General features: G+C 41.4%; 1 protein-coding gene across 1 annotated transcript; it reads right to left on the minus strand.

Moving 5' to 3' along the window:
* Window positions 1-35,039: 35,039 nt before the first annotated feature.
* slc6a11b (solute carrier family 6 member 11b) lies at window positions 35,040-59,548 on the minus strand. The gene is made up of 15 exons (XM_062404921.1): window positions 59,269-59,548; window positions 58,446-58,673; window positions 57,334-57,468; window positions 56,976-57,116; window positions 56,729-56,810; window positions 53,526-53,658; window positions 49,909-50,043; window positions 44,220-44,323; window positions 43,788-43,912; window positions 42,977-43,089; window positions 42,700-42,837; window positions 40,880-40,982; window positions 40,271-40,371; window positions 39,594-39,764; window positions 35,040-37,385 (listed from the first exon to the last, which is right to left on the minus strand). The coding sequence occupies exons 2-15, from the start codon at window positions 58,654-58,656 to the stop codon at window positions 37,242-37,244; spliced, it is 1,836 nt and encodes a 611-aa protein (XP_062260905.1). The 5' UTR covers window positions 58,657-58,673; window positions 59,269-59,548; the 3' UTR covers window positions 35,040-37,241.
* Window positions 59,549-71,038: the final 11,490 nt, after the last annotated feature.

Here is a 71,038-nt window from a genome sequence, read left to right on the forward strand (position 1 = left end):
AGGTTCTTCTTTTTTTTCCACAATTTAGAATTCAGTACCATGTTTCTGTTCTTGTTTTTGGTACATTTGCGGTGTCCTTCACGTTACTCTTTCTTCAGAACTGATGAACAAGTTCAGTGCTTTGCTGATGAAAGTGTTTGTCTGCAGAGTAGAGGTAAAGTGCAGCACTTTGTGACAGCTAATGGCGAGCTGTAAAAGGCTTTTGCCTTGATTGTTTGATGAATAATAACACCAGCATGGGAAAGTGGTTCACATCTTTGGTGTTTGTTATTGCTGCTAAGTAATAGATACTTTTATTTATTTTTAATTATACAATATTTGGTATTAAGATACCAATGCTGTGCTAACTACCGGCTTATCGGTACAGCAAAGGGTATTGCAAACAACTGTTCATAAATCAATTGTTTATTTCAGTTTGACAGTTTTTCAAAGGTTTAGAGATAAAGCCTCTTTGGTTCATAGATTGATTTCCTCCAAATGTGACTTTTTGCACTTTCATGTTTCAAGTATTTTTCTTAAGGATGTAAAATGCTAATTATGTTTCCCCCAGTCTTCATAGAAAAGTACTGTAACACCAAATTCCGATCTCGCTTGAATATCCTGGAGAGATTCTGTGTCTTGACAATGGTTCATCTTTAATTTAATTTAATTCATGTAAGGCAATGTTAACAGCTCTGCAGAATTAGCTTTGGTGTGTCTGAACAAACAGAAATCATGTTTCAAGGTTAGACAGTTTTCCACCTTACCGCCTTAAGGGACAGGCAATTGTGATGTCTCCATTGCACTGCAGGGATAAAATCACTGTCCTCCATGTGACAGCATGTCTCTGTCAGTACATGTGACAATTAGAGGGTTTAGACTCCAGACTGATGACTATGCTAGCATGTCTATTAAGACAGAAACATACAATCACCACCATCCATCAACAGATCGTCCAACCCAAACTCTGAACAAGTGGTGAAGAAAGACAGATATTCACTGAAGACAAGAACATTTGTGGTGGTGCAACAAATTGCCATTAATATCACACCTCCTTTGTCATAAGTTCATAGGACTGCAAAGTAGTGTTTATACCTTTCTTCTGACACCATGATCTGCTCCATCGTCACAGTATCACACTGATAAAGATGCAGTTTATGTCCTTGGATCATTTGAGTCATCCTAGCATAGAGATAAATACTTAGTTGTCCAACCAAATGTTTGCACATCCACATCTATAATGAATCTAGAATTAATATTATTATTTATAGTTCTGTTAAGAGAGGCAGTATTTTCCTGACCTGTGTTGATTCCTACCTGCAATCCATTTATTTTGGGTTGACCTTTAATGTGGAATTGAAAATACCATATCTACACATACCTGCAACCAGTCAGTTAATACAAATGTAAAACATAGGGTAGAAAACTTTAGTTTTAATGCGTCAATTTTTTTTTCAAAGAAACAGTGAGAAAAAATAATGGTAGAAGAGCAAATGATCAAACAGATGTTTATAGGTTAAAATCTTATCAGTGGTTTAACAACTGTGAGTCTTTGATCAAAGATGAGCGTGTTTTAAAGCCTGATGGCAAAGAGAGATCACGCATGGATAACTGCTGTGACAAATTGTTTCTTTGAACATTGTCTTTCTGCCCTATTTTTTTTAAATTACTCCATTCGGATATGTATGTGTTAAAGTCTCTTTATACTCTCAAATCCCGGGCTAGTCAAGATACATTCTTTCATCAGAGAGAGGAATGCAAATTTGTGTAATGACTTAAATCATCGGTTTCAAGGAATTAGAAATTAAAATGGGTTTTATATCGAAAAGTGGTAACACATTTTGATGTCAATGTGATGCCGTTGTAATATTTCTACTTAAGATTATACATCTGGTACTTTTCAACAGTCCTTATGCTTTAAATTGTCACTTTGTGTATTTTAAAAGTAAATGAAGGAGCAATGTCCATTAAACAGATACTTAATGTATCCATTTTCTTATAATCAGTCCTAAAAGACAATCTCAAGTTCCGTGTCATTGCCAGACAAATGTGTTCCACCCTGTCGCAGTATCCTTTGGTTCTCTCGACAAACACGGGTGTTTCGTCATATCGGAGCTACTAAACAGACATTTAATATGAGGAGCAGATGTGTTACGACATGACTCTCAGGATTTGTCCGTCTGGCTAACTTGTGATGCATACTGACGATGACAAGTGAAAAGGTTCCAGCGGGTGTTTTGTTGCTGAGCCACCCGCTGAAGCAGAACATACACAGGGATGAGCTAACCTTGCCTGAAGAACCCACAGGCTTCGGAAGGGGTGCAATCAGATAGTGTAATATATTGTGACATATTACGAAACTGAGCACATTCATTACATTTAAAACTTATTAAGTAACTTAATACTGCTTGTGCTGGACAGGATCACAGGCTCACTGATCAAATCCCACCAGAAGAAAGAAATGCAGATATTACGCTGTTACCCACTATCCTCACTTACACATGACATAAATGAACCAACACTTAAACACTAATGCAATGCAACAGAAATCCTGGAGACACTTGGGTTTACGATCAAGAATTCTCCAAAAGAGAAAGACAGCTGGAGGGAAGGATCAAGAAAGACACTGGCCGATGGCCTGATTCACCAGTGCGGACGAGGTGACCTACGACTCAATGATCCACACACAGATAACACAGCACACTGATAACCTCCATCAATAACTCAATAGGGATGGATCTAGAGCAGCTGGGATAACAGGACAGCTACAATCCCTGGGTATTGAACGGGCCACAACCAAATACCTCCACAGGGTAATGCTGGCCATTAATGGGCTGCATCTTTGACAATTTAGGGAAATTAATATATAGAAACAGCCGCAAAGAAGGAGAGCACAGAGGCCCTGATCATTAAAGCACAAAAGAGGCCCTGGGGACCAGAACCAAGAGGACTGGGGTCTACTACAGCAGACAGGACCCACAGTGCAAAGAAGTATCAGGGGCAGAAAGAATAAATGGAACAGATGTGGGAGGTGTAGTGGCATCACTGGCACTGTGTGCAGATCGGGGGAGATATGTCTCTCCTATGTTGTATCTTTGCTCTGTGGACCATCTACACAGAGCCAGCGCAAGGTCAAAGAGAGAGAGAAAAGCAGAAGAATGTAGGGAAAAAGGGTTCTGCAAAAATAAATAAATGGGGAGAGCTGAGGAGGGAAATGTAAGGATCAATTTATTGGATTATAAGACAGACTGGAAAAATGGTAAAACACAGAACATGCGAGACCAAGTGAGACGTATGAAGAGATACAGGAGCAGCGCTAATAGAAGGAAACACAGAAATGGAGTAAAGGCTGTAGGCAGCTGAGAATCAACATGAGCAAGGCGCTGCTGCTGGCTTAACAAGTGCATGTCTTCATCACCGTGAACAGTGACAGTTGGCCACCAGGCTTTGACAGACAAGCTTTATAGAGAGGAGGCGGAGAGGGAATAGTAATGAATAATCAGGGTAAATAAAGCAAGAGAACCAACGTATAGGGAGAGAGGGGAGCGAGGGGAGGGCAACGTGACGACCTCAGATGAACACACGATGATGCCTGATGCTGAGTCATTAGTCCTGGAGTCACAGCTCTCGTCACGCTGCCATTTAAAAAGGGTAAGAAGAGGACAGTCGGCTCGGCTAACAAACACACGAGACGACTGTACGCACTGACAAAAAGTTTCACACGGGAGGATTGACATTAAAAAGTGTTGATGAGCGTTCCCGTCAGAGTGGATAAACGATTAAAACTGACGGCTTTATCCCACTATCAGGTTACCACATCGAAAGATATGGTACAAGTTCGTTTCTTTTGCATTTTTTCATTGCACCTGAATCCACGAGTGAGAGTGAAAGATATTGGAAATGTTACTGTCTTTGTGTTATTTTTTCTGTTTTACTCTATATGTTTATAAACATGAATATAGGAAATTGTCTTAGTCATGTTACTTTTTGTATACCCATGTTATCGCACCATGCTCTGCAAATTGCAAATTTTCTACATTGACATTGTGTAATATTGAGGCCACACTCATAATAATAGTTATAGTTATAAAAATATTATATCCTTTACCTTATCACGAAGAACTATCATTTGATGCTTCCTGAAATGTTAAGCATAATACCAAGTAAATCTGTTGTCTTTCAAATAAAATTTCTGTATATAATAAAGAATAAATACATTGGTTCCCTATGGTAGACATTACAATGGTAAGAAATGGGCTCTCACATTCTGCTGCGAGTAAAATAATATGCTAATGTGCTGTAAAGTTCCATTTAACTAACCCAGAAAGCTTCCCTTGAGTTCCCTTTTCATAGGATCAAAACCTGAAATGGAGCCTGGTCAACCTTCTGCTGCATCGATGTTACAGTGAAATGTTTTTTTTTCTTGTTTCTCGATCCTCGGCCTCTATTGAAGCCTCCATGACGCTGTCAAAGCTCACAATCAATTCATATTTTCAATGTTCTCGATAATGAATGACAATGACAGCCTCATGTACTGTAACTTCAGAATAGGGAAATATTGTTTAACATACATCTGAATGGGCTTTAAATAATTATTAACAATCAATGTTCATGCCTCACTAACATGTGTGATGCACACTGTGATTTAAAATTAACACGATTTACAGCTACACCTTCAAATGGATTTTTCTATTGACTCAAAGGTCAGTGCATTGCATGACTGTTCTGAGAATACATTGAGTTCAAATACAGGAATCTTTTTTTAATAAAGAATAACTGAACAAATCAGTTCCTTGCATATTTAAAATACAAATATTAACCTTTTAAAATTACAGGTGATAGAGAAACATTTGGATTTGTTCAGTGTGGATCAAGCAACCAAGCTCTAACTGTTACTGATGCTGTTTCCATCAGTGTGTGAATGTTTGTACCAATGTGTGTGTGAATGGGTCAATGAAATGTACATTGACTGCTTTGATTGGCTGATAAATCCAAAAAAGCTCAATGACAGTTCAGGCCGTTCCACCATTTTCCCACGGACAAGGGAAGCGCTGCCTGACACGGAGGAGGTTTGTGCAGCATTTCTATCGTTTCATTCTTTTGCACCATTGCATCTCTGCGGATGCGAACAATAAGGAATCGCCTCAAGGAGAGAGCGATTACTACGATGGCTGTCGTAGATGGCGATTACTACGATGGCACTCTGACGCAGTGTGTGAGGTCATCGCTGCGTATAATCGTAAATTTGAATAAAATCTTTTCCTAGAACAGATATATACTCTCTCCTTTCAGAAGACCAGGTTATGTAATTTGTATACGTTCTACAAACCTTGTCTTTAACTTATTTAAACCTCCTTATGCCAATGGCACAAAATCACCTGAATTCATATATACCAATTAAAATGTGCTGAATGAATTCAAATATTCATAAATGTATTTATTGTTAATAACTTTACTCGAAGGAGCGGAGTTTATTTTTTAATACACAGTACACACCATCATCCGGAGGCTAACAAATCATGGTTACTGGAGACACTGGACTCCATTAAGATCATTTAGCTTAACTGACGGTTATGTTTCATATTGCTGTTCAGTGAAGTAGAAAAAAAAAACAAATTGATAATTTGGCACACAATGCAATGCAAATACTGCCCCCTTTCTCTCTTTTGAATTAGGAATTTATTCAGATTTGAATCACGATGCCAAGAATCCAACTCAAATGGAGACGTCAGATTCATGGCAGGCTGAGCAAGAATATGTGGCTCACATTTAGAAAGATCATTTCATCAACTATACCTCAACAGTTTTTAGCTTAGAACTGAATAATGGATCAAATATGCTAAACATGTCTTGGAAGTCTGAAACATTTACACAATATATTCATATTAAGAGCCCTGAAAGACTCTCGAGTGAATACGCAGCCCAACTGTAATTAACCTCAGAAGATAGGAGCTCATGAAGTGCCAGTTTACTGGACAATGAAAATTTCACAGAGGGAAATATCACTGGCACTCAACCGCAGCTGAATGAATCTGTATCTATAATGAGGCACACATGGATGAACACGCAACATATTACATATCTGATCAGGTCGGAGGAACAGAGGAAGGGACTACATGTGTTGAGAAGCAAAATTAAGCAGTGAAAATACATTGTCCACTATCTGATGTGTGCTGAGGAAATGTGAGAGGATGTGCTGCTCGCACTCCATCCACGGGGTCGAAAATAGCTTTTTCACCATATTGCACTCACAGGAGAGGAGAGGCACTTCGTACACACAAGAACAAAGCAGATAAGATTGCCTCAGGCATCGAATTAGGGCCGAATTAGCCTCTTCTCCTCTCCCCCCGCGTTATTTCCGTGCAGCCGCTCATGGCATATAAAACCAAATAATCCACTCGTTATTGCAAAGCACATCGTTATACATAAATAGTGTATCCATGTTGACACACCATTAGGCATAGGGAATTTGGGTAATGTGCTATAGAACTGTTTGTAGATCCATAGACGCTTTCCTCCATCTCAGGGGATGTATGCAAGAGCCAGTGAGAAAATGAGGAGAGGAAGTGAATTGCATGTGAAAAGCTTCTTTTTTTTTTTTCTTTTTTTTTTAATGGAAGCATATTACCGAGGCCAAATGACTAATAACCTTCATTATTCTGATTTGATGACCAGAGGTGAGTCGTTATGTGACAGGACTCTTTTAATGGGGCAAAAACGGCCCCATGTGATTCATCACGTGACAAGATGACAAGTAAGGAAACGGAAGGGGACTCAGAGAGGGAAATTATCTAGAGAGTGTTGGACAAGGATAAGTGAAGCAGACAACCAGGGAGGAAAGGAAGGGGAAGGTAAGAAAAAAGGAAGGTAGCCGAGAGACCAAGTAGTATGGAACTCAGAGCCAAGACCTTCATCAAGGCCAAACTGTCCCTTTAAAAAGGTTCAGTGTGTAAGATTTAATTGAAAGAGATCTATTGGCAGAAATTAAACATCAAATAATCCTAGTGATTTTTTCTCTTGTGTGTTATCATATAAAATGGCCCCTTTATATTTAAATATTTTATATTCACATCAGGGGAGGGTCCTCTCTACTCTTTTACAGTAGCCCAGACTGGACAAACTACTGCTACCCCAGGTTCTTTCATGTTTGGAAGGGTAGGGTTTGGTGAGGGGCATTCAGCTGCAATGTGCAACTCCAGCACTAGATGTCACTAAATTCTACACACTGAACCTTTAAATTAAATCAAGTCGGTCAAAGGATAAGTGGTAGATGGATTTATGACTTAACCTAACTTTAATCCAAATTAGATGTGGAATTACAAATTCTACCAACTGGAATCTTTTTTCACAGTCAAATTAAATCATCAATAATAAGACTCAGCTCTCACTTGCTTAAAATATCATAGTGTGGGTTTGTGTGTGTGTTTTCTGCAAAGTAGTGTTTCACATACATAATAAAGTGATGCAGAATTCAGTTGTACTGTATGTGTACTGTATCTGTACAGAACTCCTCTGTCTCCAACCGGCTGAACTCTTTCCAGTGTTTCATCTCCCAAAAGACACAACGAATACCCACAAAAAAGGTATATTCAAAGTGTTTTATTGGACTTTTACATTATTGTTGTGTGAGTTGAGTTTATCAGACAGGTGTTGGCATGCACATCCAAAAAATGGTGTAAGTTCATTATATATTTAAACATTAAATGTGTTTTAGATCATGTGGAGAAAAATCTAATCAGACTTTATTCAGGGAGAAGACGTGATATTGATAAATAGAGGTAAACAGAGACATTAAAAGAGAAGAGGGGGACAATAAGAGGAGAGGAATCTGTGAGAAAGAAAGCTGAAAAGAGATTTGGGAGTAAAAGGTGGATATGCCTATCACCACCATGCAGACCCATGTTAAAAAGTAACGATTGGTTACTGAATGCATCTTCTATATCAGCAAGGTTGTGCTGGGGTGATTCCATAGCAGACAAAACCGCATCTGTGCAAAAAGGTAAAATTAGCGTAAAGACAAATATTACATCCGGATACAAATCATGTTTATTAAATGAAAAGGGGCCAGGAATAAGGTTTCAGAGCATTGCATGATCAACTGTATTGAATGTCTTTTGTTTGATTGGCATTGCAATTAAGAGACGGCCTTTAATTAATTGTGTTGCATGGCTGTTTTACCCCCTTTATCTAATGGAGTCTCATATATAGTCTGCGGTATCCGAGTCAGGATTGATCGTGTGCCCATTGTGACATGTTCATTTGTCTACAGAGAGGTTGCCAGCAGATATAACTTGTATCTGGATCAGGTGTGAAGCTGGAGCCAAAATGCAAAAGCAAGGTAAGAGAACAAAAGCTGGTAAAAGTATTAACAAAAAACAAAGTCCCAAAACAAAAAACACTAGAAACCTGAAAAGACTCAAACAGGGCTAAAGTGAAAAAACATAGAAGACACTGGAGACATGAAGAAGACACTGGAAACATGAAGAAGACACTGGAAACATGAAGACGACACAGGAAACATGAAGAAGACAATTGGAAATTTAAAAGACTTGGAAACACAAAGAGGGCACAGGAACCATGATAGCAGAGACTGTGACAAATAAAAGAGGGCAGCACAGAGACCTATATAGACAAGGGGCGGATTGAACACAGGTGAAAAACAGGAGGAACAGGTGCAGACCATCACAAGGGCAGGAAACAGGACAAAGGCAGGAAATCAACTCACAAACACACAAGGAGCATCATTTCAAAAATAAAACAGGAAGCAGAGAAGTCAAGAGGAAAAAACAACCCAATTACAATCTCAAACCTAAACACAAGGAAAAAGTCATTGAACCAAAAGAGTCCACAATCAATCCCTAAACTCAACATCTGAAAGTCATGACAACGTGTTTATTAAAATCAACATAAATCTCTTTACGGTCCGATGATGAGGATCCATCAGCTGAAGTGTGAAGAGGAATTGAAGTGGAGAAATTTCACTGCCTTCCAAAATTTTGATCGATTTTTAATATGACTAGGGAATAAAAAGCAAATTGGCTGATTAGCATTAGCCAGTGAGTATATGGTTAATTAAGGAAGCAGCTATAGGATGGACATATGTTTTCCAACCAGCTGAGCTATAGCAGGCTCTTTTCCCAGGGGTGTGTTAATAAATTTGTTTCTATAATTTGAATGTGCATTTTCGATTGGTAACAAAAAGAGTTCAATGAAAAAAAAAAGTTCTTTTAACGTCACGCAAAGTCAAACAGTTTGTTGAATGGTTGATTTAACTCCCATATTGAAATGTAAAGTATGTTTCAGTTTTTTTTTTACTTGCTGCCGATGATTCGATTTCTTGTCATAACCAGGGAGTCATTTTAAGAGATTTATCCTCTCATAAGACCCACATCACTGTGCATAACTAAACCACATCACAGGCAACATGACTGCTTTCATCATTCACTAATTCCCTCGATATACTCATAAAGTATCTTTTTTATTAAAACGTAATCAACTCTACTGCTGGTTATCACAATCAAATTCCCAGTAAATCACACACACACACACACACACACACACACACACACATGACCCAGAACACAACACCTTCCCAAACCTCATGACAGATGTCACCCCAAGGGAACCACTTCATTTATTTTTTTGCTACTGCACTGTAAAATCCAATTAGTTATCATTACTTTAAAAAAGCATGCAAACCGGTTGCACTTAAAAAAACATGTAAAGAGAACTAGGTATTTTAAGTTGTACTAACTAGTGCTTCCATATTAGAGTACACTTATACATGAGTTTAAGCAACTAAAACAATCAAGTAGAGTGTGCTTGATAACTTACTTTAGATGTACTCTCGACTTAGTAAAGACTACTCAGAATTCCTATTTTAATCTACTAAGTCATTGCATGTGAAATTTACTCTGTGTTTAGTCCATATAACACAATTATCTAAGTTGGACTAACTTAGCATTTCTAAGTTATATTTACTTGAACAGCAATCTGACTTACTTGCTAAAACCATGCAAACCGATTGCACTTAAAAAAACAAGTAAGTGTTACTTCAACAATCTAAGTGACTCAAATATCTATACAGGAATGAAAAAAAGGTTCCAATCTCCTAAAATAATCGGAGTTACAATTAAACATAATAAATCAAGGTAATAACACAGTTGAATGTTCAAATATATCAATTGTTTTTAATTTTTCTTCCATTTATATCAACTTTTTTTCTTAAAGATTGCCTTGAAAGACATCCACAAACATAGCTCAATATCAATATCAAGATCAATAATACAGTAAACACAGCCTTAAAACTGTAACAACTAACAGTTCTTTCCCAACAATGGGAAATAACCCACAAGCTGACAAGTGCACTTTTGTATTCCTGAATAATGTTACTCAAAAATCACTAAATAAAAACTACATATATATAAAAAATAAAAAAAAAGTGCAAAGTGGCTTTACTCAATGAACGCAAAAACCTGACAGGGTAATAACTGGCAATGGATCTCACATATATGTGAATGAATATACATGCATGTACAGCCTCTATACTTGCTGATGAACCCATGGGCTGACAATTTGAGTGGACTGTGTTAATTTAGTGAACAATAAAATCAACTGAATCCACTCGTACATTTGCATTCTAACTCAACAAGAGATTTTTAAGACTTTGCAATTTTGGTGGGAGTTTGTCCTCTCCCAAGCCAAGCATCACTCTTTGAATGAAGCAGAAAGTGTTTTTCATGGCTTTAGGGTAGTCTAAATGCAAAGCGTATGACATTCCAAACAAAAGGCAAAGTGCCTCAGGTAGGTTCTGGAGTTCATCCATTACAATACCTCCCTCAACAATGATGGCAGTAGACATTGGGTGAAGGTGGAGCTGATTTGGAAGGAGTTGCAGATCTTCAGGGAGAACAGTCAGCACCCCGACAGATACTTTTACCCAGGTCTCATCAGTGTCACAATCCTGTGATGAAACCAAACAAAAACATTACATTACAACAGGGAAATGTTGTTGGCAGTTGTTGTGTCCTGCCCGACACTGCCTTCCAGCCTTGTGCATTAAAGGAATACTTTCTCTATCATTTTCATAGTGAGACAACATGATCAATACCTTTTTTGTGTCTGTACATCCAGTAGCTGGCTTTCAGCTCTTACCATCACGGCTTAGCTCAGCGCAAACAATGGCAGTGGATAGAAGTCAGTGGCATACTCGGTAAAAGTGAACAAAATATTCACTGCCATGATTTGCGCTAAGCTAAGTTGAAAACATTTAAGATTTTTTTGAGGCATTTCTGCTTTATTTGATAGTTACTGTGGAGTCAGCTCTCTCAATGGGTGAGAGAGGCAGACACTCTCTCTACATTTAAGTCCAGGCTTAAAACCTTCTTCTATGACAGAGCTTTTTGTTAGGGCTGGTTCAGGTAGCCCTTAACCATTTTATAGCTACGCTGCTATAGGCTTAGACTGCTGGGGACACATCTCCTACTGTGTCCTTAGCACAGCGACCCCAGGTTTGAATCCGTCCTGGGCCATTTGCTGCATGTTATCCCCTCTCCCTCCCCCTGGATTTACTGTTTCTCTCCACTGCATCATTCAAAATAAAACAGAAACCACAAAAAAGAATATGTACAAGGTCTTGTACTTAAATAACTCAGTTTTGGAGATCAAAGGTATTACTATCACTTCACAGGAGCTAGGCTGGTAACTTCACCCTTCTGGTAGACATCAAACTGTCAGTCAGCAAGCAGCCCATGCCAATGTTTGTACTGAACTCATGGATATATTCAGTATAACGTTTTTTTTGTTTTTTTATCTCACTCTCATTGAGACACTGGTAAATACAAATCAAATTTCCCCATAACTGTGTGTGCTCCTTTAAGATGCTCCTATGAAAACTTACGAAGCAGGTGTTGTAGAAGTCACTGGGGTCATCACCAAGTAGAACAGGGAGGCCTCGGAGTACAACGGTGCGTACCGCTGTCACATCTGGTTTCTAGAAGTGGATGATGAATAAATTCAGCTATAGATAATGCAGCATTCAAAAGCTACAGTACAAAAATGTCTGTGAAAGTCTATACGAAACAAGTGTCACTGCATTATTTGACAGTGCAGCAAACAAGTTACTGATTGGAGAATTAATTTTTAAGAAACAATCCACAGCTGTAACGGTGAGTAGCAACATAAGTTCTACAGGGATTGTAAGTTGTACTTATATTGCATCATATGTACTGTATATTTCTTGGGACAATCCATCTCAGTTCATCAGTGGAGGCAAGTTGGACACCTGCGCTGTGATCATCAGAGACAGCTCTTGCATATATAAGTCTGTCCTTACTTCCATCAGGAGGACAAGTTCTTCAAGGCCAAAAACTAGCTTCACACCATTAGAATGCACCCCCACTAGGGATGTTTCTGGCGACTAATTTGCTAGTTGATTAGTCTAAAATTTAAATTTAGACTAGTCGAATGGCAGTGACTGAGGAGAAAAATATTATCTTTTGGTCCCGTTTGAGTTGTGACATGAATTTGAAATATGTTGTTAATGAATTTAAAACACCTCAATACTACTGTTGCCCCTCTAGCCATGTCCTCCCATCTTCTACCCCCTTACAATTGTTGTTGCAAAAAAAAAAAGACTTACCCCTGCATCAATTTGTTGCACCAACTCTGTCAGGGTCTGTCCCACACTTCCTTTCTTTGCCTTGAAGATCTCGACAAAGCGTGGTGCGTGGCGGTCCAGGGCCTCAAAGAAGTCCACCTGTAGGTTCTTGGTGACTAACCTATTGAACTCTGCATACACCTGCAACACACAGCAAAAAGCATGGTGAGTAAATAGGGTTGGGCCAGTGTGGAAAAATACATTCACAACTGTTAAAAGTTTCATTTTAAATACAACAGTAATTGGCAGACTGCCATTTAGTATTTAGTCACGAGGCAGAATGACAGAACTATGGAAGATGGGAAGAGTATTAGGGCCACTGAAAAAAATAAATAACAAGAATACAAAATTATCTGTGAATTCTGAGATTTAAGTCAGAATTATGTCTTTTTACTCATAATTCTGACTTTTTTCTGGAACGGATAAAAAAAAAAATTCACCCCTTAATTTTTGTTTTCTGTGGCCTTTAATACTCTTCCAGACAGAGCAGAGGGGGTGGAGTACTGTAAAAAAACAAAACTATTTTCTTTATTATTTATTATTATTATTATTATAATAATTTCAGTGCTTACTTGTCTCTCCGTAAAAAGAGCTGGCCACCGCTCCTTCAAAGTTCTCACTGGAGGCCCGGCCTCCACAATCTCTCTTCTCCGCAATGAGAAGGTCTGGTCCATCTTTGAGGCGATGACAGCTCCACTGGGGTTCCGTTTTTTCATTTCTTCAACCAGGAGTTTTCTCTCAGCCTCCAGGCTATCTTCACTCTGACCCTCAGGAATGTCCGGTAGGTAATTAACCTCATACCTTTTGGGTCTTTTGAGGCCTTTCGAAGCCATTTGTGGTCTACCTCCTTTCCCAGCATTTATCGCAACCTCTATACATCCTGCTCTTTTCAGTTTACCGCGATAGTTCCCCATTTTGAATTTCAAGCTATGCTTCCAGCCAGAACACCCATCTGGTGAACCTGGTTCCCTCAAACAGGGATGTTTACTGATGAGTGCAAGTGCCACAGATTGGAGCCGCTCAACACTTGGGTAGGCATCAAATGTGTAAATTGTTTCAGCAAGCTTTTCCAGAATACTATGCTTCAAGTCTTTTGGTGGATTCCAGGGTGTTTTGTCTCGTAGATATGCAAGATTAGCCTGTCTCAGTCTAAATTCCACATCAACTGAGAAATTTGGAATGTCAAAAAAGTCTGGCCATGGCTCTTGTCTCATTGATGAAGTTGAGCTGTGTTGGGACAGAATCTCTGTATCATCGGAGGCACACGAGGCATCAGATGTGCTAGTGGTGGCAGCAGTCACCATCAGTGGAATGACCTTCACAGTAGCTCTTGTAGCTGGCAAGTCTCCTATGTCATCGAGGTTGCAGAGGGCATTAGCAAAGTCCGAATCTTCATACATAACACTGAAGTCATACTGCAGCTTGCATTTTTCCTTGATTTTGGTCTTCAGTTCTTCAACCGTTTCTGGTTTTCCATCTAGTGACACTTTCTGTATGTCCTGTTCCGTTATGATGACTCTCAATTTGTAGCGTTCCATGGCCCTAAAAAAAGTGAATATAACTTGAGTGCAGTCCACATACTGTCATTCAGCATGATATGTAACGCTTAAGTGTCACATACACGTTGCCTTTCACTTGGTAGGAGGATAAGGGGAAAACATCATTCAGCTCAGACAACTGTGTGACAGTGAGAGAACCTGCCCCACTGGAGCACAACTCATAAGCACGTAAATGTTCAACGTACCACGCAGTCAAAAGCCTGCAGACAAACAGGATTTCTGTGTTGATGACAACAATGTGTGTTATTTTCCTGAACTCAGGGAGACCTGAGCAACTGCCAACTGAAATGATCATATCTGTGCTGTATTTAACACCATGAACATAAGCAGAAGATGCAACTAGCACTGTACTTTGCTTGGCATTTCGCTGATGTAGCAAACTCTGCACATTGTCAGGGAAAGATGCGAGCAAAGCTGACCTCACTTTATAAATTTCCAAAGGAGGCTTGAAGAATGTTGAGCAGTCTAAATGAAAGGCCATCATTTTCTGGTGTCTTACAGCCAAGGTATGTGCCACATTCTTGAAATTGCGAGTGTCATGCACCACTTTTTTGAAAAATTTATGTTTCCCCTCAAAACGCATCGTCCACATATCTACTAGCGGGCCAAAGATTTTTATCATTTGAGGGTAGTGTTCAATGAAATGATGTTTTGGACGAAGTTTGTAGTTTGGAAAGGTTTCCTGCAGCAACCCTCTATGTTCTGAGATTTTGCAATCCAGGAAGTGGATTAACTCATCTGTAAAGTGTGATGACATAACCAACTCCAGGATATCTTTAACAAGCATCAGAATCTCCCATGCTTGGTCCCCCTCAGGGATATCATGGCCTATCATCAATGGAAGCAGCCTAAGGAGAGACCAATTTTCATGGCCATTTCCCCCAGTAGTTCCCTTAGAGATGAAGGTCTTTGGAATGATCTGTGGTTGGTCAGCTTTATCAGAAAATGTATAAGGAAACTGCTTAATAGCCTTATTCAAAGAGTCTAAAGAAACATACTTCTTGGTAATCAAATCCTTTAGACAGAGTGACAGTTCTACTGGTATTATACCCTCCAAAAAGTCGTGCAGAATGTCAGGTGGGAAACCATCCACCACATGGAAGTGTGTCAGTTTTTCATTTAATGGACACAATCTTTTAACACCATGATGTCTGGCTGTAGTAGGGTCACATATAACCTCTTGCACATGTGAATCATGGTTCTCTCTTGTCCTTGGCTGGTGTAAACCTGATCGGACCTCCTTAACCTGTATGTCATCTCGCTTACACAGACAAAACCGACAAAACTGAGCTGCTGCAAAACTCTCCTGGAATCCTGCCAGAGAGTGAGCCCCCAAGTTGTCTGCTGCTACATACAATACAGTGCCTCTGACACTTTCAGCTAGTTGTTCTATATAAACACCATGTTCCTCAAGAGTTGCAAGATCCTGAAGGAGTGGACGAAGAACCTCTGCATAGCCATGTTCTTTCACAGTGTTGACCTTACACAAAAGTGCTAGTTGAATGGAGTGAAGAGCTGATCGATATTTGGAGTCAAGATTAGCAAATACCCAATATACGGCACATAGTTTGTGTTTTTTCTTGGAAGTTCCCAGTGGATTAGCCACTTCAAAATCGTCGATATATAGGCCAAGAGCAACCCTGAATTCTTCCACATTCAAAAGAACATTTTCTTTGAAATGAGAGCCATCTCTGAATGAGTGGTATCCTTCTGATGAATTCATCTCTCCACACAGCACCTTGTCCAAAATATCCTTATTACTTAACAAAGCCTGTAGCATTTTCAGTATGGGGACATATACGACAGACTGACTTTTTCTGTCAAGAATAAACTCAACTGGCATTACAACTGGAAATTCTTGCAGTATATAAGATGCTCTCCTGGCAGCTGTTGATAGGGATCCTCCTTTCTTGGTGTGCTTCAGCAGGACATTACTTTGTGAAACTACACCTAAAATCTCACTCACTATGGAATTATCCACATCATCACAATGTTGACTGATAATCCTCTGGACTGCACTTTGTAGTAATGGCTGTGAAAGTAAATTAATTTGGTTGATCTGCTGAATTACTTCTTGTGCAGCACTTTCAGATATGTTCAAGATTGCTTGCATTTTCAAAAAAAGTGCAGCCAGGTTACGTTCCAGTTGGATTTCCAAGTCCTGTATGTCATCTACAGACTCAAACTCGCCCTCAATGTCATCCTGTAAAGGGTTTTCTTCCTCTACTTCAGTCAGCTGATCTGGACCGTCAATGTTTGACATTATTCCAGTTTTAAACTGTGACGTGGCACTCCCACTGTGTACTCTACTTTTATGTGCATTAAATGTTGCATATAAACTGCTCTGAAAATTGCAGCCTTCATATGGACATAGAACTCTTTGTTTAAGTTTTAAATGGGTGCGTAAATGTTTGAAAAACTCATCTTCAGTGCAGGGCTCCATAAATTCACATAACTGGCAATGAAACGCAACTGTGGGTTTACTTGCTTGTCCAATGTCTGATTGAGAATGCCAAACAGATAAATGAACTTTGAGTGCATTAAAAGATTTAAAAACGCACAAGCAATCCATATGAAGACATAGTATTGGTTGTTGCTGAGTAAAACCTCCATGTTTTAGGCGACAGTGTTTTAACAACTGTCCTCTTTTGTCTGCGGAAAAGAGGCACTGCTTACAGTTCCAAAGCATCTGCAAGAAATATTTTCAAAGGAGATTATAAGTAAGAATAGTCTCTCAATTTAATCTAATTAAGGTGCAGCACTTTGTCAAAAACTGTTCTACTGCTGGTGGTTATAACTCCTTAAAGGAATAGTTCACCCAAAAATGAAAATACGGTCATCATCTACTCACCCCCTTGCTGATAAGATGTCAGGTGAAGGTTTTTTAGCCCTCTAAGCACTGCTGGAGCTCCACGGGGAAACAGCTTCCTGTATTTTTCCAAACAATGGATGTCTGCGGTAAGCACAGGCAAAACCGAATAAAAGTACCCCCAAAAAAGGTTTAAAACCCTCCAAACTCATGAGCCATAATCCATATGTCCAGAACCCGCAACATGCAAAATTACAAAATGACTGCTCGTGCACGTGTGCCTAAAAGCTAAAAGCATACAGACAGATTTAGCCTGTGACATATATTAAATGGCATCTTTTGCACATAAATTTACATGACGCTGGTTCTGGACATATGGATTATGGCTCACAAGAAGTTTTTTGGATTTTTTAAGATGAAATGTCCCCCATAATATAAACTACTGGCATCTCACCTCCAGTGCACTGGGCCCACGTTGTCAAAGCAGCTCTTCAGTAGCTCTGAGCACTTGTTCTGAAAGAGAAAAATATTGTAGTTACAAGAAAGTTCCACTGATGTCGTGGTTTGTAGATTACTGACACGTTTCTTAATATGTGCATGCTTAACACAGGTATTACAGGAACCTGTTTTTAATAATAAAGTACAAGTTCAGGCAAATCCAACCTTGGGCTATAGTTTCCTAATAATTTTGGTCAAAAAAATTATCAGATTTTTTTTTTATTGCTCCTATTATGCAGTAGTTCTCTGTCCTGACATTGGCACAGCAGATTAGAATGGGAGCGGATGGAAAAATATGAAAATGTAACATTTTAATAGACCTCAAAGGTATTAATGTAATTAATCAATCTTAATTTATATAGCACATGTCTACACCCAATGTGCTGCACGTGATAGAAAGACACTGCAACAAAAAAAAAAAAAACACAGGTGAGCAAGGGCACAAAAATTAAGAAAGCATTAGGCAAAATCAACTAATAATGGAGGCACCTTGCTTAAAATTCAGGCTAAAATGATGTCTTAAGATTTCTTTTTAAATATCAGAGGTAGAGGTCATGATTTAAAAATTAGGGTTAGGGCTAATGCTAGCTAGCGAACGCTAACGCTAGCTAGCGAACCCTAACGCTAGCTAGCGAACGCTAACGCTAGCGCTAGCTAGCGATCGCTAACAGTCGTAGCAGTAATTAAAACATATTAACAGAGACACTTGCTTGATAACTTACCTTATTATTTTTCAAAAGAATAAACAAGACGGCGCAAAAGTCGAGTCAGCAGGCTGCCCTCAGTGCCCCGGCCTGTGTGCTGGACTGGCGAGCGGGAGAGACTGAATGTTGCTACTGCGCATGCACACTTCTTCTTCTTCTTTGAATGCGCAGTGGGAGTGAGACTGTGTTGGCTACTTATTGTTGCGAGTGAGCATAACTCTAAATGAAGTAATCTTCACTCTAAACACTAAGTATTTTGCGTTTTTCACCATGCAAGTAACTCTTACTTGATAAATACCAGTCATAAGTGCATATTGTTGATAACCTAGTAAAGTTAACTAATGAATGTATGTCAGGGCAGCTATTGGATTTTACAGTGTGGCTTCACACGGTGACCTTTCTAAGCGATAGGTGTTTTGTGCTGGGACCGGGTGGCAGGAACAGTGACTCAAAGGGAGTTGTCTGCGCCTGGAGCCAAACCCATCAACATGCATGTTTCTGTGTCCCTGGACTCCGAAAGGTGCCCGTGCATGTGAACGTGCATGTGTGTGCATGAGTCCAGATGTTGTTGTGTGTAGTGGTGTCTCTGTGTAGTTTTGTCTATCTTTAATCAATATCTTTTAGTTTAAGAACACCATCTATAGATTTTGTAATGCTTTCGCTCAAAACCCTGCACTCGCATTCAAATAGCCACTGCTTGTGCTTGGATTTGTTCTGCTTCTGCTCAAACGGCGCACTTGCACTCAGATATTTTGTTGCTTGTACAGATTTAATAAAGCTTCAGCTCTACTCCTCACTCCCACACTGCTTCTGTGAACATGTGAAACAGCTGCTCTTAGATTTTTTTTAAATGTGAAACAAGCCTGTTGAAATTCCCCCCAACCAATAGAATACCAGGTGTAGTTTTGTCAAATGAATTCGTCCCGCCCTCATTGGGTTTTTAAACTGAACGACCGAGCTCTTGCTTGATGAAAACATATTTGTTTTGTAGCCTCCCTCTGTTCTCCAGAGAAACAGAAAGGTGGATGGTGAGAGTCATTTATCAGGTCCTCTCGGGGAGGAGAATGAGTGAGGGAGGTAAACATGAATGGGGGTTTGAGCTCGCAAAATGTGACACATTGGATGATATGGATATTTATTGGGACATTAAACACAGAGCGTTGTTTGGCAAGAGAGAGAGAGCGAGATCGCAATCATAACACTCACCACTTACATCTCTCAGTTCAGAGACCATTCCATTTTTTCTAAAGCTTTGTATCTACCCTCCATGTGATGTTCTCTGTCTGTGGCATGGATTTAATACACTGCCTCTCATGACGACCCTTCTGGAGCCTAAGATAAGAATATTTAAAAGGTGGCGTTTTTTTTTATATTTCACAGTTTAGCAGGAAGTGTTGCAACCGAAGCCTCAAAGGTCAAATTAAACTGTTAACCTCAATTATCCCGTGGCTTACAATAGGGTCAAGAGGTCACAGGCATGATGAGGAGATTCATTTTAGAATGGCCAAAGGTGTTTTTGGACAGATAGTATCTCTCTCTCTCTCTCTCTCTCTCTCTCTCTCTCTCTCTCTCTCTCTCTCTCTCTCTCTCTCTCTCTCTCGTCACCCGTCATCACCTCCTGATCTAGCAGGTCTGATTGTTTTAGTGACATCACTCAGCTGATGATGTTTGTCTTGTTTACAAAGGTCCCAGAGCTCAGATGCTTCTCAGCAACAACAAATGACAAAGCCCAACTCGTCCTCATGCTGTCACACCGGGTGATACCAAAATAGATTTTTCTTTAGTGTCATACCCATGGTGTCATCCGATCAAAGGATAATTCAAAAGCATGCATGTTTATAACCTGACATAAACTTGTGGAGAGGAGGTATGTCGGCACAAATCAGCAACATGGGGCTGATATTATAAATATTGTTTCCATTTTTTTCCAATGTAAAAATGTATTGTACCTGGTATAAATAACAAACAAGAGCATAATCGTAGGCCACTGCAATGGAGAAAGATCACCACAAGGAAAACCTTGCAGGAAAAACAGTAAATTGCTGAAAGTTAATCACACAAATTTTGCATAATATTGATGGCAGGTAGCTTGACACAAGAGTTTGAGTTCACGCCTGTACATCTGGTACATTTCCTGTATGGTTGGAATACAGACGAATTACAAAAACAATGTAAAAGGTGACATTCACCTTTGCATAAAGCAAGAGTACTGTTGGTTCAGTCTGAATGCACCATAACGCTCCACACATTCATTGTGAGGTTGGTTTCTCTGGTCTGGGATCTGTTCGTGGTTGAGTTGTGTTTTCTTGTTAAATGCTACACGCGTGAAACGATCTTGTAGCTTTAACCGTTCAATAAAAGATGTACGAGGTTTGCTGAATTCTAACGTGAAAATCAACACAGTTCTGCCAGCTAAGGCTTTCTGCTATGAGAGGATCGTAAAAAAAATAAAAAATACTGAATTAAGTTTAACAACTGCACAAAGATACTGTCCAACACTATGCTGCTTGAAAACACCATTAACACATGGTGCTAAAGACGTGAAATCGAATGCAGAGTAGAGCTCCTTTATGCTCCTCTGGGGGTCGGGAAATGGAACATGGGCAGCACCATAAAAAGATCATTAGAGCAGTTAAAGATGGTGAGAGGGGAACTCGTCACATGTAGGAAATCAAAGACAAATGTTAGGGTTGTAAAAATCTGATGAAATTTGCACACGTGCACATGGAACAAACGATACACTACATGTGCAATATATGTGTATAAAAACACTTCTACATGAGATCCTGGCGTAAACAGTCTTTTGTTAAAGGGTTTGTTGCCTTCACCTTAGTTTTGCTTAATTGCAGTGAATTCAAATAAACAATGTTGTTGTAGTTTAGTGGTGAGTGGTGGACGTCATCTTCACAGTCTCACAAAAAACTGAAGTTTCTTGCTTCTTGAATGGATTCATAGTGATCCATTAAATCAAACACAACATGAAGGATCATGTCATTTAAGATGCAAACAAAGTTAATAATTCTGGAAAAAACTGTTATTCCTCTGTGATCAGGGAGGAAGCTGTAGAACATGCTAACTGAAAGAACACCGGCCAAATCGGGATTCAAACCAAGAACCTCCTCACAATGAAGCCACGGTACTTACCACCACCACCATTGTTTAATGGTTAATGGAGACAAGTTAGAAATTGTTTTTTTTTAAAGAACCCTATCGTGCTTGTTTTACATTTGGTGTACAGTATACTTTTGTGTCCATCTAAAATAACAGGATGTGTAGTACGTTGTGTTTGATCCTCTCCTGCCTACAATGCCTCAAACCGGGCCTCAGTGTCACACACAGAGATGCTTTTTAAGTAGCGGGAGGTGTGATAATGGTGGCAACACATGCTAGGTATTGACTTTTTTCATGATCAATAAGAGAGAAGTGTGAGGAGTGGAAAGAGGGATGGTACAATTCAACATTAAGAAGATCAGGGTAAACCAGGGGAGCAGCATATTCAACTCTAACCAACATATTATACTATTCAATTCTTAAAGCCTCTTAAAGTGGCTTATGTCCGTGACACTGGCTGAAATCTTCAGTCTCTACAGGGATAAATAGCATAGCTGATTTAAATAGCTACATTTAAAGACAATCGGAAACATGCATGGATGCTACATTCAATCATATACATACGATGATTCAAATACATTTGTTTTATTATTACTATTCATAATGTACATTTATACTATTTATTGAGGCATTTTAGATCAAAAAGTGCTGTAACCCGAGTCCTCACTGACACCACGCTGTTCCACCTCATCAGTGACTCATTCAACCAGTCAGCGTTACTTGACAGTGAAATTAGAAACATTGTCACTGGCTGGTCCCTGAATGGCGACTTGACCTACTAACACAACGTTTCAGTGTGTGTGTGTGTGTGTGTGTGTGTGTGTGTGTGTGCATGTGAGTGTGTGTGTGTGTGTGTGTGTGTGTGTGTGTGTGTGCGTGTGTGTGTGTGTGTGTGAGTGTGAGTGGATCGAGGGTTCACAGTGGATATCAATGTGCCGATTAGTATATGTATGTTTTAATATTGGTGTTGTATGAGGAAACGTGTTGCTGTGCATATGAAATTATTGTTTGTGTTTGCTTGTATGTCTTAAGGGTGTGTCTGTGTGTGTGTGTGTGTGTGTGTGTGTGTTTTTTGTCTTACAAATGACACCTGCACTGCAGAGGAAGAGTTTTCCAAGGTCACGGATAAATCGACAGAAATTACACAGCTGCCAAAACCCATTACCACAGAACCGTGCAACACAGGGCCTACCCAATGGGTATAGACCACACACTGAGTCTACTAAGCAAACACACATGAACTGGGGCAGATATACACACTGCATGTGTGTGTGTATACATGTTCTATTGGACAAAAGGTCCTCCAAGCAAACAAATTCATAATCACTCAGAAGAACCCATGGGTATGTGTCACTTGAAAACATTTTATGCAATGTGATCATCGTGTGCAATTTATTTTCTTTATATAATTTTTCAAGGTTGTTTTTTACTTCATATATTTGAAATAGCGAAGCTATTACTTTAATCACAAAGGGTCAATCAAATTAAATCAAGTGTTTCTTGGTTAAATAAAAAGCCTTTTTAAATGAATAGAAGAAACATTAACTTGAACTAGATATCAAGCAGGCATGAACAAAAACAAAGCTTCTTTAGAAATGCTCAGCCCTAGAGTCGTGCTTCCTCTGACCTGCCTCATTCCCACCTTCCAGCTCAATTTGACCTTTCACAGCAGTCACTTAGCCATTTCACTGCAATTTGTCCATGCTAGCTGCACACATGCAGAGAACTGTATGTAGCGCCGGTCTTTTGGAACCATACTTCATAAGGAAGAAGAAACAATTTACATCTATTCAAAAAAAATACACAAAATGAAAGATGTCCCTGGTTTGCCTCTTTGGCTGATGATAAGCACTTTAATTGCATCAAAAATCACAGTAATGATAATGATAGATGGTAGCACTGCCATCCAGGCTACACTTCATTTACTGCCCAATGAAGATGAGAGGGAGGCCGATGGAAGGAGAGAAAGGCCTCAGGCATCTTCTCTGACCCATGAATCGAGAAGTGAAAGAAGGTGCCGAGTCGGGTCCCATTTGACATCCTTACAGCTGTAACACACTTCCCCTCTCTCTCTCTATCCAGGAAACACACACACACTCACACACACACACTCACACAATGCTAATGTGTGCTGCAATGTCATTATACAGAGAAAATGTTGGTGACATGTGGGTCAGAGTTCACTTCGCGCTGTAATAGCTTTTCATTGACTTTTTATAATGTCAGTGGAAATTAATGTGTCAATTACAGAACAGGAAAAGCGCCGGACGAGTGACTGAGAGGAAAGCGTGTAATCAGCTGAATGCATTTCAGTGCATTGAGTCAGGGCAGTTCAGTGGCTTCACTGTAAAGACTGCAGCACAGTTAAAGAGCTCATCTAGTGTAAAACTAGAATGATCGATTTATTGACTTACTGGTTGAATGACTGATTTATTTATTTATTAAATGGTTTGACTGACTGGTCGTCTTTAGCAGTGGCAAGATGTGTATTTATCTCCATACATGTAAATGTATATAGATGTATAAAGTTGGGGTTGTGTTTTAACCATTGTACGATCACTGCCATCACTGGAGTCTGCCATGTTACACCACCATGTTTCTACAGATCATCCAAACACGGCAATTGTCTATTTTACATATCTTGAAGGCCGTAAGTTCTCCCATATGCTTTGAAAGAGGCTGTATTGGTTTGAAACTTGCAACCTCATCACCTGCTGTCACTAAATGGGAAGTTTGTGGCTCAGGAGATGGAGCAGGTTGTCCACTAACCTGAAGGTGGGCTGTTCAATCCCCATTCAGCAATCTGAAGTGTCCTTGGGCAACATACTGAACCCCAAATTGCCTCTGACCCCAGTGCTGATAGTGTGTGAGGAATGTGTTATGGTCATTTTTCATTTATAAAGCACCTTTCATACACAGAAGTGGATTCAAGGGGCTGACACAGCTTTTAGTGGCAATCAAGATCAGAGAAGACCAATACATTTATATACAGTGCTGTGAAAAAGTATTTGGCCCCTTCCTGGTTTTATTTTTTTAACCACATTCTTTGGAAAACTGAATTCAATTTCACTAGCCACACCCAAGCCTGATTACTGCCAGACCTGTTACATCATGAAATCCCTTTTATAGAACCTGTCTGACAAAGTGAAGTTGGCTAAAAGATCTAAAAAAGCAACACATCATGCATCGATCTAAAGAAATTCAAAAACAGATGAGAAACAAAGTAATTGACATATATCAGTCTGGAAAGGGTTACGAAGCCATCTCTGAGGCTTTGGGGCTTCAGCGAACCACGGTGAGAGCCATTATCCACATATGGAGAAGACTTGGAACAGTGGTGAACCTTCCCAGGAGTGGCCGGCCTACCAAAATAACTCCAAGAGCACATCGATGACTCATCCAGGAGGTCATAAAAGACCCCAGCACAACATGTAAGGAACTGTTGTGCTCACTTTCATGATTAAGCAATTAGAAAGACACTGGGCAAAAATGGCATCCATGGGAGAGTTCCAAGGCGAAAGCCACTGATGACCAAAAAGAACACTTAGGCTCGTCTCACATTTGTCAAAAAACATCTTGATGATCCCCAAGACTTTTGGGCAAATATTCTGTGGACGGACAAAACAAAAGTTTAACTTTTTGGAAGGTGTGGGTCCCGTTACATCTGGCTTAGCATATCAGAAAAACAACATCATACCAACAGTGAAACATGGTGGTGGTAGTGTGATGTTCTGGGGCTGGTTTGCAGCTTCAGGACCTGGACGACTTGCCATAATTGATGGAACCATGAATTCTGCTCTCTACCAGAAAATCCTGAAGGAGAATGTCCGGCCATCAGTTCGTGACCTCAAGCCCAAGTGCACTTGGTTTATGCAGCAGGACAATGATCCGAATCACACCAGCAAGTCCACCTCTGAATGGCTCAAAAAAAGCAAAATTAAGGTTTTGGAGTGGCCTAGTCAAAGGCTGGACTTAAATCCGATTGAGATGCTGTGGCATGACCTCAAATAAGCCGTTCATGCTCGAAAACCATCTAATGTGGCTGAATTGAAACAATTCTGCAATGAAGAGTGGGCCAAAATTCCTCCACAGTGATGTGAAAGACTCATTGCCAGTTATCGCAAATGTTTGATTGTAGTTGTTTTGCCGCCAAGGGTGGCACAACCAGTTATTAGGTTTAGGGGGCAATTACTTTTTCACATAGGGCCAAGTAGGTTTGGATAGCGTTTTTCCCTTAATAAATTAAATCATCATTTAAAAACTGCATTTTTCATTTACTTGGGTTATCTTTGTCTAATATTAGAATTTGTTTGATCTGAATCATTTAAGTGTGACAAATATGCAAAAAACAAAAAAATCAGGAAGAGGGCAAATACCTTTTCACAGCACTGTAAATACAGACCATTTACCATTCACATCTTACACACTGATTTATTTTCTTTGATATCGATTTCAACATTTCCCTGTTATTTCGTGCATTTGGATTTTCTTTATTTTTGATCTGCCTTTTTAAGCTGCTCCTGGTATATATATCTTTTTTCCAGAGATATATAATGTGGCAGATATTTTATAGCTGCTCTTTCAAGTCAGATTTTACAGAGTTATGGGGGGGGGGGATTTTAATTCTCTCGTGGCCCACTTTCATGCTCGGCTCTGTACTTCTGAATATTCGCTACACATTTCCCCCCAAAAAATCAACCATAGCACATATATTAGGCCTAATTTGCTGGTTATTTTTTTTTATATATATATATACATTTGCACATAACAGATTTAACAACATATACAGGGAATTTATTTTAAAGCAGTTGTCTGAAAACAACAGTAGGGGAATGCAGGTATTTCTCATCTGCTGTTGGGAACAGGGTCTGGTGAACGACTATAAACATTATTACCCTCTGTGACCTGTCCAGCTTTTCCACTTTCTTTCTCACCAGGTGCAGAAACCATTTTCTCTCTGTTGCCGGCTTTTATTACTCAGAAGATTATTCTCACTTGTGCTCCTTCCCTTTCCATTTCCTTTTCGCCCCATCCTGCTCTTTCCTCAGATTTTTTGCATTTTCCCTTCACCCAACCATTACCAACCAGAGGCCATCCAATTTCCATGTGTCTCTTCTCCGCCTGCATTCCTCCAGGAAATGCTTCTTGAGTATGTACATCAGTTCATGCATGTGCAAAGACGTGAGCTTGGCATATTTAATGTGCTTGTCGGCAGGGAGACGGCTGTCAGCATCAAGCGTGCAAGGATGAAACACACCTAATGTTAGGTGATGCCATGTCAGGTGCTGTGAGCATGCAAACCATTCATTCAGTGATCGTAGAGACACAAACGCACACACACAGCCTGAACATACAAATACACTGTCGTGAGCACAACATGCTTTGCAAACCCACATGAAAATGCATGCATGCACGTTTAGACACAATTAATAAAAAAAAATTCGTACTTGTAAAATAATGTATATACACAGCCCGCACACACAGACACACATGCACACGCACACACACACACACACACACACACACACACACACACACACACTCACACACTATTCAGTAATGTTGGTTTGGGATTTGCTGCCCCCTGCTGAGATTTTAAGAATAACCTCAGTTCCATGTCACAGCAATTGTGGATCATAGGGGAATAAAAACTGATAAAACTTAGTGTGGAAGATTTTTAAATGCTGAAAGATTAACTAGACCTTATGATAGGATTAGTTTACTAAAAATTAAATAAAAGATATACGCAGTATATGGGGTTTTCTATGAACTCCTGCTTTATTACAGTTCATTTTAATCACATTGTTTCACTCTTTTGAATCAGATAGTGTTGTCATTCATTCCCTGACCCCATTTTGAAATTTCAAGTTTGTGCTTATTTCTCTCACCTTCCTTCTCTGCATTTGGTGCTTCCACCTCGGCGCCTCTGCCTCCAACCTTTCTAGCTATAGAATCAGTCTCCCACTCTGCCATGGACACACACACAAACACACACACACAACACACACACACACACACACACAAACACACACACACACAGGAATAGCAGCGAGCTACTGTGCAAGGTCATGTGATTGTTATGGTTTTAGTAGATCGTGGCCCCACAACAGACACGGACGAGAGAGTTCGTAAGAGGAATGTTTATTTTAACGGTTATAACAGCTGGCAGTAGTGGCAGGGTGCCGGCTGGTTAAGAAGTCCAGGGTGGAAGCGAGGAGGCGACGTCAGCGGTTAGGCACACGGAGTTCTGTAGAAGTTGAAAACAAGGTTTTAGAATACCTCCAACACGGTGCCTGAGTTAAGAAGGTCGCGTCGTATAGCTACCGAGGATACTGAATAATCCGGCGCTGGAGTGATGATCGAGCCCGGCATTTATGGAGGAGGTGAATGAGATGATTCGGGTCCGGTGTGCCTCGTCTGTTGTCGCCAGGAATCAGGCCACGCCCCGGACCCCCACACGCGCCGAGGGGACACTACAGGGAAAGATGAGAACAACAACAACAAACTCCACAATCCCCACAGTACCCCCCCCTCAAGGGACGCCGCCTGGCGGCCGACCCGGCTTGTCCGGGAAACAAGCGTAAAAGTCATCGAGGATGGTACCGTCCAAAATCAGGGAACGAGAAACCCATTGTCTCTCCTCTGGGCCATATCCCTCCCAGTCCACGAGGTATTGGTAGCCTCGACCACGCCGGCGTACATCCAATACCTTATTAACCGTATATGCCGGGTGGTCATCTATGATAAGGGTGGGTGGGGGAGGATCCGCAGGAGGGCTTAATGGACTTGTGGACACTGGCTTGAGATGAGAGACGTGGAACGTGGGATGAACCTTCAAAGACAGGGGGAGTTTCAGTCTCACCGCACACGGATTTATTATCCGATCGACCTCAAATGGCCCAATGTATCTAGGTGTCAATTTACGTGATTCGGTTTGGAGAGGCAGATCCCGGGATGATAGCCAGACCATCTGTCCCGGCTGATAGTCAGGAGCAGGGGTGCGATGCCGGTCAGCCACTCGCTGATTGCGGGATGCAGTACGGACCAGGGCTGCCCGGGCCTCGAGCCAGACCCGACGAGCACGCCGCAGATACTCCCCCACGGATGGCACTGCCACGTCAGCTTCCTGAGATGGGAACAGAGGAGGTTGGAACCCATTAGCAACCATGAACGGTGACATACCTGTGGCGGAGCAGACCAGGGAGTTGTGAGCGTATTCGATCCAGGAGAGGTGTGTGGCCCAGGAAACCGGATGTCGGGCTGAAACACAGCGCAGTGCTGACCCCAGATCCTGGTTCGCCCGTTCTGTCTGGCCGTTGGACTGAGGATGGTATCCGGAAGATAGGCTGGCCGACTCCCCCAACGCCTGGCAGAACGCCTTCCACGTCCTAGCGGTGAACTGAGGACCCCTGTCCGAGACAATGTCTACCGGGATGCCATGCAAACGGAAGACGTGTGTGATGAGAAGGTTAGCGGTCTCCAAGGCGGAGGGTAACTTAGGTACCGGGATGAAGTGAGCTGCTTTGGAGAATCTGTCAACGACGGTCAGAATCACTGTGTTGCCTTCCGATGGGGGTAAGCCAGTTATGAAGTCAACCGCCACATGTGACCACGGGCGGTGAGGGATGGGCAGAGGATGCAGTAAACCAGCGGGGGCTTGATGTGATGCCTTACCTCGGGCGCAGACAGAACAGGCAGCGACGAACCCCCTGGTATCGGCCGCCATGGAGGGCCACCAGAACCGCTGTTGGAGAAGGGCCAGAGTTCGCCGAAAACCCGGATGGCAGGCGATCCGGGAGGCGTGTCCCCATTGCAGAACCGGGGATCTCACTCCCTCAGGAACAAACAATCTGTCCGGAGGGCAGCCTGGTGGAACCGGCTGGTCCCTCTGGGCCCCCTGGACCACACCCTCGATCTCCCACCTGGCCGCTCCCACCACGCAGGCAGCTGGCAGGATGGTGTCTCCAGCCGTGTCCTCCATAGGGAGCGCAAACTGACGTGACAGCGCATCTGGCTTGATGTTCTTGGACCCGGGCCGGTAGGTGAGTGTAAAGTGGAAGCGCCCCAGGAAGAGTGCCCACCGGGCCTGGCGGGAGTTGAGCCTACGAGCAGAGCGGAGATAAGACAGGTTTTTATGATCGGTCCACACAATGAACGGATGCGTGGATCCCTCAAGCCAGTGCCTCCACTCCTGCAGAGCCAGAACCACCGCCAGCAACTCCCGGTTCCCGACGTCATAGTTTCTCTCCGCCGGTGAGAGCTGGCGGGAGAAAAAGGCACATGGGTGCTCCTTCTGGTCGATGGTGGAGCGCTGCGACAGCACGGCCCCCACCCCGGAGTCCGAGGCATCCACCTCCACCACAAACTGTAAGGCAGGGTCAGGGTGAATGAGTACAGGAGCAGATGAAAACAACAATTTAAGTCTAGCAAACGCCCCCTCCGCTGCAGGTGACCACACAAAAGGAATTTTAACCGATGTCAGCTGCGTCAGAGGTGTAGCAACTATACTATAGTCCTGGATAAATCTGCGGTAGAAATTGGCAAACCCGAGGAACCTCTGAAGTTGCTTCCTTGATGTAGGAGTGGGCCATTCGGCCACTGCCTTAACCTTGGCAGGGTCGGTCCTGAGTTGCCCTTTCTCCACAATGACACCCAAAAAACTAATAGAACATACATGAAAATCACATTTCTCTGCTTTTACATATAACCTGTTTTCCAGGAGTCTTCTGAGCACTAGCTGGACATGTTGCACGTGCTCCTGGTGGTTACGGGAGAAAATCAAAATATCATCCAAATAAACAAAAACAAAACAGTTAAGCATGTCTCTTAACACGTCATTAATTAAGCATTGAAAAATAGCGGGGGCATTGGTGAGGCCAAAAGGCATCACCAAATATTCAAAATGCCCCAGGGGGGTGTTAAACCCCGTCTTCCACTCATCCCCCTCTCGGATCCTAACTAAGTGGTAGGCGTTCCTGAGGTCCAACTTAGTAAAAATAGTGGCCTCATGAAGGGACCCAAAAGCAGAGTCAATGAGAGGGAGAGGGTATTTATTTTTAACCGTGATGTCGTTGAGTCCCCGAAAATCAATACAAGGCCGCAGAGACTTGTCCTTCTTCTCCACAAAAAAAAACCCCGCTCCTAAAGGAGATGACGATGGCCGAATGAGACCCGAGGCCACCGATTCGGTGATGTATGTCTCCATGGCGATACGTTCTGGCTTGGATAAATTATAGAGCTTGCTGGAAGGATACGGAACGTTCTGGAGAAGCTCAATCCCGCAGTCATAAGGTCTGTGAGGGGGAAGTGACAGAGCATGGTCCTTACTGAACACCTCCCGGAGGTGGTGATAAACGGCAGGTACGGAGCTCACATCCACGGGCTTGGGAGGAGCCTGTGGCATGGAACGAGTGGAGGGAACGGCGGAACGTAAACAGTGGGCATGACAAAACAAACTCCAATTTAGGACGGACACCGAGGACCAGTCAATGTGGGGGTTATGTAGCTTTAACCAGGGTAAACCTAACACCACAGGGGAAGTTGGAGAAGAAATAACAAAAAAAGAAATGGCCTCATGATGGTTCCCGGACAACAACAGGGAAATAGGCCTTGTGCGGTGAGTAACCTGCGCCAGAAGCCTGCCATCCAAAGCAAAGACCCTCTTGGGGTGAGAGAGGAGCTGACAGGGAACTTGAGCCTGCGTAACAAAACTTGAGTCGATAAAATTGTCATCTGCCCCCGAATCCACCAAGATGGATAGCGAACGGGAGGTCTGATTCCAGGAAACAGTACCTTTGATCAGCAGGCGAGGAGGAGACGAACACACAGAAGACTGACTCACCAACGCTCCCCCAGTGGTTGGTGAGCCCCCCCTTTTGACAAAACCGGGCAGTTGTCACGAAGATGTCCCTCCTGCCCGCAGTAGGCGCAGAGACCCTGTAGCTGGCGACGTTGACGCTCCCGTGGAGGTAGTCTCGTCCTCCCCAGCTGCATGGGTTCCTCGGTGCCTGGAGAAGAAGAAGAGGAAGAAGAGGTGGTCCGCGGAGGAATCCTGTCCGGGCCGAATGGAGGTGGTGGAGAAAACGTAAATCCCCGTTGGAAGGGACCCATTGTCCGAGTCACGGGAGGTGCATGACTGACACCCCCGGATCTCTCTCTGCGTCTCTCGTGGAGGCGACAATCCAAGCGGATAGCTAGCGAGATTAGCTCGTCCAGTGAGGTGGTCTCGTCACGAGCAGCTAGTTCGTCTCTCACGTCGTCTCGTAATCCCCGGAGAAACACCCCCTGTAACGCTGTCTCGTCCCACCCGCTCTCGATGGCTAAAATACGGAAGTCCACCGAGTGCTTAGCCACGGAGTTAGCTCCCTGGCGAAGAGACAGGAGCCGGCTACTGGCCTCCTTGCTGCGTAGCGGATGGTCAAAAACTTTGAGAAACTCGTCGGAGAACGAGGAAAATGAAGAGCAAACCGGAGAATGACTATGAGAAAGTGCAACCGCCCAAGCCGCGGCCCTGTCTGAAAGCAAACTCATCACAAAAGCTATCTGCGACCTATCTGTGGAGTATGTTGAAGGCTGTTGCTCAAAAACGAGTCCGCACTGAAAAATAAACTCTCTACCGGCACCAGACTGACCAGAAAACCTGGCGGGTGTGGGGATAACAGGCTCCCGGGGCTGAGAGGGAAACGAGCCCGAAGCAACGGCTGATGACGGTGCTGGAGCTGGACCCGGAGCTGGAGGAGACGGATGCGAGGCGAGGTGCGACCCTATCTGCTCCACCCGACTGCCGATCAGCGACACCTGGGAGGTAAGTGTGGTGATGGCCGCCATGGTCTCGAGTAGTGTCTTCTCCTGTTGTCCAACCCGGTCTTCGTAGGAGGCCAACGCCAGTCTGAATCTCTCCGTGTCTGCGGGGTCCATGTCGTGGCCGGATTATTCTGTTATGGTTTTAGTAGATCGTGGCCCCACAACAGACACGGACGAGAGAGTTCGTAAGAGGAATGTTTATTTTAACGGTTATAACAGCTGGCAGTAGTGGCAGGGTGCCGGCTGGTTAAGAAGTCCAGGGTGGAAGCGAGGAGGCGACGTCAGCGGTTAGGCACACGGAGTTCTGTAGAAGTTGAAAACAAGGTTTTAGAATACCTCCAACACGGTGCCTGAGTTAAGAAGGTTGCGTCGTATAGCTACCGAGGATACTGAATAATCCGGCGCTGGAGTGATGATCGAGCCCGGCATTTATGGAGGAGGTGAATGAGATGATTCGGGTCCGGTGTGCCTCGTCTGTTGTCGCCAGGAATCAGGCCACGCCCCGGACCCCCACACGCGCCGAGGGGACACTACAGGGAAAGATGAGAACAACAACAACAAACTCCACAATCCCCACAGTGATCCTCTTTTGAAATATGGGGTTTATTTTCTTGCCTAAGGACACTTGGAACAGTGAACAGGAGGAACTGATGACTGATCACCAAACCCTGCGTTAGTGGTCCACCCGCTCCGCCACCTGAGCACTGAAGTGGAGGCTTGAGGTGTATCACATATATTTTATATTTTGGTCAGGATGGTGCAAATGTCATGAAATGGTTGATCAATTTATTTATCAGGTTCACTAAACAAACCCTATTGTGGTGAGAGCTGGACTTGCTGAGGGACTATGAATAAATTCTAGTCTGTAAAGGAATTTTTATGTCGATAAGAAATGAATCGTCTAATGAACGGGTAACGTGTCTGATATAAACCGTGTCCATTCTGCAACTGAATTCATTCTTTTCTTGAACATTTTTAACAGTTTTTGCTCTTTATCGAAGGATCAGGATAAGGATCTAGGTTGCTAAGATCTTTAGGCAAGGCTGACTTTTGGCCACGGTGCGCTGTGTTTCTATCTTGGCTCTGTCCTGAAGCGCTGCCCCAGAACACAGAGCGTGAGTCAACTAATCTGTTATGCCTTCTCCATAACCACAGGGCAGAACGCAGCTTCTCTCCTCTTTCCTTCTTTCTCACTGCTCCTCTTTCTGCTGCCTCTTGTTTGCTCGTCTGTATCAGTCTGTGTCTCCATCATTTCTGTAGATCTGCGTTTGTGTCAGTGTGCCCGTTATAACTGTTCTTCTATCAGATGATGGTTTACAGTTTGGCTTGTTTCTCTTCTCAATGGAATCTACAAAAAACATAATAAAATATACACAATATAAAGCTAAAAGAAACCATAAAACAAGTGTTGAATAGTTTTTTGCTTTTTACTGGGCAAAATGGAGAAAGTTAAAAAAATCAAGGCTGATCCTAAATCCTTCCAGCTGCAGCAGTGGTTCAGTTCCAGGAAACTTACCTTTATACCTGACTATGTTTTTTTTCTACCCCTCTTCTCTCATAGAATAACTTTTGCCCATAAAATGCCTGAGGAAATTGTGTTCATAACATTTACAGTGTTTGTCTGCCAGCCAACACACTGCTTTAGATAGAGGTTTTAGATTAAGCTTATCTTTAAAAAGAAAAATCTGAAAGTCATATTTGACAGTGTTTTGAGGGGGACTGACTTTCCCTCTGACAGTTATCTAACCCTCATCTCACTCTGTGATGGGTTTCACTTGGTTACAGAGTCCAGAAACGTTTTCTGCCCATCAAGTGTCCTCAGAGGTTTTCATACAGCGGCAGTAACACAACGCATTGACGAGAGAGGATTCACTTCACATCATCCAGGCATCAAGTCAACATGTCACCTCCAAATCGTACAAACACTCACGCACACACACACTCGAAGTGATATAAAATGAAAAAGACATATTCCTTATTTTGCTTATTGATAGACATGGTGTGAAAGCGGGTCCTTTACTCCAGTAGGCTCTTATCAGGATTTCAGTGGTGAGACAGAGTTTATAAGACACACTGAAGACATATTTTATCAACATTTTCATGATCCTTCTTTCTTGAAATCTTGGTTTTGTTGGATAGAGACAGTGAAATGAAGATAGAGAAATGAAACAAAGCAAAACAAAAAAGAAACTGCGGGACAGTCAAAGTCACTTTGTGCTGAAACATAGTCCTGAAAAGAAGAGAGAACGGGAGAAATATTTAATTTACCATAGTAGTGAGAGGTCAACGTTAATCTTATCTCTGAGCTGCTTGTGTCTCCTGGTAATCAATGACAGAGAGACAGTGAGTCAGCATTCACAAATTCAGGGTCCTGAAGCTATATGGAATTCATCCATCTATCATTTTCACGATTATCAGTGATTTTTCCACAGCATCGTGTCAAACGGGCATGTTTACGAGGTCGAGGTCGAGCGGAGCTTCTCCGAGAAGTTTGAAATATCATAGACCAGTAAACATTACCAATCCCAGTATTTCATATTAAAATCTATATGAACCGATGTTTAACAACTAGCTTTTTATATCGCATCATTATTCATTCATTCATTCAGTCATTTGACCTTAACAATAATCGTTAACAAATTTTCTTTTGCAATTCACTTGTGCATAAAACATTATATGTGATGTTTTTCTGCATATATTTCTACATCTTTACATCATATAACTGTTAATCCAGTTACTATACTGGATTTGGTGAAATGTCATCTTGTCTTTCTATCATCTATTTTATTTTATCATTTATTTGTAAAGCCTCTCAAAGATGTTTAGAAGCAAATGTCAGTATCTCAGATGATTTCTTCAGGATAACTACATAGCTCAGTTGTAAGATTGAGTCAAATAACCAACACCAGAGTCGACACTCAGTTTTTCTTTACCATATTTATTCTTAAAAATGTGTAAGCAGACCGTTCACGTGTCCTGTGAATAGCAGAATGCGTGTAGAACAGTACAGACCATTAAAACACCTTTCATATATTTCTATAACAACATCTTTTGAGCGGCATATCAAAAGTCAAAACAAAAGACGTATTTTATTACAGCAAATTCTTTTGCATCGCAAGAAATAGACCATAGGTTTCTAGAAAGTGATGTAAAAATATACATCATCATAATCAGTGTTAAAGAGCAGGCTATAATTCCCAAACGCAATCGACGATTAACTTGCACAAACATCAGTGAGGAGGTGATAACGCCACAATGCAACCGCACCACAGGGACCAATCACATGTTTAAGAGGATGTCACAGCTCAGACAGGAGGGGCTCCAGTCACCCAAAACTTCCTCGCTTTCCCTCATTACTTCCTCGATCACGCACTTCCTCAGCTCATCAGTTCCTCATTACTTCCCTTGCTTTCTTTGCCTCCTCCTGAAAAACTGTAACGAGATCAAGTTTTCAAGTTTCACCCCCTCAGATGCTCTCGTCAGATTGCATTTTCATCAGGACACAAGGACAAAGGAAAAGAAAGGAAAGGAGGCGAGAAAGGCGGACAAAGGCGAGGAAGGGGCGGAAGGACGATGAGGCTGTGATGGACTGAGATCGATCGGAGCAATGAGACCAGCTCATTGTCAATTAACTACAACGACATGAATGACAGGGGCAGACTGAGGCTTCACTCCAACAGCGACAGAAAAATTAAAAGCCGGGGGTTCAGTTTCACAATGACATTGGAAAGGTCAAAGAATCAATCAGACTATTGCTGATATCCAGATACGAAGCCTTCGGTGGCATCTTGGTTTTATACAAGACCTCGTTCAAGCTTTCCATGGGATTAAAAATAGCCAAAGACAGAAGTGGAAAGAGCTGAAGGAGGTGGACAAGCAGAGAATCAGGGAGAGAAAAGAGAGAAGGGGACGAGGGGACAGAATAAAAAGAGCAGGGATAAGAAGACAGATGGGTTTTGAAAAGCTCATCTGATGGGCGTCCGTCATCTCCTCTACAGGCGGAGCAGGAAATAAAACAAGTCTGGGTGGAGGCATGTCTGTCTGTCACTCTACGTTAGACTCAGCATAATTACTGTGAAATGACGGATATCCACGACTTATAGGAGGGCAGCTGGAGAAAGAGAGGTGTGTTTGAGACTCAGCCTGCGAGTCGCTAACTGCTTTTGGCAGCCATGGTAAGATTTTCACCTCAAACCTAACAGATGTCAAATTAAAGATATCTTCAGTGATTAAATCCTTTAAAAATGTCTGTAAACCTCTGTAGCAAAGACGTTTAGAAAGAGTGGTGCCATGGAAATCTGCAAAGCCCTGAGGGGTCCAATACGTTGATGAACAATGACCTATTAATATCACTCAATTACATCCAGTCAGCAGAGGTTTTTGCTTACGTTGCCTAGCAACAACGCTGAATTCAAGTACAGGAGAATTACTAAAGGCCAGAAAAAGATCTGCAGCCATCACAGTCACAGCTGGTTCTGTTGGTGCCCAAGATGTCAATATCTTAGGTCTTAATGTACAACTCTAAGCCTTTTCTTTACAGGGAATTTTGTTGCCTCCTACAGCCTCAGCACGAAGACTTGCTGCAGTATCCTCTCTTAACCCACTAAACTATGTAGAATGGTCCCCAAGCTGCTACATCTTAGAAAGTCACATTTGGGTACCTAGTACCTAATAGAGAAACACGGCACTTTGTCAAAAAATGTACAGTGTAAGGCTTTTAACAACACAACACGTATTGTTCTAAAGGCACAAACACTAGTGTGACCAGTACTGACACGGTACCAGGACAAGTTTCAACCACAAACTGAGTTTAAAATATTATTGTTAGAAAAGAAAGAAAACAGCTGCTTAAGTGACAATATTAAATGAAACAATAAATGTGTTAATCAAAGTTTGTGCAAAACAGAAGCTTTCTAAAAAATAATGTGATAACGTTTCCATTTGTTCTTTTTTTTTTTTTTTTTACAAAACAAAGACAATGCTCCAAATCATTTTTTGAATTTCCTGTTTTGTGTAGCGGTGGATACGGTTGTTGTTGTTGTTGTTGTTTGCTGTAGTTTTCGGTTGTCGGACTTGTTGTCGAGACGTCAGGCAGCGCAGTCGCTCAGTCGGGGATTTGCTTAGAAATGCGTCTCCTTCTCTGAGATGGTGGAGACTTTCCCATCAACCTTGGGTTTTGCGTCGTTGGCAGCGTAGGGACTGAGGGCGTTGAGTTTCCCTCTCATTTTCAGATCTTTGCTGGGAGTCGTTAATTTCTTTATTCTCTGCAGAGAGAGAGAGAGAGAGAGAAAACAGGTTCACTGTTATTATCACACCACAATTAATTTCTTCTAGTAGCAGCATTGAGCAAAAACATCATATGCATGAAATAAAAATGTGTCTTTGCCAGCAAATATTTTCTTGAATTAATTCTGAATCTATCTATGTATCTATCTATGTATCTGTCTATCTATCTATCTATCTAAACATCCATCTATCTATCTATCTATCTATCTATCTATCTATCTATCTATCTATCTATCTATCTATCTATCTATCTATCTATCTATCTATCTATCTATCTATCTATCTATCTATCTATCTATCTATCTATCTATCTAAACATCAAAACATCTAAACAGTCCACTGAAGGCAGACTTGAGATATCATGTTCAAGAGGCCAAAAACATGTTTTGTGAAGCAACCATGGCCTTGACCTTTAACCCCAAAATCTATCCAGGCAATCTGGGATTTATAAGTGAACATCATCTCAAAACAATGGTACCAAATTTAATAAATTCCTCCAAGGCCTTCTTGAAATACTGTGTTCACAAGATTAATGGACGGATGGATGGACAACCCCAAAACATGCCCCTTTCATTATAAAGCAGGCAAATAATACTGGTATAAGAGACATAAAGCTTTAAATAAATGTAGGTAGGCCACTGGAAATTAATCTAGGCACCAAGATTTCTACGGTACCCTAGTTTATGTCCATGGGCCATGTGGTCTCCATTCAAGATATGACCAAAACGTCACTGATATCATTCTTCTGCTTTTCATCACGGCTCAGGTCGATCAAAGGCTGGAGGCCACAACCAATCATCCCATATCAGGAGCCTGCAATTTGTGTATTTGATCCGCCCCTCAAGCAATAACAGGAGATCATCCAACTCTGTCATAATCCCTCTGAGAAAAGTCTGTGGGGAGAGATACAGCAGCTGCTTCCTTCAGGCAATGCAGCAATGCGAGTTTGACAATACAACACCTGCCAACATTGTCTATGGTTGTTTCGGAAGAGAAAGTATGTAAACACCAGTCACAGGCTTTGTATTATAGTATTTTTGCTTGGGACGACAACCCAGCCGGAGTACGGACCAATCTGCAATCGCTAATGCAAAAGAAAGATCCGATCCTGAATAGCAAGTTCTAACCCAACGAAGCTTCAAGCCTGTTTTTTATATGTTGTTTGACAAAGTTGTATGACAAAGTGTAAAAAAGAAAATGTCTAATGAATTAGGTCAGAGAAGAGGAGGGGGGGGGGGCGTGCTGTTCCACAAAACCGGGAAGAGTTGGGGTTCATTTAACCAAAGGCTGTTGTGACTGAAGATGGATAGATAGTGAATAAGTGAAAGTCTGAGGAAACACAACGTGTTGCATTGGTTCTTGTGTGTTGTTGTGTATTCGTTAGAGTAAAACATGTTGACATATGCTTAAAACATAATGATAGGCTTACACTTATGGTGATTGCCCTCTGGACACTCAGACATTCTCAGAGAGTCCTCCAGGTGTTTGTGTTATTCGCACTCTGACTTTTTGGGATGACTTTTGACTTAGGGAATTATCCCTGACCAGCTAATGGATGGGTTCAGAAGGAATGTTCTTGAACAGTGTGTCTTCATGTTCGGACACAAAAACGTGCCCTTATTTAGCCAGAAATCCCATGTGGGATGTGTTTTACCTGAAGTCATGGGTGGAACCAAACTCCCTATATATGTGTGCTTTCATCCCCTGCAAGTCAGACTTTCACTTTTGGCTGTGTGTCTCCGGGTATCTAGATACCCGTCCCGACCTGTAATTTCTTATAATAAACTTTGTTGCACTGAAACTACTGAGTCCTCGGAATCCTTCTTTCATCATCAACAACTTCTACAACATCATTGACCTCTCGGCTGCATCAAATATACGATAGTGTAAAGAGGAAAAATAGCCATTTGAATATCCCCTGGTGGCTGGCGGCTGTATAAGTCATAAACCCGGTCTCCTCCATGGTAGCAAAGTGGACATCAAGTACATGGCAAAGATTTGGAGGTGTGTCGTCCATCTGCACAAACAGTTGATGGTTTGGAATGGGGGTATTTTTTTCTTTTGGATAAGAAGCTATAAGGGTTGGTTAGAGGCCACTGTTCCTCCAACTATATTTACTCTAGTCAGTAATAGAAGTACAATATTATTGTCTAGTTTAATTACAATAAACTAGACAAATTCATTACCTCAGAGAAGGTGCCAGGAGTCTTCCAGATCATCCAGATCATCCCCAAGGGGATGCAGACCATCGAGGACATGGCCATGAACCAGCCGATACCGTAGCCCCAGTCAGGGTAGGTGTACACGTTGTTGTACTTCAGCGGTTTGTATTTAATCAGGAAGAACAGGAAAATCGCCTGTGGCAAACAAAAAGGAAATTCTATTTATATAATAAGAAAGAAATGCCCCAGATCCCGGTGCATACTTTGAATTCAGAATCAGGGGGTGCTATAATAAATAATGATCTGGTAAAGGTAAGTCCAAGGGTCTTTTTCATACACTGAAAAGCCTTCATGTGGAAAAATCCACAGCAGTTGTTAAATTCATAAATGTGTAATGTGTAATAGTTTCCATTAAAACCAGGTATCGATCAAAGCTGATCATGTGATGTACAGGTTGTCCTAGTGTTTTTGTAATTAGAAAAACATAAATCCCAAAACTGTACAGTATATTCTAATTTTACTGGCCATATGACAAATGCTACAGGTAACAACTAAACTGAGTCACAATACAGGATTGAAAAAGATACTTTTATTCTACCATATAAAAGATAAAACTAAGACTGTCTCTGTTCCTCATCACCAATGTGATCATCTGCACGATGAGTTGTTTTCTGTTGATGTTGTGTTTGTTGTGCACTCACAGAACAGATGCCCGGGGTCAAGATCATCCAGCACCATTTGATGAAGAAGACAGGTTTGTAGCCAATCATGTCCTCAATGTTCGTGTAGAATCTGTCACTACCTGAAACACAAATCAGCGTCAATCCAGTGCCAAACTTCTGATGAAGTGTCATTTGATAAATGTGCAATTTAAATGTTCAAAATATTTGAATATACACAATTTAAATAACATTTTAATAATTACTAAATTAAACATTTAAATATAGAAATATCAAATTAAACATTTAAATCCTTGCATTAAATGTGCACGCTGCAATACACAATGGTTGCCTGGGCAAAATACTGAATGACAAATTCTCACAGTGCTTTAACACCATTATATCATTTTAACATTAGTCAATTGAAGTGTGTGCCTTGTGCAGCACCGTGAATGCTGCATGGAGAGGGTTCTCCAGCAGAGGGCAGAGAAGAAATATGACAAAAAGCCTGACTCTATATTTGTGGATTTGCATGTTTTCTTCTGTGTTGAAATGTCTGAGAGTTTCCCCTGAAGAGACAAGAATGAGATCTAGAAACCATTGCTGCTCTGAGATCTCTTGTTGTGTTGAAACCTGAGTTCCTCCTCTTACCGTACACCCAGCCGATACATATGGACTCGAATATGGCCACGAACAGCAAACACATTCCGCTCGCAGCGTACGAGTCAAACAGCTGGAAGACGTACATCCCTCCCTGGTGGACAAGACAGGCGTCAGTTTTCTGCCACAGCCACAACATGGGCATCAGACGCGGTTAGATGAGAGTGAATATGAAGTGAATCAGGTGTGTTTCATTTAGCCTGTCAGGGACCGATCACACAAGCTTGTGTATCAAACAAATTCACAGTGTCACCCAGCTCTGATATTTATTTTAATTTATTTACAATGAGGGTTTAATAAAATAATAATCAACATCTCTGGGTTTTTTTGGGGCCTTAAACGGCTCTTTGAAAAGAGAGACTGTTCTTCAGTGGTCTGCGTTGGGCTGTCTACTATAGGTTATTTAAATTTTCTTCTTGCTGACATTGAATTAGCCTGCATATGTAGGAGTGACATCTTTCTTCTCACCGTACTCTCTTAAAGATCAATACTTTCCCAAAATGTCACACTGCTCCTTCAAATGATTTCTTAGTACCAGTGGTTATGTTCTTATTTATATCATCTACTATCCATATGCTCCCTCCACTCCAAATAATGTATCTGCTTCTCTCTGCTTCCACCAAAGGGCCATTATATTTTATCTCTGAATCTGAGGCAACATCACTGCTCAAACCTTACAGGTAAACAATTTAGAATATCATCAAAATGTCTCACTGACTGACTCTTTCAGCCAAGTATCTCACTACACTCCCAGAAGACCCTTTGAACTATGTAAAATCCTACTCCAGGCTCCTTGTGACATCGTATTCATGATGGCTCTTTGCTGGCAGAAAGGAATACAGAGTCTCAAGAGCCTTGAGTGCAGGTGGGGGTGGGAGAGGAGGTCAAATGTAGTGGGGACTGAAAATGGGCACAAAGCATCTGTATATAACAGAGAGAAGTAACAGGCTTCAATATTGCATTAAATTGCTTTTTTCATAGCCATTATGGGCCACTAGAGTACAGTATGTTAACAGTGGGGGTGGGTGAGTGCAGTGCATATGGAGAGATGAGAAGCTTTTAGTGGATAGAAGTCTGCGATAGATGTCGTTCTAGATGGATAACATGACTTTGAGACTTTAGGTTAAAATTGAAATGTCTAGTGGTGGAGATCAAAGGATAAACTGAAAAACTGAAGGCAGCAAATCACATCGTTCTAATTTATTATTAGACTGGTTCATATATTTGATTTACCAAGAATAGAGACAATACTCTGAATGTACCTGAATGGATTTCATCTCAGACTTGTCTTATGATGATGATGATGATGATGATGATGATGATGATGATGATGATGATGATGATGATGATGATGATGATGAAGCTGATGCTGCTGCTCTTGCTGCTGCTGTTGGTGGTGCTGGTGATGATGATGATATGGCTACATAAAAAATCAAAGAATGATTCTATTTAACAATCTTGCTCTGAAGATATAAAGATCCTTAGTGTAGGTTTACAGTTTTATGTACTTTACTTACATCTTACCTTAAAAAGTAGTTTAATTTTACTTATTAGAAAGTATTAGCAACAAAATTACCATCCTGTGATTGTGTGCCTCTGCCAATCAGTAGTTTAAGTTAAAGAGAAAAGAAAACCTGAAAACAATGCTGGCTTTAGAAAATAGAAATACGTTTAAAAGAGTGTCAAAAATATAAAGTAAGATGTTGAGTTTTTTAATTTAACTGGTCCTCCAACAGTACTGTTCAACACATACATCCTTCACATATGTGATACCTTTTATCTCTAATGATGTGACTATAGGTGAGTCTTACCTCTGTACACATGATGAGACCTATAAAGAATGAAACTATTGACATGCCGAGGATCAGCCATTCTCTGCGGTAGCCCCTCCTGAAGGTCTCGGGGTACATGTCCACTACAGCTGTCACCAAACTCTCCACACACACAAACTGCAACGAAAACATGACTTTATTACAAAATAATAATGGGAAGGAGCATCATTATATGTCTCTGCATTATTTTCAATTGCTTACTGTTTAACATTTGTTGTATCAATAGTATTATTATTATCACACCAGTGAATCTCACCTGACTGTCCAGGCCCAGAAAGATGAGCATTATAAAGAAGAGACCGGCCCAAAGAGGAGACAGAGGCATCATAGTTACAGCCTTAGGGTACGCGATGAAAGCAAGACCAGGACCTGCGACACAAAAAAATCAAAAGCAGGAGTTTCATAAGAGCACGTGCAGGTTTTTCAACCACCATAAAAAAAAATTAGTTATAAACAAGACCATAAAACACTCACTTTCAAGATCAAACTTTAAAAGCTTTAGCACTAACCCTATGTTTTGTGTAAGTTGATAAAAAGACAGACTAGGGCATGTTATTTTATTTCTATCATTAATTTAAAAAAAAACTAAAAAGAAATAAACTAGCAAACATAATAGCAGAAACCCAAAAGTGACACAGTATCTCTTCTAAGTACTTGTGGATCAGATCAGATCGGACAGAGTCAAAAGAAAATGCTCTTGTGTAATTTATCACTTCTAGCTGGTGACAGAGCCTAGGAAACACATTATCTGAAACATTAAGCACTACCCTCACCAGACTCCAAGACAAACATTTCAAATCTCTCACTCCGTCACATTCACTAAATCATTTATTGTGACTTGAATAAATCATTCTGCGGTGGTCTAAGAGCCTAGGTGAAGAGTGTGGACTTATATAACTGGGTATGTTTATCCATTGTAACAGAATGGGGTGGATTGAAGCACAATGATTCAGTCTGGTTACTGCTTTAGATCCAGTATGTGGCCACATCACCGTTTTTAAAGTCCTTATTTATTTCGTTATTTTTCATTCTCAAACATTACATGATAATGTCTGCTATTATCTCACCAGACTCTGCCACAGCTTCGATGGGAACATTTTGTTCAAAGGCCATGAAGCCCAGCACAGAGAAGATGGCAAAACCTGCCAGAAAGCTGGTGCCGCTGTTCAGACAGCACAGCATGATGCAGTCCCTGGGGAGCAGGACAGAAAGAGACAGAGATCACACTTTATGGTCCGGTGGCACTTATAATACTACAACAATGATGGAAACACATCCCCTTTCCCCACTGCTGTTTTACCATAGACTTTGCATGGATGACAGAGAGCTTTCCAAAAGTAAAGCCAATATGTATTGATTGGCACCAGCTGACTGGTGGCACTAAAGATTATGAATCCTTCCTCCATGTTAATGGATATTTGTGTTTACAGGGACATGTATCTCTATTGATGGCTTTCATAATAATACAACCATTCATCTACATGTAGCCACAATCTTACCTGTAGCAGTTGTTGTTGTAGGAATTGTAACTTCCCAGAGCAGTGAGACAACCCAAGCAGATGGCATAGGAGAAGAAGATTTGTGTTCCTGCATCTACCCATACCTGGTGGAAAAGTCACAAAGACACATTACATACACTGGTATGTGTGTGAGCATACAAAGACCATCAACAACGGCTTCATTGATGCTTGATACAGTTTCTTTAAATGGCTGAGCTCCATGATGAAGCTGCTAAGTTCTTCCAGCGTTTCTTTGCTTCTAGGTTATTTTAGTTATTTTCACCCCCATAGAAGAGACTGACATATAAGATACATACAGAAAATATACAGAAAGAAAGGGAAGTATTACAAGCAACAAATGTCCCTGCAAGGATGAGGTTGAGGTTAAATGTGTATGTGTGTAAACCACGAGGTGTTCTGCTCCTGTGAAGCCTTTTAAAAACTTTTGTGGACTTCTTCAGAATGTTTTTATTATAAATACTTTGGAAAACTTTGGGCTTTTTGAACATTGAATTCATGATAAGTTCCTGTTTAACTCAGTGTAGCAATAATTTAATCCATTTATTGTGTGTATTGTGACATTCAAACAGTTCAGCACTCACACACAGGTTTGTTCAGCTATCCTTACACAGATTTGTCATTGAATTGAATCTATGTGGACAGCCTAACCATACCTCATCCCATTTACCTTAACCAAGACCAATTATTGCCTAACTCTAACCGTAACCTTAACCTAACCAATATTCACATCATACCTCTAACCAGGACCTCAGAAATCACATTTTGCCCCAGAAGGACCAAGTGTTGGTCCCCAAGAGGTCCACTGTGTAAAAGGTCCTAAAGAGGTACAAAAACGAGTATACAGACACACTTGAACAAATCAAAGTTTCAGAAACTTTTACAGCATCTGATAATTTCTCATGCTCTTAATCCAGCTTAAAGTTTAATTTCCACTTAATTCTTCTGCTCCGCAGCCTATTATCATTGACAATAACATACCTTTGTGCCATTTTTTTTAATTAATTAAACTTAAGAATGAGAATGAATAGAGGAGGCTTTCCCATTTACAAGCGATTACCACGATATGGCAAGAGGTCTAATGAAAGCCCAGATTTCTTTTGTTACCCCTCGTCTACCTGATTTTCATCATCTCACTGTCTTGGTAATGAAATTATGGCTCAGCTCAACCGTTCTCTTCCCCCTCTGAGAGGCACACGGTGGAGCAGCATGAATCATGGATTAACATCCTAAAAGTAGCTGTAGTCTCCCAGTGCCTAAATATTCATATTAAGCTTCACTAACTTCATTCCTTTCCACTTTTAAATGAAGATTAACGATGGACAGCTTTTATATTTTTTACTTGTTTTACTGAAAGCGTTTTGTAAGTATAGTGGAATAGTGAGCAGAGAGGGGAATTCAATTTAATTTGTGATCAAATGATTTTAAAATTACATTTGATACTTAGCAAAAAGTTATGGCAGTGATTTGAGAGGCATTGTGTAAATCTGATGAACAGGGAAAGAAGTTTAAAGCTGCTTAAAGTTTATATACTCAAGTTGTTCTAAATACAGGGTCTGTAAACCACCGCTGCATCCTGGTTAGGGAGATAATATTACATCAATTTACTGTTAAATATTTGGTGATAAGAACAGGTAAAGAGGCACAATAATGATTATAATAATCTCTGGTATCCCAGTTTATAAAATATTTAGATAAAATATCTAAACAGAGGAGTTTTATTCATGGACACATGCACGATTTCTGAATGAGACAGCAGTTAGAAGTGCATTAGGAAACTAGTTGCAGCACAGGATCCTAGAACCCACAGCGTAGCATGGGGTGCTAGCGAATTCAAACTTAATGCAGCATGGCTCTTTGAAAACTCTCTCACATCACCATTCAGCCACTAATCTCATTTCCCCCCCGAGGAACAATTAACAAACGCACGGTCTTCGCTCCCTCCTGGGAGTAACCACGGTAACTTCTGTGACCTCACAAACACAGGACTGTTCCTGTGGAAGAACGGGCCTTTCTCTCCTAATGTTCATTAATGTTCCTTTTAGTTCGCCCTCGGCCGATAGCCGCACCGAGCGGTGAAGCCTTAATGGTCCAGGCCCAGAGAGAATCACTTGTTGATGTTGTGCCTAATTTGGTCGGCTTGTGTTTGGTTGTGTTGAGACTGTGGCTTCAGCAAACTTTTCTACAATGTGAAAGCTGGATGAAATTTCCTTTTTTTCTTTTTTTTTAAGTGCAGCATTTAGAAATTCAGCTGTGTTGAATAAACTAGATTTTACTCACAACTTTATTTCTGAGACATTAATCGATGAATGATATTTAATCTACACCTGATAATCATCAAGCTATTTTGAGCTAAACAAAAATTGATGTGAACAAAATTGACAGCCAAATTAGTTTTGGCGTAAAAGTTAAACAAGGGGGTAGAGTGGGCGTTCTCCATCATGAAGGTTGCCGGTTCCATCGCCACCCTTCTCCATCTGCATGCCGAAGTGTCCTTGGCAAGATACAGAACCCCTAAATGGCCCCTCATAAATGTTGAGTGTACTTAAATTGTAAGTCGCTTTGGACAAAAAAAGCGTCAGCTAAATGACTAACCCTAACTCAAAGTAGGATCACACTCAACTGTCTAAGTGACTTACAAAGATAGCAAAACACAATTTTGCTTCCACAGCAAGTTGTTGAGCTCCTATAAAATGATACAGAACAGGGTATTTTGGAACAGGTTCAAATGAAACCAGTTATCTTAGTGAAATATTACATCAGATTGCTGCAACAATAGTGTCATTTTATGTTTAAGTCTATTCAAAGTGTTTGCTTTCTCTCAGCAGGATGTTTCTGAAAATCTTCAGTTGACTGTTTTTTATCTGACAGGAATAGAAATGGTGGCTGAAGCGAATCCCATCTGACAATCTGTGTGTGGTGACCTCCAGCACTCTCCTGTAACCCTGACAAACACATCTGTCTTTGAAGGAACTGCTGCATGTTTCACCATGTTCAGTAACTAGGCTTTTTCTTTGCAAAACAGTGAGATTAAAAACAATTTAGTTATGGTCTGTAAAACCATACTGTAAAGCTCCATATAGTACAGGGGAAGTGCAAAGTCATGATTTCTGTTTGAAATCACATTTGTCATGAACAGCTTGATGGGGTGATAATGTCCGTGTTACGTTTAGCGATGTGTCCAAAGCTCTACTGTCCAAAATCCCTTTTTGCAGGTTTGGAGAAAAGAGGAATGAAAGCATATGGAAAGACAGCAGAGAGAAAGGTATAGGAGAAAGGGGAGAGGGAAGGCATGATGAAGTTTAGGGGTGTGAAAAGAGGGGGTGACACAGACACACACACACACACACACACACACACAGCCTGCTGGACGGAACAGAGCCCTGATTGTCCGTGAGGAAGCTGATTTAACACTGATGTCAGAAGTAATGTCTTCCTCTGCTAAGCAGCAGCACTTCTTTATCACCCTCCTTCACTCGCTCTGTGCCTCAGATTGTTTGTCTTTTTTTTTTTCACTCCCCCTTTTTACTCTCACTTCGTCACTATCCATCTTTATCACAGTTTCTCTTTTTCTTACTTTACTAAAATCACTAATGCAAGAGTTAACCCCCTTATTGCATGACTTTACACCTTGTTACCTACATAACCCTACTTGCTTTTCAAGTATGGTTGGTAATTGCCTACTTTTTTTTATTTAGCTAAAAAAAAGTAAAAAGTTTACGTTTAGGCTTCATAAAATATTGATGCTACATTATATCATGGCATGACACTATATGTTTTTAACACCTTTCTCAGCACAAGGAGCTAAACAAGTTGTGTGGAACCCTCTGACTAATCTGCCTGTACCGTTACAGTCCCACATGATTTTTTGTTATTTCAGAGGCAGCAACATTTGCTCGTTATCACATCGATGGAGTGTCAGGTGCTCAGACCGGATAAGAGTCTGAACAGGAGGTGATGTGTCAAATGTGCAAGTTGGACGAGAGCTAACGGTTTTATCAACGCAAAATTCGTATACGCATTATTACAAAACTAACACTGGCATCACACTAAAGGTGTGTGTCAGTTAAGTGCATTACTGTTTGGTTCCTAACTCAGGTGTGAAAGCTTTTCACCGTGGGTGAATATTTAGCATTTATCTTCTGAAATGATACTGACAATCTTTTTCGTACACTCAAGGTTGTCAAAATGATGAGTTGTACTGTAAAGAAACAAAGGTTATGATAGAAAAACTACATTAAATCCATACATCTAATTATCTATCTATCTATCTATCTATCTATCTATCTATCTATCTATCTATCTATCTATCTATCTATCTATCTATCTATTTATCTATCTATCTATCTATCTATCTATCTATCTATCTATCTATCTAAACATCCATCCGCTCACATCTCTTCTCTCCTCCTCCCTAAAACTCTTCATCTATTTCAATTCACGTTGTCATGACACCCCATCCAGTGACATTTTTCTAGGGCACTGTTGCCTAGCGACCCAGAGCTGTCTGCCTTTTGCCAAACGAGGTCAAGGAGTCTGCTCCGTCTCTACGACTTTTATGTTAATGCACAACCTCTATTAACCTTAAATCTTGAGATCTCCACCCCTCCAGATTCTCAGAGCTCTGTATTTGTTGTTCTTATCTCGTCACTGAAGTGTCGAACAGGAAGTGTTTGACTGCTAGGATATATCATGGTTCCATATTAAAAGTAGAAATTAAGCCACATGTAAACAATGTGAAGAGCTGATTTACACATCTATGATACATCTTTCTTTCTGCATGGGATGATAATACAGGAAGTGGTTTTGTGTATCCTGGACATTTTGGGACAAAATGGTGCAACACCACCTGTCCCCCTGGCAGCTTCTCAGCTCCACACAGGTGGATGTGAGGCAGGGCTTGCTATGCATTTCCCTGAGTTTTTTAACCTCTCCTGATTTAATACAGTCATAGTTTAAGCACAATATAATAATACCAGGTCAACAGATTTAAATAATCAAAATGCTACAACCAGCTTCAGATTTACTGAGTTACTGCTTTGAACATGTCATATATGCACAGTTCACCATGTATTACAGGGTCTTTGACATGAATAACCCCTCCCTCAAAAACACCCTGTCAGTATTACCAGGCCTCCATGTCTGGACTTGTGTTTCCAAAGCCAACCTGCCACCATTAGCAAGAAAAGTAATACCGCCCACAGTGAAGAGCTGTATTTAAAGATATGTATGGATCCACAGGCAAGGATCTTATTCCCCCCTGCAACACTGACACTTGCAATTACCAATAAGCATCAAAGCTCACCGATGTGTGTGTGATGTGTGTGCATGTTGTGTGCGCATATTTCAAATGTCAAATGCAGGGTTTTGGTGACACAAGCACATTTTCTTCTAAATGCAAAGACATATTTACACTGCACTCGGGGACACATAGCATTTCCTCTGTAATCCTGACTGTCTTTCTGGTTACTCTCATAAATGATGACATCCTAGCACATAAATGAAGATAATAGGAGCTTGAATGTTAAACTGCCCGCAGGTGGCCCCAGTATCACAATAGCTATGACGAACACTTCCCTTACCCTTCGGTGTATATATATGTTGTCACTTAATTTTGAAGGACTATCACTTCTGTAGCAGCGGAAGACAAACACCGATCGTTGAGACCTACCTGAGGGTCCGAGAGACGTGAGATGTCTGGGTACAGGTAGAACTTGATGCCTTCCCATGCTCCTGGCAGCGTCACTCCTCTGATCAACAGGACCAACAACATGACGTAAGGGAAGGTAGCTGTCACGTATACAACCTGTGGACACACAATATGCACAGGTATGTGTACAGATTATAGAAAAACACAGTTGACGATTAGTAACTGTCAAAACTTCTTAAAGATCCTATGTTGTGAAAAGTGACTTTCTAGGATTTGAAATTGTTTTTTTGACTCATAAATACAATAAAAGTATCAAAATGGACAATCCACAGAGAAGTGCTCAGCCCTTATTCAGAGACTGTGTCTGTAAACGAGCCAACAGGACTTCCGTAGGTTGGTGTTGTGACAGATATACGGTCACTACATTCAATCATGACCCCAGCACAGTACTAGGCCGTAAACCATGCAGAAAGCTGTCAGCGAATCAGAACAGTGGCTCAGAGATGGATAAATAACAACCTGTTCTTGTTTGATCTCAAGAAGGAAGAAATAAAACCAGAAATTGTCATTTTAAAGATATTATAACTTCAAACTCTTGCACATAATTTATACTTGATATATTAGTGGCACTATCACCAATCTCTTAGCACTGCATGAGCCCATAACTCTGGTACTGTATATATTTTGTTCCATTTTGTTCCATATTGTAGTTTTATGTTGTTTTTATATTGTTGCTCTTATATTGTTGCTTGTATATTGTTGTTTTATGTGTATATGTTGTTTTTATATTTTTGTTTGTATATTGTTGTTTTATGTGTATATGTTGTTTTTATATTGCTGTTTTTATATTGTTGTTTTATGTGTATATGTTGTTTTTATATTGCTGTTTTTATAATGTTGTTTTATGTTCAGTGCACCAATGAACAACACCAAGGCAATTTCCTGTATGTGCAATCATACTTGGCAATAAAAAGAATTCTGATTCTAATTCTGATTCTGATTCAAACAGAACACCGGAGAAGTGTAATATTTGGGGCCTTTAATTAATATTAGGTTCTAACCAATTATCCAATCACTTCACATTATCATGACGACATTGGATGGACAGAATTGATATAATCGGAGGGAAAAAAGTTGCAGTAAAATAACTGCTAAGTATTAGGGTTTTGAGTAATTGCATTGTTGTGACCATGTATAGAAACACTTGTTAGCGGAGCTTATTAAAAAGGTGACACTATTCAATATCTAATTATGTACGGATAAGAGTCAAAAGTGGAAAATATAATTGTACCAAGATCCAATTGAAAACATAGTAAAACAGGGATTTCAGTGATTTCAGTGATGGCTGTTAATAGATACAGTTGTATATACGTTTTACCACATAATCAGTGTCAGGACACAAAAGGATGTTATGGGCCAGGGGATCCTGAGTTGTCACTTCCACTTTTAAAATGGGAAATTGCTGCGTTGTGTTTTTGAATCCAGCATATACATGTATTATATATAGAATCTGACATGGGTCACATGGCTAATAACAAACCTGGAATCAGATATAACAATACCAATGTAAAGACATATATACATTTAGTAATGTGTCATGGAGAGCACGGTAGCACTGCCGTTAACTCAACACCACACATACAGCCGCTTCTTTACAATGGCTAGCGCTTGCTAACCATCAAACTATTCAGGAGCTGCAAAATTGTGCTCGACAACTCAAGACTCTTAGAAACCCCTTGAAGAAAAATCCTGGCCTCTTGGAAGACAGGGGCGGGCAACATACATCCCCCCGGCTCGCTGGCATCCAGTCAAAGTCTGATTGAGGACAGAACAGGACAGAACAGAGCCGGGCCAGGGGACTGAAAAGAAAGAGGGCTCCTCTGGCCCCGTCTCCTACACAGGAGAAGCCCAGAGGAGTGATGCTGGCAGTGTGGGAAAATGTGCTTCTCTTTGAAGCACAAGAGTGCACGAGTAAACGCACACACACACTCACACAAACCTTCATTCACAAAATAAAAAATGGGTTGTAGATACTACAGATAAGAGTAACCCTTCCCACACATTGGCCTGAACTCACACTAATGCACGCAGGCCCACACCACTGGTCACACTACTGTACAATTTCAGGCTGTGGTTTTATGAATGGAAGCTTTGCAGCTCTGGGCTTCTTAACCACACTCCTGTCTGTGGACAAAAAAGTTTGAGTGCCACATGAACACGACCCATTGCTTTAAATATCATGAGCTATAGAACCAGACTCTCTAAACTCTGTTAATCCCAGTGGGGCCTACAGGGAAACTGTGGGAAAACTTGTCTCCTGCCCAACAGATCTCTCCATTAATTTGTCAAATAAAACGATTACACATGCTAAACCTCCCCTCCCTCTTTCTCCCCACCTCCTCCTGGGATCTAAAGAACAATAATATTCAATCTCTCCATGAACGTGCCAATTCTCAACATGCTCCCTCCAGCTCACCACGGGCAAACATTTAAAGCCACCACAAATTTACTGGTCAAACTCGCCCCTGCCTCGCCGTAAATCTAACGGGGCGGCTTAAATGTGAGAATGGCCGGCAAACAACAAAAGCAAACAGCTTAGCCGAGTCGGAACTGAATGGGCTCTCGGGTCTGAGGAGAAGAAAAGCACCTCTCTCTCTCTCTCTCTCCCGCTCTTGCTCTCTCTCTCTGAGCTGTGGTTAATTTCTCATAGTGGGAGAGAGAGAGAGAGAGAGAGAGAGAGAGAGAGGCAGAGGCAGCAGAGGCTGAGGGTACACTCTGCATGCTCCTCATGAACACTCTCCTTTCCCTCACTGAATACAGGAATCAATCTTGGACCAGCTGCTAAAGCCCGGCCATGAAGAAGCATTCTCCCCCTCTTACTTCACAGCCACACAAAAGACACTTCAGAGAGATATAGGCATCGCTGCCTGCTCTTTTTTCACCCCTGTCATGTGCAAACCCATTAATTTTTCTTCCTCACACACTTCTCCTCCCTTTAACCTCTTGCCTCCCTCTTTTTCTCACTCTACCTCTCTAACTGCTCATTGAATCTGAGGGAGTTTCTCTGGTGCAGACTTCATATATCAAGGCTGCAAGAGGAGTCTCGAGGAGAGAACTCTAAAATGGAGAAAAGGTAGAGGCGGTGGTGCAGACTTTCAGGAGGGTGCACGTGAGGAAGTTGTTTTGGGGATAAGGTGTAAAAAAGTTGTATCTTGTGGCTGCTTCAGGTTGTAAAGCTGCTCCAGTGAAAGAAAAACTGGCGGCAGCACCAAAAAAACATGCAGACACATTCAAAATGACACGAATTCAAGGACAGATTCCTCCATCATGAGTTGGATGATGTGGTTACAGTACATATTACACATAAAGTATCATTAACCATCAGTCCATCATTTGAAATCATGATACAATACAAACAGGAGGCTCTCACTTTTCGCTGCAACCACTCAGTCATCCCCACACACACACACACAAACAGACACACCCCCACAGACACACACACACACACACACGCATGCACGCACGCACGTAAAACACACACACACACACACACACACATACACACACACATACATACACACACACACACACACACACACACACACACATACTAGTAAGCATGAATTACTGTCTCTTACCTTGCCAGTTGACTTGGGTCCCTTCCAGATACAGAAGTAGCAGATGAACCAGGCCAGGGCCAGACACATCACCAGCTCCCAACGCACCCCCCCCATGTGCTCGATACCATCTGATATCTTCAGCACTCTGCGTCTGTTTGGGCGCAGAAAACAACGATGATTCCTAACTTACAGTTTGGTTTGAGGGAACTTTGTTCATGTGACATTGAAGGTACTTTGCTGAGAAAGCTGAGGCGGCGCCGCTTCATTGAATCTGTACAGTTTTAGATCTATGAGTGTAAATAAGTTACAGCACAAAGGGAAGATGATGCAAAATAAACATTTGCTTGTGGTTGCACAGCATAAATAGTGATCTCATATCTGCTGCAGTTCGGCCATGTTCCTTCCGAAAATTGGTGAATGCATCCCCCACCACCCCCACACAATATAACTACTCTTCAGCTTTGAAACAATCCTGAAACAAACTATACAGTAAATACAGATTAGTTCCCTTTGACAACTTGCAATGAAGTGGATATTGCTTGAGGCTACAAACTCAACAACAGGAGAACAAACCCTTATACACTGCCATACATACACTGGCTTTGATCATTAAAAGCACAGTCACTTAGAATGAGCTTACTCTATTATAAGAAACTATTCACCCACTTTCTGTAAGGGACTTAAACATTAACATGTCATGGTAAAGATTTAGTTTTCACCTTTTATTTAATAAAGCACGCTGGGAGACAAACAACAAGGCCTCTTTGAGCTGTTCATTTAATCAACGTAAAATGAAATTAAGATTAAGATTAAGATACATTTCTTTATCCCAAACACATGCACAGACATGCACAGGCACACTCATGCAATTGTAGGGAAATTTAACCTCTGCTTTTGACCCATCTGGTGTAGGACACACTCAGTGAGCAACCATGTACGGCGCCCGGGGAGCAGATGTTGGGGGAGTAAGGTGCCTTGCTCAGGGGCACTAGACAGGGTAGGGAGAATCCTCTTGGATTTTTGGACAGATCAATCCAGGTTCGTCTTTTTGTTGTTTTGTTTTTTCTCCATGGAGTCGAACCAGAGACAAACCAGAGACCTTTCTGTCCATAGTCCATGGGCAGAAATGGGAACAAACCTATACGACCAATGCAGTAGAAAACATTGAAACTCTTGACATTTTGTTTTATATCCTTTAAACACTAAAAATGCTACTGTGCATCATGTGTTGGTGGGACAACTGAAATGTTGTGATCACAGCCAGGTAGGTGAGAAGAAGTCTGCTCCACTGTAATGACCATAAAGAAAATAGATCCACCACCGTCAGACTCGTCAGCCATGACAGTACGATGGTTTAACAGAGCTCTTCCATTATTATCTTATCTGCTGCATCTGCTAGTTTGACAGTAATCATCCTCATGCAGTAGTCAGACATGCTGGTGGCCCCCAGATGTGCAACCTCATCATGGTAAACAGATGTAAACCAGCTGAGAAAAGCAGGCGCTTGGCAAAGTCATTTTCCCTATTGGGTAAGATGCTTTTTTTATGTCTTTTAGTTGCTGACATTGTGGATAGTTAGGCTCATGGTAAGCATGAGAAAAAACCATGGGAGTGTTCAGGCCGACGGGATCTGATGGTAAGAGCAATTGTTCACATAGAGCAATAGATACAGAGCAAAACGTTAAAGCCCAGATGGCTCTTAGGTTCAATATTTGGGCGTGTTGTAATTCGCAGAATGGTGGCGGATCAACGGTTAATTTTCTGTTTGCTGAAGCACAGCCAGGCAACAGCATTGATGGAGGATGAGAAGAATCGGAGCCACAGAGTTACAAGGTGCTGCAAAATCTGTGCCACGGAGTTCACCCCCGCAGCTCCTGACCAGCCATTGATCGTCATGACATGTTCTTGGTGGCCGGCCACAGACTGGGTCCAACTACCGCCCCACACTCACCACCACCACCCCCGTCCAAGGTCCCATCCTGGTCAGACGAGTGGACAAGATGTGAACACCAATGTGTGTAAATATACGCAATCTCTTGTTTACAACCTGCTGACATATTGTTACGTATATGTGCAAGTTTTCAGGGTGAATGGTAAAATCTTCTTATCATCCTGGTCACATACATTTTCTAAAACTAATCATATAACTTGTTAAGCCACTTTTACCAAAGAATAATCAAATTTTTTGCATTAATAGTAATAGTAAGTACTTTTTAAAGTATTTGCAATGTTTTCAAATGTAAAAATACAGGTGCAAATACAGGATTTCTTCCTGTCAGATTTGTAATCTCAGGCTTTTGACGTATTCCTCGATGCAGCTGTGATTTTATTTCACAGATGTGCAAAAGATGCATAAACAATTTTGTGATGATTTTCATCCTACACACACATCACTTAGTATCTATACTCCCTGTTCAGACTCAGATAGTGAAATTAAAAATTAAAGATGAAACAAAATATACAAATCTATACAGATGGCTGAATGCCACTTGTCTAACACATAGCTCTGCTGTTTGTGCTGTTTGCTGCATGTACAGTACAAACACAAGTGTGTCCTGGCACAGACTGAACAAGGCTCCGTTAGTTTCTGTTTGTGCCAACAACACGTTGGTCAGACTTGTTTGTCTCTTTTTATGTTGCCCACTTTTAAATCACTGTTAGATTAATTCTGTTGAAATGCAATAATAAATACGATCAATTCAATTCAACGGTCGCGACACAAATGTGTCATTTGAGAAGTTTCACCAGTGGGATGAAGATGAGGTTTGAGACGGAGCCGTGTAAACACAGCCGCTGGCAGTGAGACAGGAAGTGTGGTCAGCATTACACACTGACATGGCCTGATCGGCTGCCACACACATGGCTCTAGCTGGGAGACAGCTGGCCTCACAGGGCCTGCTGCCACACAAATATGAAAAGGGCTGACTAATTATTGGGGGAAAGGTTAGAGAATGGGTGGGGTCTTTGAAACAGTGTGAAGCCGTCGGCAGCTCAGCTTTTCAATGATGTGTTGGATTATTTTTCCTAAACAGGAGTTGACATGTTAAACCGACAAAGCATCTATTCATGATTAATGACATTTCATTCATATTTTATATGTGTTGAGATAAAAAAGCCATTATTATGTGTGTTTAATGTGACTTAGCAAACAGAATAATGGCAAATGTAAGAGAGGATAAAAGTGAAGTGGAATACAAATAGAGATGATAAAATGTACTCACTCCCAGAACTCGATGACTGGAGAAGTTGCGTTGATGTTTGTGATGTTTGTGGAATTTCCTCCATAATCGTCAACACAGTTCTCTATGGAAACACAACAACAACAAGGTAAACACTCAGACATGATACATCAAGATCTGACTGCATTTCTTCGTTGTCGTCTTCCCTTTCTCATGAAACAAAGAGGGTGAACATTGGATGATTTGTGGTTGTATGAAGATGTTCCTGTCTTATCCTATATTCCGTCACCTGTGTTCCAATAGTGTCCGCAAGCAGCCCAGGGCAGCTCAGTGGTGAAGCAGTTGAAGAAGTAGAATATGGCCCAGGCTAGGATCACTATGTAGTACGCGTTTAGATAAGCTTCAATCACCTGCGTCGCATAACCGATACCTGAAAACACAAAAAGTGACAGTCGAAAATAATCTGCAGGTGAACAGATTTGACTCAACCTCGCTATGTGAAGTGCCTTCAGATAATGTATGTTATGATTTGGCCCAATTCATATTTAGTGTAGATGTTTGCGAGAAGTGAGATCATCAAGACAACTTCTTACTACTTGTCTCTTTAATCCTGAGTGTGAATAATATGACCTGTTGTCTCCTCTTACCCTCAAACAGCGGGCAGACTTTCCTCCAGCAGGTGATGCCTCCCTCGCTGGTGAACTGACCCAGGGCCGTCTCCAGGAAGAACACGGGGATACCGCAGCACACAAAGAAGATGACATACGGAACGAAGAACGCACCTTTGTGCACACAAAAGAAAATAAATACACAATATGAATACAACTTTATTCATCCATCCATCCATTATCTATGTTGGTCATCCTTTGAGGCTTGCAGCGGGGGAGGGGGGGCTGCAGCCCAACCCAGGTGACATCGGGCGAGACGAGCGGTGAATCGTTACTAGATCTGCAAGTCCGAGGGCACAAAAGTTCAAGATATGATTTTACCTAAAAAGAAAAACTCACTTCTTCAGACATAATTCCTGCAGGGATGAATTCAGATGGACTGATACCACACACACACACACACACACACACAGACACACATACACACACACACACACACACACACGCACACACACACACACACACAAACACACACACACACACACACACACACACACACACACACACACACACACACACACAGCAGGATGACCTTTTTGGATCCTGACCTGGATCCATACTCTGCATGCAGTCTATTGAGGCGGTGTGGCCTAGGGGGTAGAATGGTCGTTCTCCAACAAAAAGGTTGCCGGTTCAAACCCCACTCTTCCCCATCTGCATGCCGAAGTGTCCTTGGCAAGATACTGAACCCTAAAATGGCCCCTCATAAATGTTGAGTGTACTAATTGTAAGTGGCTTTGGACAAAAGCGTCAGCCAAATGACATGTAATGGAACCCACCTCTTCTATTGACTACATGATTGATCATAATGGATAAAACAATAAAGGACATTTTATCCTGAAACTTCTGTTGACTGCTCGATTTTAGACATGGAAAAAAAAACACAAAAGGAAAGTCCTTACTTTGAAAAGTGCTGTGCAGACATTTTAATAATCACAGCATTTTAATCATTTATCTTATCACAGATAATCAGCTGAGTTCCTTCTTACAGGTACCGTTGTCAATTCCTCCTTCCAGCAAGGGAGCTTGTCTAATGTCCTTCACTTAATTTTAATTATTATTCTCTTGTAATGTAAGGAAAACATCTCTACCTCCTCCATTCTTGTAGCAGAGGTAAGGGAACCTCCACACATTGCCCAGCCCGATGATCTCTCCGGCCACAGACAGGAAAAACTCGATCTTGTTGTTCCATTGGCCCCTCTCATTGTAGTCCACCCGGTCGAGGCTGGAGCCGGACCCTTCCGGATCTCTACCATCCTCTGGTTTACCGTTTATAACCGGCCCACTTTTCTCAGCTGTCATGACTCTCCAGCAGCCCGCTGAGAAACAAATTAAGGAAAAATAAAACTTGTTGTTGCTTTGTTCTGAAGTTGACCGCCCTACCAGGACTTGAGACTTTTACCAGAAAGTGAGTGCCCTGGGACTGTGAATGAGAAGAGGAGTGTCCCCTTGCTGCGACACCATATAATCCACTTTTGTTCAAATCAAACAGTGAAGACAGTGTAATTCACATTCCCTGACTAATTGCATGTGTCTTTAATCAGCCCGAAGCAATGTGAAATCAATCATAATACCCCATTCACTTTGCATTCAGGAATAGAATAGAATAAAAACATGTACATTATGTTTTACCACAAATACAGATTAGACTCCAACTGACCCAACTTCTATTCAATGTGAACTTCAACAACTGCAACATCAAGAATAAAAAGACTTCATGATAAAACAACACAAATACAGTGTATGCTAATTACTAATCAATCAACCCAATCACGATAGCCTTCCTACAGCATCTGAGCCTGCAGCCTAATAAGAAGTTAGAATAACATGCAACAAGAAAATGATACGATATTGTGACTAAGTATGAAAGTATTAATATGAAATTCAAGACATTAAACCTGAGAGGTAACTCACCAGTCTCCTATGGAACAGTGGCAAAGCTCCTTTTGGCTTTGCGACGCTGAGCTCTGACAATCGTCTTTACAAACACTCAGGATGGTTAAGCCTGTACAGGGGGAGGAGAAGAAAGAGGGAGAGAGGGGTCAGCAGAGGGGAAGGAGAACAGTCTGCATACACGCCGGGTTTGAAGTGGTTTCGGTTGAGTTTCTCCGTCTGAATAAAGGAAGACCCCAGACGTGGCACAGTTGACGGGAGAAGGATCTTGCACCAGGCGCTGGACAACCTGCGACTGCGACTCCACTCTCCAGGCTCGCCACTCTCATGCGCCTCCAGTTGGATAAAAGCCATGTGGTGGTAACATGCAGCTCCCACTCTGCAGCCAGGGAGCACAGACAGCAGGCTGACGACAGGAGAATGGGTTTTACCTTATGGCCCAAAAAGCAAGTTTAAACATCTAAAAATATACATTTCAACACTCAAATTAGAATGATAAAGGCTCCTGGTATTCACATGATAAGTTGTAATAAATATATGACTCCACAAGTGTGATGTGGAAAGAACTGAATGATAGGTCAGGTTGTCGTGAATTGAAATTTCCCGGATGTTACTCAATGACTGAATTTCAGAAGTCAGTACCTGTCTGGATGTATTTTATGCCGGATCTCAACAGTTGTTAGTCGTTCTTTCTTGGGCTGCATATACACTCCCGATCAAAATCTTAAGACCAGTTAAAAAATTGCATGAATTTGCATTTTGCACTGTTGGATCTTAGGAAGGTTCTAAGTAGAGCTTCAAAATGCAAAAAGAAGAAATGGGAACAAGAGCCCAAAAGTTGTGAGCAGGCAATTTATTGAAAACAACAATTTAACTGAAGTAGGCTGTTCATCAGCTGATCAAAAGTTTAAGACCACAGCTAAAAAAAAAAAAAAAAAACCTCCTAAAACAGAAATTAAAGTGTCATTAAATTGTAAAGAGTGATGTTATTCTCCTGGAAAAAAAGTCTTGGTCAAACAGGCATTGTGAATTGGAGCAGTGTCCTGCTGAAAACCCAGTCGTTACCACACAGACGAGGGCCCTCAGTCATGAGGGATGCCCGCTGCAACATCTCCACATAGCCAGCTGCTGTTGATGCCCCTGCACAACCTGGAGCTCCATTGTTCCATCGAAGGAAAAAGCATCCCAGATCATGATGGCGCCCCCTCCACTGTGCCGCGTAGAAAACATCTCAGGTGGCATCTCCTTGTCATGCCAGTAACGTTGGAAGCCATCAGGACCATCAAGGTTACATTTTTTCTCGTCAGAGAATAAAACTTTCTTCCACCTTTGAATGTCCCATATTTGGTGCTCCCTTGCAAAGTCTAAACGGGCAATATTGTGACGTTGAAGGAGACGTGGGCTTTGTAGAAGTTTCTTGTTTTTGAAGCCCTTCCTTCGCAGATGCCGTCTGATGGTTATTGGGCTGCAGTCAGCACCAGTAATGGCCTTAATTTGGGACGAGGATTGTCCCGTGTCTTGACGGAAAGCCATTTGGATCCTCCGGCTCAGCGCCGGTGAAACTTTTTTGGGTCTACCACTTGATTTTTTTGTTCCATAACCCTGAGGATCTTTTAAGAAATGCAAAATGACTGTCTTACTGCGTCCAACCTCAGCAGCGATGGCACGTTGTGAGAGGTCTGGTTTATGCAGTTCAACAATCCTACCACGTTCAAAGACGTGAGCTTTTATGCCTTTGCCATCAAGAGAACTTCACTACGGTGGCCCTGAGAGCTCAACGAACAGCAACTTAAGAAAACACATGCAAGTTGACAAGGAGTGTACATAATAACTCTATGAATGTAAAGTCATTGCATGGATTTAGCATGCAACCAGGCTGACTAAAAAAAAACGTCGAAGCTAACCATTAGCCTACCAAGACTTTGCATGAATAGGTAAATGCATGAATTTATTTATGTTTGATTTTACTTTTCAAGACTGGTACATACTTTTGTCACAGGTCATCGCAGACCCAAGACTATATCAATCTGCAATTACACCGCCAAACACTAGTGGGCGATGGAGTTTCTATGCCTCTGTATATGTACTTCAAACAATGGCGACTGCAATTGGAATGTTAATTGAAGAATGTTGAAGACTAATGACTGTAATGCAGAGGGAAGATGTTTGTGGAGATGATGTGTACGATAGTTGAAGTGCATCAGGCTGGTGCGATAAATACATCTAGATAGATAGATAGATATTTTGATACAAATTTAGCAGTTTTCACATAACTATGATAATAAACACACACAGTTACATAACATCATGTGTGAAGGGTGAGACAGAAGCAGATGGACACATTGATCCACTCTAGTCCTCTCACTGTCCTTTATCATTTATTCTTATGATTTCCATCATTCTTCCCTTTTTTACCTTATTCCCTCAATCTCTGCCTGTAACATAATACACCTTTTCAATCTCTTTGCCCCTTTGCTCTCTCTTACACAGACTCCCTCTCTCTCTTTCTCTCTCTCTCTCTCTCTCTCTCTCTCTCTCTGTCTTTGTCCCTCCTGACTTCCACCACCAATGACACAACAACTTTGTGTTCCCTGAAGAACGAGGTGGCCAATCACGATGAAGCATCTTGCTTGTCCTGGAGTCAGTAAGACGGAGGCATAATGGTTGAGGAGAATGACCTGTTGCCATTTTGTCCGAACACCATCAGTGCTGGAGTGAAAGGGATTCTAACATGTGCATTGACACAAAGGAGCTCAAACTACACCAGCAAATGTCAGAAGTTATTTTTTTTTGTTGCTTGACTTCACACTCTCTGCAGCTGCAGGCAACATATTTAGAAGGAATAGGAACATCTCCTCAAGTATCCAAAGAGTAAAGAAACACGAGGAGCCTGGTCCTTTGAAGCTTCTTACTGAGTCTGCATGAGATGATCAGTGTTTAATTCTCATCAATTTTTCCCGCTCTGATGATGTTGTACAGGACAACATAAATAAAGGACTTGACTTTGCCTGAAAGCTCAGGCAGGGTTTGCCAGCCGCTTTGGGTGGCCATAGTTTTTATGCAGGGCACTTCCTTTAAGCTTCTAATGACGGGTGACCCTTGCGTGAAGGGATGTTTAGAGACTAGGTCAGGCTTTTAGAGTCAAGGGAGTTCCTTGTGCACTGACACTATCACGCCTGGAAACCAGGCAATCAATAGTGTATGAACAAACTTTACAAATCCTACAAACTCCCCTGTTTGAATCCCGTAAGGAAACAGTTGTTTTTAAAACAGCATGCGTTATTAAGACTTTATGACAGCAGATCATTCATCATTAGATGCTAACGAGAACAATCCAGTGATTAGAAATTAGGAAATCCATTCATGTTGTATGCTCGGGTGCACAGTGACTTCTGGACGGGACAAAGAGCTGGGAGTTGTTATGCTGGGAGCAAAGCCCCAGGAGCTACTGGGAGAACTGTTGACATCAATTGATACATCAGACAGGGTCACTCCCACTGAGGATCAGGACTTGACTTCCCACAAGTCTTGAACCAACAAGCACCTGAAGTGAAAGAAAGTGTTTAGCCTGCTGTTGTATACACAAATTATCCGAATTACTTTGTGTTTTTATTTCAATGCTCATGCAGACTAGAGCACAACACATTTTTGACAGTGATGACAACAGGAATGTTCCACTTGAGTATATTTTACCAAAACTGTTGAATTTGTCGATGATATCTGTATATCCAATAATTGTTTTGATTCTATTTGTTTAAAAGAAATTACATCAAACTACTTTTACATTTAGGAATAACATTAACTAGTTTAGTTGAGTATTATTTCCATATGATTTCAGGGATATGAAAGAGGTGGTGTTTGACCCACAGGTTGGTCGTAGCTCTCTCACGCTAACAGCTGCTCAGCTTTCTGGTAGAAAGGAGTCTCTTGTTTCAGCTTCTTGTCCCACATTATCATTTAATGGTGAGAAGGCAGGAGAAGAGTGGGATTTCTCCAGACATAAAAATCGACCTGACCTTAATCTGAATTCTTTAGAAGCTTCAACTAATGTCTGGCAAAAAAAAAAGGATTTCTGGTTTGATAAACGTTTGTTCTGTGTGCATGTAATGATTACATGCGTCATAAATTGGTGCTTGATGAAATATTTAGAAATACTTATGGTTTGCAAAACTTACATACAAACAATAAACTGTCATTAGTTTTTGTTATATCAGTACATTTTGTGGGTTAGGGTTAGGGTTAGGGTTAGTCGTATGTAGAAATACACAACAACGGCAGGAGTTCAACTTCACTGCAAACAAAAGGCCATAAGCTGGTAGTGCATGTGTTCTGTCAGAACAGGATATGATAGTTCATGTTGGTATTAGAGTGGCTCCGCTGATCAAAGAATATAAGATCTTAATTAAGAAATGATAAAGGATTTTGCTAGATGACTAATTTGATCTTGGCAGACACACAGTGGTTTGACCCGACCTGGTGTCTGAAGTGTTGAAGTGTTGTGATACACCTTGTGTTAAAACTAGATTTTATAATTTCAGCCATAAAAAATATCACAAGCATTGCACTCACAGATGAGCCTGATTTGAATGGAAACAATTCAAAGTTGGGGCTCATTGGTTAAACCCATAGACAGTTAGCCATGCAGAAAATCAAAGATGGAGGTGTAGAACAAAGCAGATGGTCCCAGACAGCCTGAAGACTGAAGACTGATCAGGGAGGAGTCAGCTGAGTGAGTTGGATCTGAGACAGGAGCAGTTTAAACAGATACTAGAAATGTTTGCATGCAGGGTTGTTTCTTGACTGGACCTTCGCTCAGCTTCATCCTATAGAGGAATTGGGAAAGAACGGCATTCCTTTGAGAATCTGATGTGTGTAACATGTCTGGCGCTGAGCCCACTCAAAACAAGAAGCCAATTCGAGACAAAAGGCTAAGTCATAACTTTAGCCAGATCAACCATTCAGTGCCCTGCGATAGTCGTGCTTTGCCAAGTGTATAAACATTCTACTCAATAGAGACACCGTCCCACATCTTCATATCAACAGCAATTTGTTTGAGCGATTCAACCAGCCGCCCCTAGAACATTTCAACACGGGTCACTTCACTGAGAAAGCTTAAGACCGCATTGATGCACAATTTTCACCAACCACAAAAAGAAACTGCGAGGGAAAGTGAGGAGAAAGAAGCCGGGGGGAAACGCGAGACAAAGAGCCGAGCGCAACAGATCCCAAACTCAGGTTCAACAAACTGCCGGCGGCCAATCGGTGGCATCTATTCACCACACTTGAATTCAGGGTTTCCTTTATCCCTGTGCAACACTTAGTCTGGTGTCCGACAAAAGGTAATATTTACATTCACAACAGCACCACAACAATGTCTGATAACAGCATGAAACAATCGGCAAGGCAATTTAGCTGGAGTCACCCCACACACATTCAGACATGCATGGACACACACACACCAGCACACACACATTCTGACCCCACCTTACCGCTTTCCTCAGCAAGTCCAAGAGCTTTCTCTGCTTGGCAAGGGAGGAGCGTTGTGTAGCTACCGACAAGGCCACCCAGTAGTGAGTGAGACCTGCCAACAGCAGACCAGTGCACATGCCAATGGAGCTGAGAGGGTTGATATCGGTTTGCTGAATATTAATACCACTACAGACTGATGCTTGTGTAAGAGCATGCACTCAAAAACACATGCGACTACTCTGAAGGCAGATCTTTTCTCTGTGTAACATTATAAACAGTGATATCACATTCAGCAGCTTATTCTGCTGTTGAGCTGTTGAAAAGGTATCTGAGTCTGTAATGACTCAGCAAGCTCTTCCTTTCAGATGTGGCAGATGGTTCGGGCAAGTAAACCAAAGGGCTGATCCTGCTACTGTATGTTATGTCATGTTAATGTACGGTGTAGAAGCTGCACATTACAGTTTTTCTCCATTGCTTTGGCACATTTCACGAAACAGAAATTACGTTCTCAAAACAACACGTGCAAACCTCCAAACCACTGGGCACTTGTTCACAACAGATTTGAATATCTCATTCCTTTAATCAAATTGCAATTGTATTAGCACATCCTAGCACATGACAAGTACAATTTCCAACAGCTTGCACAAATTTCAAATGATTTAGCCCACCTTTGCAAATGCTTAGGTACAATTGCCTTCAGTTAGCCCAATTACCAATTGAATATATATTGCTGGTCAAAACTGACTGTTGTTTCTCAGTCAAGTGGTTGTTCTCTGCAGAACATGTTGGCATAACTTCTTTCACAATAGTTCACTCTACTGTCAAAATCTTTCAGGCACATAATACCATGAATAACATCATGGTATATACTGTAATAAGGATCTCTTTGATCATCGGCTTAATATTCAGGTGCAACTATAACTTTACTAATCAAAGTGGAGTTTCCCACATCTGATCACCAATCACACAGTAAGTTTACAGTTTTTCTCAATTGCTTTGGCTCATTTCCTGAAACAGAAATGACATTCTCAGAGCTCTAAGTGCAATTGGCAAAATAACCCATATGGTTCAGCTCAACTACATAGATCACCTTCAAAAGGTCATATCTCACTATACCAAATTTTAGTTTGGATGTGCTTATTGTTTGACAGTATATTGTGCTGCACACATTTTCTGTTATTGTAAGCACAATGTATGACAATTACTGTAACCATTTCCATGGCAGTATGAGTACAAAAAAGTATTTTATGTGAAACCTTGAATTAATCTTTTTTCTGTTTGATACACATAGTATTCTGGAAAGAAAACATCTACTGTAACCATTCAGTGTCAAAGGACTGAGCCAAGATTGAAATGTGCACATGAGGCATATTTCTATGGTCCACTGCCATCCTGACAAAACATCTAAACATTTTGACCTGTAGTGTTTAAACAATGCCAAAGGGACTTTTCATTTTGGGGGCACTGACTATTTGAATGGAAAATGATTTAGTTTTGACTGATGAGTTGGCTGTTTTTGTGGAGATATGACCTTTTGCAGGTACACTATGGAGTTTTGCTGAACCATCTATGTTATTTTGCCAATTGCATTTAGAGCTCAGAGAAGGTCATTTCTGTTTCGTGAAATGAGCCAAAGCAATGGAGAAAAAATGTAAAAGTTCAAATCCAGGTGATTTCACATCTGGCTGTGAGCACATCTACTCATGTTGAAGTTGAGTGGAGCTATGACCCAAATTCATGCAACACTGACAAAAGGTGTTGATTTATGACTGTATTTAAAGATGCTGACATGATAGGTCTGCCAAAACATCTGGATTGTCCCCTTGTGGTTGGCTGCCGTATAGGTCATGTACATCTGCCTCCTCCATGTCCATTAAAGTCCAGGACAAATAATTTTTCCCGAAAGATGGTTTGTGTCATTTAAAGGGGGGGTTCTCAAAACACATATGTATGTCCAAGTGTTTTTCCAATAATTATGCTACAACACAGAGGTTAATGTTTGGATTTGCAGTTGAGACTGACTCGATGGGTCGATGGGACCTCGAAACCGCAACTCGACCCCACCATCACTACTGTGCAGACCCAGGCTGCGAATGACATCACTAATACAAGATGATGCAAGGTAGTTCAGTTGGAGGAGGTGGAGACGTGTCCTTCATCTTTATTTACAGTCTATGGTGTCATCCTGGAAATTGCAAAGAACCGTGAACAAGAGTGGGAGGAGAAAAAAAATTACCTTCTGTACATTTACACCTGAGAGGGGAGTGAAGGAGATAACACCTGTGTGTGTGGGTGGGTGTGCAAGGCCTGATGCATGTTTAAGGGTTACAGCTTCTCTTTCAGAGGGTTGTCTGGTTCAACAAGACCAAGATACAAGATACAAGATACATTTATTTATCCCAAACACATGCACAGACACACTCATGCAATTGAGGGAAATTTGTCCTCTGCTTTTAACCCATCTGGTGCAGGACACACAGAGCAGTGGGCAGCCATGTACGGTGCCCGGGGAGCAGATGTTGGGGGAGTAAGAGGCACTAGACAGTGGGAGAGGGAGAATCGTCTTGGATTTTTTGGACAGATTCAAGGGTTGTCCATCCAGGTGCGTTTTTTGTTGTTACTTCGTGGAGTCGAACCAGAGACCTTCCAGTCTGATGTCTTCCCAATTTTCTGCCCATAGTCCAAGTTTTTCTGCCACTACTCCACCGCAACTCCCGAGACCATGAGTCCAGTTCTGTCACAGAAATACCAAATGTAGACTGAAGAGTCCGAATTGATAACTTTCATTTTCAATTACACGTTCGCTGACTTGATGATAATTTTATTCGAGCCCTCCACTCCACAGATTCCTCATGGGGGACCGATGATATTAGACCTGATATGCTGTTGTACATTCAGCCATTCCGTGTCACCACTAACCAGACAGCCCTCTGATGCATGAGCTCTCTCTACATCCTGAAGAGCACTGGACCATGAGTGACGAAGACTAACTGTACATATCATACATAAAACTAATATTATCCACCCCCCTCCCCCTCTCCAGCTCATTCTCCCCTCAAGATGAAACCGTGCCGCCGCTTCTTCCGCAGAATTTGTCATTTCACTTATCGCAGGCTGACATCTCTGTATCGACACAATGAGCGGGGGAATGAAGCTATTATACCTGAGAGGTTTGGAGGAGGAAGGTAATCACAGAACTGTCCATCAGAGGGGGTCATGGGTGTGTTTGGTGTGTGTGTGTGTGTGTGTTAGGTATGTGTGTGTGTGTGTGTGTGTGTGTGACGCAGAAAGAGAGCAAGCAAGCCAACATGTTTCTGTGTGAGATGTATAAGTCGATATATCTTTGTGTATATTCTTGTTTCAGGTATTTCAGGAAAAACTAAACTTTTAAATTAAGCAGGAAAAAGTATGTATATCGTTGCATAACCATATATCTCTGATATAACCCTAACCCTAACCCTAAACATAACCATAACTAAAACCAAAACCAAAACCCTAAACCTCTAACTCATAACCCAAACCCAAACCAAAACACTAACTATACCAATATCCATAACCATAACCCTAAACATAACCATAACACTAGCAATAACCCTAACCGTAAACCACTTATAGCCTCTGCCAATTTAACATCTCTGATATGTTTATTTCAGAGATTATTTCAAATCAACATCCTCCTGACGACACGGGTGTATACATTTAGTGAGACATTTAAAAAAGTCTCCGAACATAATCCATTCATCCCTTGCATTTGTCACCACAGCGGGATTTGGAAAATTTGTATACATATTAAAAAAAATGTCAGTATGGTTTCTGACATCGGTTCTGTGTCGGTGCTGTCACTGGCTCAATGAAATATTTTCACAAATTAAAGCTCAACATTGTTCAAAAACAAGAGGAACCAGGAGAATCATAACGACACAAAGATCCGAAAAATGATTTGCTCAAGGATTCTAAAGCTCCTTCAAATTAAACACATAATTCAACTGCAGAACTTGTTGTAACTCACAAACTCAATGTGTAGCAAGTAGATATTTATTAGTTTTGAGGGTCACAAGCTAAAAAGGTTTGGAACACTTAAAAATATGAGGTTTCTTAGCGTGAAGGCCACAGATGACCCCTACTGGTGTGAAGTCTTCATCGCAAAACCACCACCACCACCACCATCATCCTCTCTTTCAGGGATTTATAATGTCACTAATTCCATTCTCCTCAGATGACCCTGACTTTTACACTGTGAGAAACAACCACAATTAATGAAAAGATCTGAATGCCAACAAATGCTCTTCAACACTGACTAAATGAGTCAGAAGTGCTTTTTTAATTGCTGTATTTTGTTTCTTAACAAAAGGGAAAAAAATAATCACTGCAGCTAAAAGGTTCGTCATATATTTTTTAAGGCCAGTGAGTATTTAAAAACCTTGAGATGCAGTTGTTGTAAACTAAGGAACAGACTGCCGCTGGATATCAGAGAAGCTAGTTCAGTAAACCTCTTTAGCATTTAACAAGATCTTACACATGCCTGGACTTCTATATGTATTTGTTACTTAAAATCTGTTCTCTGTACAATTTAACATGTTTTTATTTTTATAATGATTTTATTTTTATCTTTATTGCATTCAAAGCACTTTGAGCTGCATTTCTTGTATGAAAGGTTCTATACAAATACATTTTATTTTTATTATCTTTTATTTTTTATTTGGGATATAACAAGTAAACCACACATTACCTTTGCTTTGAATCAACTAACATGTAGCGTTTAGTGCCATGAAAACGAAGTGTGTGTGTTTTCCCATGTCATTCCCACAGGCCCCTCCCCCCAACAGGAACCATAGTCTCTCCTTATCCCATTAAGACAATTGCAGAAACTGGCATTCAAACATGCATGTGCACGTGTGTGCGTGTCTTTTGATGTGTGTGTGTATGTGCGTGCACAAACACAAACCCACCTTTTCAGACAAAAGCACACAAATACACCAAACCATCTACACACTGGGCCGAGAAAGAGTAATTTCAAAATCAATTCTTTTTGAGAAAAGACGGGAAAAAAGAAGAGACCCCTGAAACCTCCACCAGTGTTGGCTGATTGTAAAGGACTGTCAGTTACTGCAGGCTTCTATTGGGCCAAAGGGAAGCAGCAGGATTCAACTTGGGGCCCAATAAAGGGCCATTCTTCCTGCAAATCGGCCCTCGCACATGGACTTGAATGCACTCGGGTGCTAATCTTCCGAGCTGTGGGAGCCCACTCTATATTCCCAGGCTGTGTCGGCCCAGCAGGCACAGCCGCGCATGCTGATTCTATCACACTCAACGCTGAGGCAACACAGGGTTAATGCTATAGTAGTGAGACCTGTGATTGTTGGGTTTCCTCTGCTCTGTTCATCACACTGGATGTTTGAGACAGGGTTCGTGCTACATGCCCACACCTGCAGCAGCAACATGTGAATAAGGATTTACACTCAAAGTAAATGTGTCGACACCAAAAGGTTGGGTTCTTTCAAATTACAAATAAAATATATGAAAACATGCTTCATATTATGGGTCTGCAATTTCCTAACAGGTTTCTTAAAGTTTTCTGTACAGTCAAACATATTTCATCTAAAATACTTTATAAGATCAACTGTTGCCAGTGATCAACAGTGATCAAATCCTAATTCAAATGCAGCAAAGATTTTTGTCTGTATTATGATGAAGATGGTGATGATGATGATGGTGATTGTTTGTTTATTATAATTTATCGATCCATCCATCTTCTACAGCACACTGCCTCTCCTTTACGGGTGGCAGGGAAGTTGGAGTCAGTCCCTGCTGACACTGGGTGAGAGGCAGGTTCCTGGACAGGTCGTCAGTCCTTCACAGGACAAACACGCAGAGACAAACAATCCACTCTCACAATCACACCTACAGTCAGTTTGAAGTGTCCAATCACCCCCCCCCCCCCCCCCCCGACACTAGGAGAACACACCTCACAGAAAGGCACAACCAGGATTCAAAGAAAGAAACGTCGTGCTGTGAGGCGACTGTGCTAATCACAATGTTGCCCAGTATACACAAAGAATACACACAGTACACACAGGTCCATGTAATACCTATGGATTGTCCTCACCTCTGTTATGTGAGAGTCATGGTCATTAGTCAACCTGCACCCAATGACCATCCATTATCATTACACCCTGTTGTTCTTGCCTCATTAACGTTGTTCTGAGCCACAGTGTGTTTCTGCTCAGTGTGTGTTTGACAGCACTGTATACTGATGACACTGCAGATATTCCTGTGGCATCGTGGTTATCGTGACCTTGATCACAGTCTCTCAAGCTTATAG

Source organism: Platichthys flesus, chromosome 2, assembly GCF_949316205.1.
Source record: "Platichthys flesus chromosome 2, fPlaFle2.1, whole genome shotgun sequence".
NCBI lineage: Eukaryota > Metazoa > Chordata > Actinopteri > Pleuronectiformes > Pleuronectidae > Platichthys > Platichthys flesus.

What these genes read in the sequence shown, in the direction of transcription:
- slc6a11b (XM_062404921.1), bottom strand. Translation starts at nt 58,656, where the DNA reads ATGACAGCTGAGAAAAGTGGGCCGGTTATAAACGGTAAACCAGAGGAT. An exon ending in TGACCCCGGGCATCTGTTCT is followed by an intron (nt 39,765 to 40,270) that starts GTGAGTGCACAA and finishes TGTTTGCCACAG; the next exon opens with GCGATTTTCCTGTTCTTCCT. An exon ending in CTCCTGGCACCTTCTCTGAG is followed by an intron (nt 37,386 to 39,593) that starts GTAATGAATTTG and finishes CTCTCTCTGCAG; the next exon opens with AGAATAAAGAAATTAACGAC.